Below are 56,409 nucleotides of genomic sequence, written 5' to 3' on the forward strand. Positions count from 1 at the left end.
AGGTCGTTTAGAATTTTGTCTTATAATAATTTATGGTTTAGATCCGAAAGGCCTATATTTTCCATGCCGGAAACAAGCACCAGGACCTGATGGATATACATGTGAATTCTTTAAGGCTGCATGGCATATAGTTGGTAAGAGACTTTGTGTGTGGCTGTTAAAGCTTTTTGGATACTGGGTTTCTACCAAAAAGAGTGAACTCAACTTTTTGGGCTCTCATACCAAAGAAGGAGGAATCTAAACGATGAAAGACTACAGGCCAATTTCTTGTTTTGTAAATGTTCTATATAAGATCATTTCAAAGCTCATGGCGAACAGACTGAAACTGGTCCTTCCTAAGTTCATTGAGCCAAACCAATCAGCTTTTGTAAAGGATCGCCTCCTCATGGAAATGTACTACTTGCTTCAGAACTAGTCAAGAGTTACCATAAAGCACTGTCTCGGCCATAAGTGCTATTCAGATTGACATATCAAAGGCTTTTGACACAGTACAGTGGTCATTTCTGCTATCCACTCTTGCAGCGCTGGGTATTCCGAAAAAGTTTATTTTATGGGTTGAAAAATGTGTTTCTTTGGCCTCTTTCACGGTGCAAGTCAATGGAGAGCTTGCCGGATATTTTAATAGCAAAAGGGGAATCAGACAAGGTTGTTCTTTGTCACCATACCTGTTTGTTATTTGTATGCAAGTGTTGTCGAAAATGCTTAACAAAGGTGCTGCAGAAAAGAGATTTGGATACCATCCTTACTGCCAAGGACTTAAGCTTACACATCTCAGCTTTGCAGATGGGAAGCGCCAATCCATTGAAGGTATTATAAATATTTTCAACCATTTTGTTGAGATGTCGGGTTTACATATCAGCGTGGAAAAGACAACAATCTTTCTCGCTGGTGTACAAGATACTGAGAAGCAAGAGCTCCTTGACACTTTTGCTTTCGCCCATGGTGACTTACCAGTGATATACCTCGGGTTGCCGCTGTTAACTAAACAAATGACTGTAAGAAATTATGCTCATTTGATTGAGAAGATCAGAGCTCGTATTGGTTCCTGGACAGCCAGATTTTTGTCTTTTGCCGGTAGACTGCAGCTGATTGGATCTGTTATTCACAGTCTCACAAACTTTTGGATATCAGCATTTAAATTGCCAAGAAAGTGTATTCAAGAGATTGACAGTCTCTGCGCAGCGTTTCTGTGGTCGGGAGCTGATATGAATACAAATAAAGCAAAAGTTAGTTGGAAGGATTACTGTAGGCCAAAAGAAGAAGGAGGCTTGGGACTACGGTCTCTTGAGGAAGCAAACCAGGTCTCTTGTCTGAAGTTGGTATGGCGTATCCTATCTTCAAAAAATTCTCTTTGGGTGAAATGGGTGAGACGTTATCTAATCCGCAAGGGATCTTTCTGGACAGTAAAAGATAGTAGTTCTCTTGGCTCGTGGATGTGGAAGAAGCTATTCAAGTACAGAGAAGTTGCTGCTGTATTTTCGAAGATGAAAGTTAAGAATGGCATGTCAACGTCTTTCTGGTTTGATGACTGGTCAGAACTAGGATGTCTAATGGATAAAACATGAGCTGGTGGACCTATGAATATGGGTATTCGACTCCATGATACAGTTGCTACAGTAATCCAAAGCACAAGAGAAGAAGACACCGAGTGGAGGTTTTTAATCTCATCGAGCTGGAGATTTTGAAGGTTAAACACAGAGGGTTGCAGAGTGAAGAGGATATCAGACTATGGAAGTGTGGTGATGATTATAAACTGAGCTTTACTACCAAAGAAACTTGGAAGCTCTTGCGAGGGATGCAGGCACGGGTTGACTGGTTCGAAGGTGTGTGGTTTCGCTACAGCACTCCAAGGTTCTCCTTCCACACATGGGTCGCAATCCTGGATAGACTGCCTACTGGAGATCGCATATCGCTATGGAATGGTGGCATTGCGGTTATGTGTCCGCTGTGCAAGGACTGTCCTGAGACAAGAAACCATCTGTTTTTTCAGTGTAAATACTCGGGGGGTGCGGACGATCCTCACCAGAAAGCTTTTGAGGATGGATTATACCAATGTGTGGGATGACATTATACCCCTTCTCACTAAAAGGTGAAGCAAACTGGAGCTGTTCTTGTTTCGATATGCTTTCCAAGCCACTCTATGTGCAGTTTGGGCAGAACGGAATTGTAAGAGGTTTGGAGAGGACCCAAAGGCTGCGTCAGGGCTTACAAAAATCATCGACAAACAAATTCGAAATCGTATCTAAAGCATCAGACATAGCCACAACTCTGTTGGGTTCCTTCTAGATGGAGGAAACCCATTGGGTTTGGTTGGTGATAACCAAACTTGGAAGTTGGGCAATTGGTATTAGTCCATGAGATTAGTATTGGGCCTTGGAGGTTCTTAGGGTTAGTGAGACACATATATATAGTCTCTTGACCTATTTTTTTATGTAGAGACTTACAAGAATCAAAAGACAAAAGAGAGAAAAGAGGGAAGGAGGCAGAATTTCGTCTGGGTTTGTCAATACAGATTTGGAGGGTCAAACAGATCCTGATCGGGCTGATATTTTTTGGGAAGCTTCTTCAGTCAGTAAGTTAAAGGTTCACCGAAGGGATTTAGATTTCAACGGTTGGATCTTCTGTTGTCTGGGTTTTAGTGAAGCTGGTCGTCACAGTTCTTCAGCAGTGCTGTCTTGAGTGTTTGGTATATCCGACGGTGAGATCTTCTCGGATTGAGCTGAAATTTGGCAGAGGTGTTGTTTACTGGTGTATCTTGGATTTGTACGGTGGGATTAGTCTCTGGTTGCCAGAATCCTTGTGAGCTGAGGTCGTTTGGTTTCTGCTGGTTTTGAAGCTTTGTGTTGCTCTCTTGTTGTTGTTGTTCTTGTGTTGGAGATGACTCTTTGTAGCTTGAGTCTCTGTTCTGTTCAGGTTGTTGAACAGGAAGGACGTGGTTGTACTCACATACATTTATATAGTGGATTGTTGAGTAGACTACGGTCCCGTGGTTTTTCCTTCTCACATCGAGGAGGTTTTCCACGTAAAAAGTGTTTGTCTCATTTAGTTATTGCTTATATTATATCCTGCTATCGTCGAAGTATTTTTCTCTCAGATTCTCACAAGGTCAGGGGAAACACGATTGCTACATTCCGATGCGCCTCGTGTCCGCTTTCCCCAACAAACTCAGCTTATCAGGGAGCCATGGAAACTTGGTTCTCCTTTAGATGATCCTATTTTCTAATGTAAAGCAAAGTTTCAATTTCTTTTGAGCTTAAAACAAGAAACCTTGGTTGTAAACAGTATTTTTTGTTTGAATTAATTTAACATTTTTTCAAAAAATAAATAAATTATTGTTTAGAAATTGTAAGAACACAAAATTAAAAGTGTAGCAAATACTCACATCGGCTGCCAGATTGACGCTGGTGTCTCTGTATCCAATCTCTTTAAGAATCTCCCTTAAATGGTAAAAAGGACTCGATATCTCTGCTATCCACAGTGTAGCGATGATCTCAGATCCAGACTTCCAAATTAATTTTATACTAAAATTAGTAATCTAAATCTCATATAGTATCTGGTAGATAACAATAAAAAGAAGATAAAAAGGAGCAATGATACCTTTTGGTAGGCAAATCCAGCAACAAAACCAAGAATGCTGACAAAATGATGAACCGCATTGTCCATGCTGATCACTTGATCGAACTGACAACATATGAGATCGTATATCATGTACGACAATGAAAACGCCATTGTATCCATCTGCTTGTATTTCATCTCTCAGTTTGTGTTACACGTGCAAAACGAGTTACTATAATAGTTTTAAAATAATTAAGAACATATAATGTAGTTAAGAAACCTGTTGGGGAGACGGCTTAGAAGCACGAGGACAAACAGGGCAAGACCAATCTTGAACAGAGAATGTTGCTAAAGTGACAGCGACTGTCGCGTGAACAGTTGAGAGAAGACGGTTGCTGAAGTCGAAGGAGTAGCTTGAGAAGATTCTTCTGGTGAGAATAAAGCTCACACCCCATAATATTACTCCAATAACTATTATCTTTACGACTCTTATTTGTTCTTCCTCCATTTTATCTTCTTTCTTCCAATCCAAAAACTGTATTGGTTATTTTGTAATGACGAAAGAAATATAGAGAGGATGAAGACCGGTGAGTGTTGTTAATATGCTGACATTATTTGTTGTATGTTAGTTGGAAACTTGAGGATTCAATGTAGTGGATCCCAGGGACATTAAATTTTTTGGTGAAAATGTCTTAATTCACTTAAAATTATTCGATCCAATTTTTTTGGAAGTGTTTCAATCAGCCAATCAAAGAGGCTTAAACACCCATATAGCTGATGGTGTCCAAATACTATGCAAACTAAATTAGAGAACAAGTATAAATTTTGTAAAATATAAGAATACAAACAGCAAGAGACAAACCAATTCATATACTTAGTACATTTGTTTATAAGAAATGACAAATCTATACCGAACACTAAATTTTTTTAAAAAATTAATTTTATAAATCAACCCGAAACGGGAATAAAGGCTCGATTACAAAGGGACAAAACTTAGGTTCAGGTGAACCTTTAAATTCACTACCCATCTTATAAATTCACCACCCATCTTGTAACCAATTAAAGTGCTAGCTATATTATTAATAAAAAAATTAATTTTTTTTTTTTAAAATCAAAAACAATTAAAAAAATGATGTCACTAACAAAAACCTAAATCTTAAATTCTAAACCCTAAATTCAAAACCCAAACTCTAAACCCTAAATCCTAAACCTAAACTCTAAACCCTAAATCCTAAACCCAAACTCTAAACTATAAATCATAAACCCAAACTCTAAACCCTAAATCCTAAACTCAAACTCTAGATCATAAACTCAAACCTTATACCCTAAACCATAAACCCTAAACCCAAACCTTTATCTTAAACCTGAATCGTAGACCCTAAACCCAAACCCTAAGCCCTAAACCCAAAATGTTTGAATTTGGGTTTAAGATTTACAGTTTGGTTTAGGGTCTATGATTTGGATTTGAGTTTAGAGTTTAAGGTTTGAGTTTAGGGTCTAGGATTTGGGTTTACAGTTTGGGTTTAGGGTTTAGGATTTGAGTTTATCGTAAAAGGTTTGGGTTTAGGGTTTACTATTTGGGTTTAAGGTATAGGGTTTGAGTTTAGTATTCAGGGGTTAGATTTAGATTTAGGGTTTAGAGTTTAGAATTTAGAGTTTTGTTAGACATTATTCTTTTTTTCAACTATTTTAAATTTTTTAAATAAAATTTAATATATTTTATTATTTATCTAGATGGCAATTTAATTAGTTTTAAGAGGGGTGATGAATTTAAGTTTTGTCCATTACAACCGACTCAAACAAAAAAAAACCAATTTTCCGGTCCTCAACTAATTTCGCTCGATCCATCACCTCCAGCGTGTTCCGCTAGCTCGTAACAATCAAACATCGTTCTCAACCTTTAGCGTTACTTCAGAAAGGTGAGATTCACCTCGTTTCCTCGGATGCTGGAACTTTCAAGACAGTTCCACATTAGTTAACCCCCAATGAACTTATCGAGCTTGTTACCATCACCGTCAATTAAGATCTTGAGAAATGAAGATCATAGAGATCCGAGATTATCACCTGAGAGATACACCGAGAGCTCGCCTATACAGCCATCTCCACAGCCAATCGAAAAGCAAAAAGCGGGTCACTTCACCGCCATCACCAAACCAGAAAGTCTCCAAACTTGTAAGAAAAGTCAATCAATTGTTGAAAGTTCTCAGATGCAATAAATAAAGAGAATTTGGCCAAAAAAAACCTCAACTTTGCACGAATTGCCAAAAGAAACATAAACTTTTGGGCTGACCAAAAAAACACCAAACTTTCATTGACTTTAAAATTAATTAACAATGTTTTCGCTGACTTGTCAATTTAGCAGCCGTCAACAAATTTAACAGAAATATTTGACATCGTTTATTGTTGGCGTTAAGTGAAACGACAGACCCCTAGATTCGAATCCAGGTTGGTTGGTCAAATGGCAAGGTATTTTACCACTAGGCTACTGACACTTTCAATGTACTTACTAACATGTTTACTTTTATTTGGTACATATTAAATATAAAAAATTCTCTAAAAACTTAATAAGATCTTTAAAATTCCAAAAAATTAAAAAAATAAAGAAGTTTTTATAAATTAATTTAGAAATTAAAATTAAAAATAAAATTTTATTTTTCTTTTTAAAAAATAAAAACTCTTCCAAAATTTTCTAAAAACTTAAAAGATCTTTAAAATTCCAAAAAATTGAAAAAATAAAGATTTTTTTATAAAATTAATTTTGAAATTAAAATAGAAAATAAAATTTTATTTTTTCTTTTCAATTCGTGAAAAGTTTGTGTTTTTTTGAAAAGAAAAAATAAAATTTTAGTTTATATTTTAATTTCAAATTAATTTTATAAAAAATTCTATTTTAATTTCAAAATTATTTTTATAAAAAAATTCTTTATTTTTTTCAATTTTTTGGAATTTTAAAGATCTTTTTAAGTTTTTAGAAAATTTTGGAAGAGTTTTTATTTTTAATTTTAATTTCTAAATTAATTTTATAAAAATCTTCTTTATTTTTTAATTTTTTTTTTGAATTTTAAATATATTATTAAGTTTTTTGAGAATTTTTTATATTTAATATGTACCAAATAAAAGTAAACATGTTAGTAAGTACATTGAAAGTGCCAGTAGCCCAGTGGTAAAATACCTTGCCATTTGACCAACCATCCTGGGTTCGAATCCAGGGGTCTACATAATTTTAATTTCAAATCATGTAAAACGACGTCGTTTTACATCATTTGAAAACGACGTCGTTTCACTTAACGCCAACAATAAATGACGTCAAATATTTCTGTTAAATTTGTTGACGGCGTGCTAAATTGGCAAGTCAGCGAAAACATTGTTAATTAATTCTAAAGTCAATGAAAGTTTGGTGTTTTTTTTGGTCAGCCCAAAAGTTTATATTTCTTTTGCCAATTCATGCAAAGTTAAGGTTTTTTTGGCCGAATTCTCAATAAATAAAGTTATAGCTGAAGATATATGCTAGTCAAATTAAATACTCTCTCTGTTTCATAATAAGGGGAAAAACGTCATTTAAATCCCGAACTAACCAAAATAAGCTATAAAAAGCCTCAACTTTTGGGTAAGCCAAAAAATTCTCAAACTTTCAAAATTTTCCTAAAATAATCCTAAACTTATGTTGACTAAGCCTTTTTTAAACATCCCGAAGTCAACCGTTAATTTTGCTTAAACTTCTGTTAAATAGTGAAACGATGTGTTTTACTCTATAATTAAAAACATAAACTCGTGTCTTTTCTTCTTCTTCATCGACTCTGCAAATCCTTAGTTCCCAGAAAAAAAAAATTCCTCTTCACCATGGGATCAACTCAGAAGCTCGTGGATTTCCAAGCAAGTGTGTATGTCATGAGCTTGTGAAATGTACACGTCTAGGACGCAAGAAAATCCTGGTCGAGCGTTCTTCAGGTATGTGAGTAAGAGAGATAGGGGCAAAGTTTCTCTGACCAAAACCGATATAAATGATGATATGTTAAGAAAATTTGGTCTGAGAAGTTCTTAGATGAGAAGTTATTGTTTTAGACTTCTTTGAAACAATTTGTTGCCATAATGTTTAAGAAATTGTGTTGCTTTGATGTTTAAGAACATGTGTTGTTCATGATGATTAAGAAGATATGTTGTTAAACAAAATAATAAAAGAGATAGTTGGAACCGTTTGGGTCACAAGAGAGGAGATGGCAAAGAAACGTAACAGACGTAAAAGGCGTGTAACAAGAAAGACGTGTTATCCATGATGTGCTGTTAACAAAATGAGAGGAGATGAGAGTTTTGAGTCATTACATAATAAAGAAGATTGTTTTAGTCATTACATAACACAAGAGATGGTTTCAGCCATAACATAAGAAAAGAGATGGTTTTAGTCGTAACATAACAAAAGAGATGGTCTGAACCATTACATAATAAAAAAGAAGAATTGATTAAGCTTGAGATTGTTCTTGTGAAAAACCTAGTGTTGATTCCCCCTACAAAAAACGCAAGTGTAAGCGACATATACAACATGTTCTCGACTAAACAAGTGATTAACAAAAAGAAAACATACCACATCTTGAAGTCTTGGCCGACCCCTTGGCCTTTTTGGTTCTCTTTTAGCTGTCGGATTAGAACATGTAGTTTTGTTGTGACCAGTGTCTAGGCAATTAGAACAAGTCATCATACGCTTTTCTCGTCCCAGTTTTGTTGAGGAACTAGAAGATTCATTAGCTCCTTTTTTTCTATCATAGTTGTTTGGTCTACCACGATTACCTAGTCTATAGGGTGGTGGCAACACTGGTAGCCTATTCATCATAGGCCACAATTTCATTCCCTACACCGGCCTGATACCACGCGAGTATGTCACTCTCCACATGTCACTTGTGTAGTACTTGGACACAAAATCTTCCATCTTTAGTTTCTTTGCAGTTATTACACATGAAGCATGAATACATGGAATTCTTCTGAGCTGCCACTTGAGACACCCGCATGTTTTCAAATCCATATCAACACTATAGGCGACACCTCCATCATCAATTTCATGAACATTCCCACATGCCATATATCTGATGCAATCCTTTGCTTTTTCCTTAGTCTTTTCAACCTCCAAATGAACTTTCTTTGTGAACTTAGTCTTACTATGTGAAGCAATGATAGCTCTTTTGGCATTACGAACCATGCATTGCCTTCTTATATCCTCTAACATTTCCAACAATGGCTTTTTTCTAGCTTCTCTAATTGTCTTGTTGAATGACTCACTAAGGTTGTTAAGGTTGTCATTGCAATCTGATCCTAACCTAAAAAAAGCTCTTGACCATGTATTGGGGTTTGTTTTCTGAAGGGAGTTAAAGGCACCTGAGCAATATTTTTTTAGTGTGTCCATATGCTCTTGATAATCCCCTAGAGTGTAGCTTCCTGCTATCTTCCAAAATAATCTCTCTAATTCAGGATCTTTATTGTCTCTTTTCCAGTTTGCAAGGATATGTCTTGAACACATTCGGTGTTCAGCTTCTGGAAGCTCATTCTTGACAGCATTCACAAGTCCCTGTTGATAAGAAAACACAATCAAATAAGCACAACACAAAAAAAAACAGAAATTAGCACACCACAAACCTTCTGCTTGTCGGATATTATTGTTGTTGTTGCTCCTTCTTGCAGTCCTAAATCCGATTTCAAAAGCTTCACAAACCATTCCCAGTTCACATTATTTTCAATCTCAACAACAGCCCAAGCAATTGGCACAATCCTGTTGTCTCCATCTCTTCCTACAGCAGCTAGTAGATGCCCTTTAATATCCCACTTCAAGAATGCACCATCTAGCCCAATGATAGGTCGACATGATTCTATCCAAGATTCTCTTTGAGATGTGAAACAAACATATAACCTGTCAAACCTTTGCTTGCTTCCTGGAGTAGCACCGGGAATAGTCTCAATAACCATTGATGTATACTGATTGGACTTTTTTATCTCGGCTTCATAATCTCATACGTGAGAAATGCACTTCATGGCTTGTTTTTCTCAGTCGGAATAGCTTAGACTTCGCTTTTGCACATTGTTCCTCTGTGAGACTGTGACAATTAAATTGTACTCTCTCTTGACCTCTTCAGCCATCTCCTTTTTCGTAAACTTCCTGTTGATCCTTAACCTCTCCGCAAACAGCCAAGCAATTGACGATACCTTAAGCATCTTCGAGTAGCCTGATCTCATGCAATTATGCTCATTGATATACACTTTCACTTGCATCTTGTGCCTCCTTGGTTCGTAAGAACAGTAAATCCTCCAAGGGCAATTCGACTCAACATCAGAGCATCTCGCACCCATCTTCCTTGATGTAGACTTGTACATTTTAATGTCGTAACGGGTCTTCAGAGAGTACCGTAACATCGCCAACTTGAAATCTGCTGCACAAGCAAATGTCTTCCCCAATGCCAAAAGCTCTTCACTGTCAACACTATTGGAAAGCAACTCTCTTCTTTCTACCTCTTCTTCGTCTTCGTCGGAAGATAATGGATCCGGTATCTTCTCATCATCCCAAATATCATCACCACTCTCTCCATCACTTACATTTTCTTCTTCTCTTGCGACATCTCCAAAATGTTGTGATAAGTCCTCACAGTTCTCTTCTTCCACGTCTAATCCATTTTCTCCATTCTCTTCTACTTGATTTTCTTCAACCTCATCCTCTTCGTTATCACCACCATCTCCTTCTCCATCATCTCGGTCAACATCCTCATCATGACAGTCTCTCTCAGTGTCAGGTCGAGGTTCGTTGCGTCTCTCCTCTGCGGTGATTCGTTCAAGCTCACGACCTTTCCCTGCATCGTGCTCCTCTTCGTTATCACCACCATCTCCTTCTCCATCATATCGGTCAACATCCTCATCATGACAGTCTCTCTCAGTGTCAGGTCGAGGTTCGTTGCGTCTCTCCTCTGCGGTGATTCGTTCAAGCTCACGACCTTTCCCTGCATCGTGCTCCTCTTCAATTGTCACTCGATGTAGCTTTCTTCTTACGACGTTTATGATCAAGCTTCTTCGGCCTCTCCATCTGTTTTCTTCAAATAGTCAAGAGTTAAGTTTGTTTCCTGTGTAGTAATCTATGGATTTAGGTGAATGATATTGGGAATTAAGGATTGTTATCGATGGAGAAAAAGAGAAGACGACGATTTTTTTTTTCTTTTCATGATAGAGTAAAACTCATCGTTTATTAATTAACGGAAGTTTATAAAGAGTTAACAGTTGACTTGTGGATGCTTAAAACGACAGAGTCAAACATAAGTTTATGATTATTTGGATTTTTTTTTAAAGTTTGGGAATATTTTGGTTTACTTAAGAGTTGAAGCTTTTTTTAGCTTATTTTGTTAAGTTTGAGGTTTTATTGACGTTTTTCTCATAATAAGTGTTATTCTAATTTTTTTTCTTGTTACACAAAAAGTGTCACTTTACAATTCCAATGTAAATTATATTTACTTTCAGCTGAAAATTAATTGCAAACTGCATTGATTTTATAAATAATTTTATTTATCTCAAATACTATTGATCAGAAAGATGTAATTAATAACAACTTACGTATATTTCTGTTATTTTCTTAGTCTGTGTGAAAAGTGTCAAAGTGACACTTATTCAGAAACAGAGTGAGTATTATTTTTGTCACAGCTACACATGAAAAGATAATTTTTAAAAATTCACGTTTCAATAATGTATAGGGATGATCATATTGTTTGACTAAACGTGCTATGGGGATGGGCAATGAATATGGTTGACTAAAGAGCCCCTTCAAACCTTGCCGATCGGATCTTTCTCTATGGAGGCAGCTTGTCAACTTGAAATATTGATTGCGGTGGCGAGACTAATCTGAGAATCGCAGTTATCCGGCAGAGTAAGTTATCTGTTGGGTGGAAATGGCGGCTTCATCTGCGACGTTATACTTTGGATTTCTAATTGCTTCCATCACTTTGTGGATGATCTTCAGGTGAGCCCTCTTTGATTCTTGTTTTTAAATAAAAATTCTGTTCTAGCTTGAACTATGGGGTTAATCCTAGCTCTACTATGAATCAAGTCCAAATCAGTTCATTATGTTACACTAGATCGGTGATAACTGAATTGACTTATCCATCTTTATCTTGTATATTGAAACTTTATCTCTGATAGATTCTTCGAGACGATGGCTCTTTGAGAATCAATCTCGAAATAGATCATATTTGACTACATAGACATATGTTAAATTAGATGAGTTTTAACCTCAAGATAACTGGAGTGATATATATATATATATATATATATCTAATATATTCCCTCCGTTTCAGAATGATCTATGTTTTAGAAAAAAATTTGTTTCTAAAAAATCCATATTTTACCTTTTCAATGTATATAATAGTGACAAATTGTAAATTTCAAAGACATTAAATTAATACTGAACTTTGATTGGTTAAAAATCATAGAAAATAACTAAACATGGAAAAACAATGCATTTATTGTCAAAATTTTACGTGTTTTCTTAATAAAACTGAAATTTTAGAATATACTTTATTTTGTAACAGAGGGAGTATTACTTAAGATTTGTTTTTACTTTTCAATGTGGGAGACTTTGTCTCTGAAACAAACAACATGGATCCACAGTTTTGATTCAAGAGTTTTTCTTCCTATTGCTTCTTGTCGAAATTGATGATTACGTGTGTTTACTTTAATTATATGTTATATACTGCACTTTTCTTTCTTCTTTATGTAATATACTTGATCTAGTAGTACGATGGTAGCTTATATTTTAAATTTTATTCCAGCCTTTGTTCCAGGTTGTTTACATGGATGCTCAGTCTAGTGCTTGGAATGTCTGTTAGGTTCCGTGTTAGCAGTAGGAAATGCCTGCGGGATGTCGTGGTGATGTCTGAAACGGTGAGCACATTCTACAAACTTCTTACTGCTTAGTCGTCAATGGAGAAAAGATTGTACAAAGCTTTTAGTGGCAAGTCGTTTGTCCTTTTTGTACACTATCTACAGTAAAATGCTAATAACTTATTAAAAAATCTTGTTACATCGTTTTTTTAAAATTGTTTGCATTTCTACTGGGACAATAATTCTTTGCTATTTTGATATTATTTTTTTGATGAAAAGGTATATTATCAGAACTTGATTTGCTGCTGGTTTGAGCGTTTTACAGGGTGCCTTTGAGTCATCGTCCGCTGGTGAAATTAAATTTGGTGTTGGTTTTCTTTCTGGAGAGCTATGTATTAAAGTTATGATATATGATCTTGATGTTGTGATGAGATCCTCTGGTGCTTTATCTTGTGACAAACTCACTCTCTGTTTCCAACTTGGATATGACAGGTACTGTCATTTGCATCTAATCCTAACATGAAATAAATCCTTCTTAATGGATTAGTTTCGTATATCATGTTTGGAAGCTTGCACTGTCAAAAAAAAAAAAAAAACTTGCACTGTCTAGAGTCCTCTGTGACCTATATCATGGATGTGCCTATATGTTACAAATTAAAGACAAATCTTCTATTCAGTTAGTTGATTGCTCACAGGCGGCATTTTTTTTTGTTGTTGCTTCTCCTGGATATAGGGCAGTAGGTATTGTGGTTATACGAACCATGGAAATTGTATCTGGAGATGTAACTATGAAACTGGACAATGATTTCTTTTCCCAAAGCAAACGATCATCAGCTACTTCCCCATCTACGAAAAAACCTCATAAAGAGTATCAGCTGTCAGCACTTGCAAAATATTCTATGTATTTTTCTGAAAAGGTCAGGATGCTTAGTAAGAAATGGGTTAGCTGATTGTGTGCTTAGATATGTGAGAGTAGTAATTCTTGAGTCTTATCAACCTTTAGTCAACGCTTCGTTTTCAGTTGTTTGCTGGAGATAAATACAATCTATGATTACTGTTCATTCTCTTTCACTGGGTGTTATACTGACAGTTTAGCCATATTAACAGGTTTCCTTCAGCTTACCCAAACTAGATGTCAGATGTGTGAATCGAAAACATGATCTGTTTGCTGTGAATAACGTCACGGCAATTATCTTGAGGAGCATTAAATCGAAGTCTGTTGAAGATTCAGGGGATATTACACGTCTTATGGAACTCAATGAGATTCATGTATGATGGTGTTGCGGAAGGTTTTTTTAGATATTCGACACAAATTATTTACTATTGTTTCACTGATGATATGCTTCCTTGCTCCTTTGCAGCTCTTTAGGGAAGCTGAATCCTCTATATTAGAGATTATTAAAGTTGATGTGGTGTCTTTTATCGAGATCCCTTTTCAGGTTTGGAACCACTAACGTTATAGTTTTTAATATAATGTGCAGATTGCAATTTCAATTTAGATAAGTAATCTCTGATACTTAGATTTCCCTTTGTAGTTTTATTCTTTAATTCGCCTATGAGATCATTGGCTCTTTAAGGTCTTGCATGAACATTGCTTAATTTATCTCGATCTCCAAAATATTGGTTAATCCAATTAATATACCTGAAAATCTCTTCCTATATACATAAAGAAAGGGCACCTTATTCTTGTGTCATATAAATTTCTGTAGAAGAGTTACTGTGTTAAGTAAAGTTGGCAATATAAGTTTGAATTATAAACTTTTAAAACCACGTAAGTTTATGATGTTACATATCATCTTGATGGCTACTTCTTTTTTCAGCCGGTTCTGCCTATTAATGCTAACCTTGAAATAGAGCTAGGAGGTACCCAATGCAATCTATTCATTTCTAGGCTAGAGCCATGGTTGAGCCTTCTTTTCCCGGAGAAGAGAACCCTCGTGGTTCAAGAGGAAATTTGCACTCGAGAGAAATTGAAAGCTGCCGATATGAAAACAATTATGTGGACGTGCACATTTTCAGCCCCTGAGATGACTATGTTATGTGGTATCGATGATTTGCCTTTGTATCATGTAAGCATCTCTAACTTACCACTAATTTTTATACTCTATTTTTTTTTTAGTAAAAATTGCTCTAGTTTATCCATGTTTTTACTATTAACGGCGTTTCTACCACCTCTGTTTATTTCTTCAAAAAATATAGGTTTGTATATGAACTTTTAAAGTGTAATTATTTTAATTGAATATGATCATACATACCAAAATAAATATAGATATTAGTGGAATTTTTTTTAAAAAAATTTATGGATATTAATTTACAAATATATTTAATCTCTGAAATTGTAGAAATAAAATATTTTATGAAAAATAATCTTTTGTTGTTGATAAAAAATGCTCCCAGACACGGGGCTCGAGGTACTCCATAAATCAATGTTCTCCGGCGCTGGCGATGCGTTTTCCCGTCGGCGCTGGCTACTCGTGGCGACGTCATCATCGACCTGTATCTCTCTACTCTCCTTTCGCTCCAGCTCTCGTGTTCTTTGCTGCTCAAGGTCACTTTATTTATCCATCGGGGCTCCGATGGTCTCCTCTAGGCCGAAGGTTTCTTCGACGCCGTTGTTCTACGGGGACTCCCGTTCTGTGAATCTATGTAGATCCTTTACCCGCCGTCTCACCCTTTACAGTCCGCCTCATCGTGGTCTCATATCTGTAAGCTCAAACCGCAGATCCGTGTATTTCATCCTCTCCCTCTCGATGTCACTGCGGCTAGAAGATCCTCACCGACGTTCACCTTCCATCTCTTCGCAAGCTCATTCTCAGACAACAACTTCTGATGTCTTGACCGTTGTTAGTGGGATTCCACATAAAACGCGGTTTCTAGATCCGAAATTGTTCCAGTTTAGAGTCATGGGCTCGCCGTCCCTCATCTCCCTTACCACCGTCGCCGGTCACTCCCGGGAAATCGAAGAGACCTTCTCCACCGATGATACTGCTGCTGCTGTTCTTCCACAAGCACTCCACTCTTCCATAACCTTCGGCGATCTGATGTATTGTATTGGTGGGGTTCCACCTTTCTCTTGGCGACCAGATCTTAAAACTAAACAATGCATAAGGTTGAGCTCGCTTCATAACTCCCCCTCCATCTCCGTTCCGACGATACCTTTCCGCTCAGCCTCCTTTCTGGTAGCTGCTCTCGGGTTGAAATCAGACTCCTCACATCCGCCCCTCCAAGCTTCAAGAGCACCGGCAAGAAATAGAAAGATCTTTCATCATCAGGGTGTGCCTCCATCTGGTGCGACCCTCTCGGCTGTGCCGGTGACCCGTATCCCTCCCAACTCCGTCGCCAGTCACCGTGCTTCCTCCGCCTCACTCTTCCAACAAGGTCACGATTCTACTTTTCTTAAGCTGGGCCTTCAGATATTGAATTTGGGCTTGGTTAGCCTAATTGCTTTTAATTATAAATGGTCTAGTCCATTGCTTTCACAGCCCACAGTCTTGTGGGGGTTTTTAATCTCTTTGATTAATTGCCTGAAGACTTCCGATGGGTTCAATGGAGTTTTTACCGAAGCAGATTTACATACAACGCCCTATTTCTCTTGTGCGAAGAGTTTACTCTCTAATCATTTACCGGTGGGCTCACTGGGATCGCCTTCACCACCACTTGCATCAGTCCTCGTGAAGAAGCGAACCGTGCTATCCAATACCTCTTTGTTAAAAAGTGTTTCCCTTCCAAACATTAAATGGAAGTCTCCATCCATATCTATAACCGACTTGCTATCTTGTGGAGCGGTCCGTTCGGGGCCTGAAGATGCAGCGGACTTCGTCTCGTCGATACTCCGAGGTGCGGATTGGGTGCTAACGTCACCTTTTCATGTGACTATCTCTCAGCTATCCAACTGTGTTGTGAAAGCCTTATCGACGCATTTAAGCTTGGTCTTGAATTCGCTGTCATCTTCTGATGATGAACTATCTATTTTATCTGCTTTTGGCATTGTAGTTTATCTTTTTAATCAAAGAGGATGGTACATTCCCACTTGTTATTGTAACCAAAACAATTGAGTTTGAATGAAAGTAAGCTGTGTTTCAAAAAAAAAAAAAATTTATGAAAATTTTACAATTAAAATATATGGAAATATAATCAATTAGAATTTTAAATTAATTAATAAAAATGATTTGACTATTTTTTTTTTCAATGAATTTTAAATTTATTCAAAAAAACCTTTTTACAACAAGTGTTACAACAAGTGGAACCAGAGTTAATCTCAAATCACAAAATTCAAACTACATCAAAACTCAGACAAAAATGACCGCTACTACACCCTTGTTTGAAACCAATATTGAAGAGCATTCTCCATGCCCTTACCACCTTTCATCCTAACCAGGCTAGGTTTATTTCTGATCCCTTTTTCAGTGAGTTTTGTCAGTAAAGCCATAGACATTAAGTTCTCCCCATGCTTCACTCTGTTTCTTTCTGTCCAGATAGCATAAGTAGCAGCATGAAAAGCATATCTTAGGCAAAATAAACTCCTCTTATCTAGAGCTCCACCAGAAATCTTCTGTACTATCTCAGACCAAACATCTGAATAAGAATTTCCGAGAATTCCACTAACAAGATACCTCCAAAGCTGGACAGAGTAAGAACATTTGAAGAATAGATGGTCTCGAGTTTCAGGTTCATTTTTGCAGAGCACACATGTAGTGTCTACTCCCTGACACCATTTAGAAATCATGTCCATTGTAGATAATCTGTTTTTCATTGCCAACCAGACTATGAATGCAAACTTCGGAGTCGCCATGGAGTTTATAAAATGTCCGACTATATTATGCTTAATCAATGTCCGAAAATCAAAAATTAATCGCACAATTTGTGAATAACACGTCATGTAAATGTTGGTTCTATGTAATTTTTTAAAAGTATATATTTTCTCTAATTCATTTCAATTTTCTTTAAAAAAAAAAGTTATCTCTAGTTTTCAACTATAAAATAGTAAATATTATTTTCATCTATTGCATACTCATGGAAACCCGATTTTTCCTTTATAAATAGAGTTAATCTTTTTTTACTTGTAAAAGTGATTAAACATTTAATTTTTTCACTATGACTAAAACAAATAAAATCAGTTCAATAATCATTAATAATATAATATAATTTTTATATTAAATTAATAATATTATTTTTTGTTTCATTTTATATTTGTCGTTTAGGTTTATGTACAAAAATTAATAAAACATTAAAATTTAAAATTTTCATGATAAAAACATCATTGACATCTACCTAACTAAAATTCAAACAATAAGAACAAACTGTAAAATATAAAGACGTACAACATAAATGTAAAAAAATTAGATTAAAATTGAAAACAAGTAAATTAAAACAAAAACAAATTCTAAAACTTCAATTATTAGAAAAGGAGAAAATATTATTTATTTAATATGAAAGTGTAAAAAAATCAAAATTTATGTTTGTGAAAAATATATATTGACCATATTTAGATAAAAGTATATCAATATTGATGGTTAAACCCAATTTTATTATGTTTTATATTTTTTACATGATACATATTATTTATCTGGAGTTAGATTATAGAGCGATTTGTAAGAAAAATAGACAATAAATGAAAAATTGGCAAAAATGGAAAAGCAATAGAAAACATGGTTGTCAGAAGCATCTGTGGGGAGTGTTTTACCATAAGCCAATTCCTTTCACTAGATATAGAAAACCAACATATAGTATTATTATTATATTATTATTATTATTATTATTATTATTATTATATTATATATACATGACATATGTTTAAATTTAGAAGATATTTTCTATAAGCAAAAAAATTACCTACATTTCAAATAGATCTTCATTAATGCCCCAATCACATTCATCCTACTCCTCCTCTCCTGCTCCACCGAGACCCCAGCGACAGATTTAAGAATGACCCGTAAATCGCAAACAGAAAAGGTTGGGCCGAGACAAAGATCCATGGATTTGACGATGTAAGTGTCTAGCACGTTCTACATGCATCGCCGTGTGGTTAGCGGCAAACAAATTATCGCCGTGAGCTTCGCCGTCACAATTCCAATAGAGATTTTCTGATCTGAATCGCGATAGATGTGAGTGTGGCGGGGTTAATGTCATTTCTATTATATTTTACTCTCGAGGTTTTAGGTTTTGGTTTTTCTTTCTCTCTTTTGGTTTGTTCTGTTATTTTGAAGACATATAATAAAGTGAAACCATAAGAGAAAACTGCAAATTGATAATTTTGTGAGTGTTTTATGTGATTCAAATCTTTAGGCTAATTTCATTATACACTCAAAACTCAGTTGCATGTAACCAACATCAAATTTAGCTATATGCAAACTGTTTTCACCGACTACTTCTATAGTCAATAAAGTTTTAGTTTTTCATAAACGGCTAATAATACATATATACACACGGTCATCTGGATATGAAAAGATATACTAAGTTTATGTTTTCGAGTAAATATAAATCTCGATGACATCTGGAATATCACATCGTCAATGTTTTAAATATCCGGTAAACAAAATTAAACACCAGCTAACATAAAACATATTTGTATAAGTCAAAGTATAACCCTACTAACTTATATATTATCCAATTGAGTTGTGGTTATCAAAAACAAAATCGTCAGCCCTGTGTACCAACATCGAATTTAGCTATATGCAAACTGTTTTACCCGGCTAATTCTATAGTCAATAAAGTTTGTAGTTTTACATAAACGGCTAATAATAAAGATATCCACGCGGTCACCTGGATATTAAAGATATACTAAGTTTATGTATTCGAGTAAACATAAGTCTCGATTGTTGGACCCGAATATGACCCTCAGGTGAGGTACCGATAAGCGTGAGCTAGCATGTGGGTTGCGATAAGCCCATCATAACAAAGGGAGCTGAAAGCCGAGCTGACGACTGGACCTGGGAGACATCATAGCAGAGGTCACGACAGAAAGTGAGCTAACACCTTAAGAGACTCGGTCAAGAGGAGCCTAAAGCGAGCTCCGTAATTGAAGCCAAATATCTAGGAGAACAGTTGAAGGGTTGCCAACGAAACCTAGACTATATAAAGATGGAGAAGATAAAAGACAAGGGATCTTTTTTTTTTCATGGATGAACTTTTGTACTAGATTAAAAGCATTACGTATTCTTTGATCATCACAAGATACATTCCTTTGTATTCATCATCTTTCAACTCATCAATAAAATCATATTCATTCTTCAAGTTTATTTACGGGATTCAGCCCACGATTCTCATTCATCTCTCTTGACCTAACCTAAATCTAAAAAGTGAAACCTTGTCTCTCACAATTGGCGCCGTCTGTGGGGACAAATAATCGAATCCCTTTCTCTAAAGCTTAAAGGATGAATCCATTAGATGGAACGAATCCATCTAACCCCGATCAATCGAACCAGAGCAATAGCTCACCGAACCGCACTGCTCCGGGGGCAAATAACCCGAGAGCCTCCGGAGGGACCAACTTTGGGTCCTCAGCCCTCAATAACCCATCGCATCAATCCGCTCCGAACCAAACGGAAGATCAGCTTTCTGAGATCCGTCGGATGATGCTCCAGTTAGTGGACAAAGCTCAAGAGACCGAGCGAACGGTGCAACAGTTAGCCGAACGGCAGCAACAGTTCGAAGAGATAACCAGATCTCAATCCGCAACGACCCAACCGTCCGTCCACCAGGGAAGAGGAGTCACTTTCCATGAACGGTTAGCCGACCCTTCCTTCCCTAGAGAGCGCCTGAACTTCTCCCCTGATAGCCCAGGTGCAGAAGGGCAGGAACCTGCTTTCCGAACGCCTCGCGCTAGGACAGCTCCTGCGTTTACCCCTCCTATCACCAGCACCATGGGGAGCAATGTAGCTACAACTAGCTCCATGCCTGATCGAAACACCGGTGGGAGCACCCGTTTGCCTCCACCGCCACCTCCTTCCGGGTCTGGAGCAGGAACCAACATACCGTCCGGGGCCAGAACATCAGCTTCAGTGTTTCAAGCTAGGGTTTCAACCCCAAGCGCAGACGAATACCAAAGAACGGATGCTGATCCTGCAGCTCTCCGCACTAACCTCGCTCGGAGCCTAAGGACCAATATGCGACCTATTTCGCCAGCTAGCTGGGAAGACGACCGAGCTCGGTCTCACCAGGAACCTGCTCGCCGAGTATCTGATAATGACCCAAATGTCCTTCCCTTCGAGGGACCTGACGCAATTCGCAGGTACATGGAGCGAACCCACGCAGCTCTCCAGAAATTGGGAGCTCAAGTTCACAAGGTAACGAGCTCAGCTCCCGAAATCGAGAGCTTAATTGAGGAGACTCGTGGAACTCCGTTCACCGATAGAATTGCCAACTCTTACATAAGAGATACTCGAAAAATTAAAATTCCTGAATACGATGGGAACGCAGACCCAAAGGCCTATTTAAGAGCCTTCCGATTAGCTATCGTTAAAGCTCACTTCACAAAGGAAGAGTGTGATGCAGGATATTGCAGAACATTTGCCGAAAACCTGATCGGAACAGCCCTCGAATGGTTCTCCAGCCTCGAGCCGAACTCTATAGACAGTTTCGATCAATTGGCTAACGCCTTTATGAAGCAATATTCAACTCACATCCTGAAACAAGCGTCTGAGGCTGACCTCTGGAAGATCAGACAAGGACTGGAAGACTCACTGCGAGTCTACATCGAAAAGTTCAGAGCAGTAAGAACTAAACTCTCGAATCCCAACGATCAGGTAGCCATTGAGGCTCTTAGGAGAGGTCTCTGGTATAAATCAGGTTTCTTCTCGGAGCTAACGCTAAATCCCCCTCCAACCATCGATGACGCCCTCCATAAGGCCTCTAGATACATTACCTTGGAGGAGGAAATGGCAGCATTAGATAAGCTCCACAGAAAACCCCAGAGTCACCCGAAAGGCGAAGCCTCCGATGGAAAGGGACCTCACAAAAGAGGTAGCTCCCGAAATAATCAGACCCAGGGAGAACATTCTTACGTAGTCGAGGAAGACAAGGAAGAAAAACCTGTCGCCGCGACAGCTAAAGCCCCCTGGTCCAAAGGTTATGACGAGAGCAAACATTGCTCTTACCACGATCGAAAGGGACATTCAACCGAAGAATGTTGGGACCTCCAACGACAACTGGCTGCTAAATTCGCAGCCGGAGAAATAAAAGATGTGGACCTCAAAAAGCCACAACCTTATCAGAAGAGAGGTCCCAGAGATAGCTCTCCGAAACGCGAGAGGTCACCTGAAAAAGAAACAGACTCACCACCCCCAGCTCCCAAAAAGAGAGTCGAGATGATCCTTGGAAAGTTTCCACAAGGAAAAAGCCTACAAATCGAGGCCCTCTTGAGTAAACCACCTCCCCAATCGAGCCCTGGCTCAAGGGTCGATTACATCCTTGGAGGGTCCGGTGTGTGTCAAGACTCCGTTAACTCTATTAAAAGTCACGTACGGAAAGCTGTGTCAAACACTCAGTCCAAACCGACCAAGCCTGAGTCTAACACTAAGATCTCTTTCTGGGAGAGCGAGACATTAGACCTCGATAGACCTCACGACGATGCCCTTGTCATAACATTAAATATAGCAGGGTACGAGGTACCTAAGCTCATGATCGACACCGGAAGCTCCGTCGATCTTATTTTCTACAACGCACTAAAGGGAATGGAAATAGACGACTACGAAATTGTGAAAATGACCAACTTCATAATTGTCGACAAACCATCCCCTTTCCACGCAATCTTCGGAAGGCCTTGGATTCATAAGATGAAAGCAGTAGCTTCAACTTATCACCAATGCGTGAAATTTCCAACAACCAACGGAATAGCTACCATACACGGTAGCCAAAAGATTTCAAGGATCTGTTACCTGGGAGGATTCGAAATCATAAAAGAACCCCCCCAATAGCAATTACAGATCCAGGAGAGTCGCGAAATGCAACGAAATATCCGAGGTCCCCCTAAGAACCTCACCGAAAAAGTTAGCATCGACGACTCAAACCCTGAGAAACAGGTGAGCATCGGATCCGAGCTACCTCTCGAAACCAAAAAGGAGCTCGTCGAATTCCTAAAACAGAATATCAAAACTTTTGCATGGACCACCAGCGACATGAAAGGCATAGATGCAAATGTCACCACTCATAAGCTCAATGTAGACCCTACTTTTAAACCGATCAAACAGAAACGTCGTAAGCTAGGTCTAGAAAAAGCCCAAGCTGTCAACGACGAGGTCGATCGACTAACAAAGGCCGGGTCCATCCGAGAGGTACAATACCCCGATTGGCTAGCTAACCCAGTGGTAGTAAAAAAGAAGAATGGGAAATGGAGAATCTGTGTAGACTTCACCGATTTAAACAAAGCCTGTCCTAAGGACAGCTTCCCGTTACCTCATATCGATCGTTTGGTCGAAGCAACGGCTGGACACCAGCTCTTGTCCTTTATGGATGCCTTTTCAGGATATAACCAGATTATGATGGATCCTGAGGATCAAGAGAAAACCGCATTCATAACTGAACGAGGAACCTATTGTTACAAGGTCATGCCGTTTGGTTTGAAAAACGCGGGAGCTACCTATCAAAGGTTAGTAAATAAAATGTTCGCTGGACAACTCGGAAAAACCATGGAAGTCTACATCGACGACATGTTAGTCAAATCCTCAAAGGGGGAGGACCACATCTCCCATCTAAGAGAATGTTTCGAAATCCTCAACAAATACGACATGAAGCTAAACCCAGCTAAGTGTACCTTCGGAGTACCTTCCGGCGAATTCCTAGGTTACCTCGTAACCGAAAGAGGCATCGAAGCCAACCCGAAACAAATAGCGACATTCCTAGAAATGCCATCACCTAAAACGACCAGAGAGGTACAAAGATTGACCGGACGGATCGCAGCACTAAATCGATTCATCTCCAGGTCCACCGATAAATGCCTTCCATTCTATAAACTTCTGAAAAATAATAAGAAGTTCTTATGGGATGAAAAGTGCGAAGAAGCCTTCAGACAGCTGAAGGCTTACCTCTCGGAACCTCCGATACTATCCAAACCTGTAGTAGGAGAACCACTGTACCTGTACCTCGCCGTGTCGGCAGCTGCAGTCAGCGGAGTGCTAGTACGAGAGGAACAAAACGAACAGAGACCTGTCTATTATACTAGCAAAAGCTTAATAGACGCCGAGACGAGATATCCCACCATGGAAAAACTAGCCCTAGCAGTCGTGACAGCCGCCAGGAAGCTGCGACCTTATTTCCAATCGCACTCGATCATCGTAATGACCTCACAACCATTACGGACGATTCTGCATAGCCCTAGCCAATCCGGACGATTAGCAAAATGGGCTATAGAGCTCAGCGAGTACGACATCGAGTACAGACCCCGAGCAGCAGCAAAAGCTCAGGTCCTCGCCGATTTCGTTATTGAGCTAGCATCCGGACATCTAGACCAGGAAACAGAGGCTCCGAAATGGAGCCTATACGTGGACGGAGCCTCGTCAAGGCAAGGCTCCGGTGTCGGTTTAAGACTAACCTCCTCAGCCGGAGAAACCATCGAACAATCCTATAGACTTGGATTTAACGCTTCCAACAACGAGGCCGAGTACGAAGCACTAATCGCTGGATTAAAGCTCGCCCTGAGCCTCGGAATTCGGGAGCTAAACGCCTACAGCGACTCGCAGCTGGTAGCTAGCCAGTTTCACGGGGAATACGAAACAAGGGACGAAAGAATGGGGGCATACCTCGAGGTCGTCCTAAACCTCACAAAGCAGTTTGACAAGTTCGAGCTAACGAGGATCCCACGAGGGGAGAACTCCTCAGCAGACGCGCTCGCCGCATTAGCTTCCACATCCGACCCTCTCGTAAAACGAATTATACCCGTGGAAGGAATCGAGAAGCCAAGTATCGACATAGCTACCAAGGCTGAGATGGATAGCAAACCAAAGGAAAAAATAGAGGATAACAGCCTCCCGACGGTAGCTACCCAAGTTTTCACGACATTCTGGTTCCCGAAAACTAGAACACGCAGCTTTAGAAAGCACACCTCCAGGAAAGCAACCCAGAACCCGGAAAACAACGACAAAAGTGAAGGTACTCACCGAAGTTCAGACTCCCTAGAGCCTAACTCTACGAGTACCTCCGGGGGCACCATCCAGACCTCGGAGCCACTTGTCTATAAAGTCCAAACAAGAAGCCGCACCGCTCTTAAAAACGCATCTAGGAACGCTACACAAACCACAGGGGATAACGAGGAAATTGGAGATATTCCTCAGAACCCAGAACCTACTCCAACGAATATCTCCGGGGGCACCACGGCACCAGGTCCCGAACAGGAATCTCCCTCCTCTCTTCACAACAAAGTTGTAGGAAGAGAAGACTGGAGAATACCGATCATGGATTACATCCTAGAGGGAAAAATTCCACCCAACAAGTGGGAGGCTCGAAAACTCAAAGCTTTAGCAGCAAGATACTGTATAATCGAGTCAGCCCTCCACAAACGAAGTGTCTCCGGACCTTACCTAAAATGCGTTCACGGCCTAGTAGCTATGAAACTCATGAAGGAAATGCACGACGGTTCCTGTGGAAACCATTCCGGAGGCAGAGCCTTAGCCATCCGAATAAAAAGACAAGGCTACTTCTGGCCTACCATTATCGCAGATTGTGAGGTCTACTCCTCATCGTGCGACAAATGCCAAAGGCATGCACCGATCATACACCAACCAGCGGAAAAGCTGTCTAACATATCAGCTCCCTACCCATTCATGAGGTGGTCTATGGACATTATAGGTCCATTAGTACCTTCAGGGAAAGGAAAGAAGTTACTAAACCTCCTGGTCCTAACCGACTACTTCACGAAATGGATTGAAGCTGAAGCTTTCCAACAAATAAACAGATTCGAGGTCGAAGGATTTGTTTGGAAAAACATCGTATGCAGGCATGGCGTCCCATACGAAATCGTAACCGACAATGGAGGACAGTTCATATCCCACGACTTCAAAAGTTTCTGCGATAAATGGAACATCCGCCTCACCTTCTCATCACCTCGGCGACCTCAAGGGAACGGACAGGCGGAGGCTGCCAACAAATCAGTTTTAGCAAACCTCAAGAAACGCCTAGGAGCCCAAAAGGAGCTTTGGTCGGAAAAACTACCCGAAGTACTATGGGCCTGCCGAACCACCCCACGAAAAGCTACAGAGGAAACTCCCTTCTCCTTAGCTTATGGGATGGAGGCTGTCGTCCCAGCAGAAACCACCGCAGGTAGCCTCAGACGGGAGCTCTGCACCTCAAATCCCGCAGCTAATAACCAGCTCCTGATGGATAGCCTCGACTTGATCGAGGAAAGACGAGACCAAGCCTTGCTTCGCATTCAAAATTATCAGCAAGCAATGGCACGACACTACAATTCCAAAGTAAGGCCCCGACAGTTCGCCGTAGGGGACCTAGTGCTTAGGAAAGTGTTCGAAGGAACAAAGGAACCGGGAGCTGGAAAGTTAGGAACCAACTGGGAAGGACCCTACCGAATTATCCACATAGTACGACCCGGAGTTTACAAACTCCAGAAGGTACGAACCGGGGTACCTGAAATCCGATCGTGGAATGCCACGAACCTCAAAAGATACTATCATTAGGTACCTAAAACCCCTGAACTACGTTTGGCTTGATCCCTTGACTGGGTACGTAGGCAACTCCGTCATGAGTGCAGCCCCAACCTCTTCTCACCAACCTCCTCACCTAAGCCAAAGGGGCAGGTGTTACCAAGAACACTTAGCCTAAAAATAGTTACTGTGTAAATAATCTGAATCATGTATTCTCTGATATCTGATATTAATAAAACGATTGATTCAGTTTCATAAACATCAAAGGTCTTAAAACCCTCCAAGAAAATTTAGGTCCCCCTAAATCGGGACCTAAGCTCAACAATCTCGAATACATTCAGGTCCCTGAAAACCTGAACCTAAGGTCTTAAAATCCTTAATACACCCAAAGGTCTTAAAATCCTTAACATAAACTAAGGTCTTAAAATCCTTAACAATCAGCAAGGTCTTAAAATCCTTAACATAAACTAAGGTCTTAAAATCCTTAACAATCAGCAAGGTCTTAAAATCCTTAACAATCAACCAGGTCCTAAAATCCTAATCAAAACCAGAAGGTCTTGAAACCCTTATCAAAATCGAAAAGTCTTAAAATCCTAAAGAATCAGGAAAATCCCGAAATTCCTCAATTCCATCCGTTAAACTTCAAAGGCCTCGAAGTCCTTCGAATTAACTCAGGTCCCTATGAATCTAAATAAAGGTTCCTACGAACCTGAACAACCAGGTCCCAGAACCTTACGAATCGGACTCAGGTCCCCGAGCTAAAATCAAGAACTCCTCTTTAAGGTTATCACGACCGAATATCCATTAAGCTAAATGCTTATCATAAATAAAGACTAAAGGTCCTAATCCGACTCAACGATGACGGCACACAACTCATCTGAGATTCGCAATCACTATGATTAAATGAAACGAGGTTAAGTTCAAAAACTTAAAACAGAAATAATAGCCACGATTTAAACATAAGAAAGGGTTTAAAAACCTCCCCAGGCTATTGAAATCCAGCAAGCGTTAAGGTTTAAAGGCCTCCTCAGGCACTAAGTCACAAAACATAACGAAACAAAGCCCTTAGGCCGAAGTCTTAAAAACACAAAACATAAAGTTAAAAGAGCCGTAGCTCTCAATCTTCCTTCTCTTCCTGAATCGGATCACCAGCACCGGCAGGAACTCCCTCATCGACCACATTGCCGTCACCTCCTATTGCTGCCTCGACTGGAGCTAAGTCAGGAGCCATCAAACCCAAATTAGAGCCATACTCCCCAGAAAAGGATGGATTAAACATGTTAATCTCGAAAGTACCTGAACTCTCCGAGATCTGGGGAAGAGGAAGCTTGCTGACCGAGAAGTCAGAGACTTGAGCCTTCTCATACGCAGTTGTCGCTTCTGGTAATAAGGCCACCAATTGGTTGTACTCCTCTTCAACGCTTTGGATCTTGTTGTTCAGCATATCCTTCAAGAGGTCGGCATTAGCTTGGAGCTCCTGAGCGTACACCAAAGCGTCGACCTCATCTTTCTTCCTAGCAAACTTCTCCTTAACACAGACCAGGATCTTGCCGTAAGCTTCGGCGACTTCTTTCTTCCCTTCCCTGACAGCCAGCTTGACTTCAGCTTCCTTGTTCTTCTGGCTATCCCGGGATGAGGCAATGAGCTCACGTACTTGATGCTCAGCTATCTTTCGAGCAGCCTCTAAATCATTGATCCTCCTGCTCTTCACCTGGATATCGAGCTTTTGACTCTCGATCTCTCCTTGCTGAGCATCGGCCTTCGAGCCTAGCCTCGTCACTTCGGCTTCGAGTTCAGAAATTCGAACCCGGGCTTGGTCAAGATCGGTTTTGGCTGCCTTAACCATCTCGGTAACCTCAGCAAGTTCACCAGCATTGGGGGCAGCACACAGAGCATTCTCAAACCTGAGCTGGGCCCTGTTAACAGCCCCAGCCAACTGCAATAAATCCAAAGAAAATATATATATATCATCGTCTCCAAAGAATGTAAACAAATAACAGATAGAGATCACGTACCTGACCCATACAGTGGGCAATATCGAGATACTCATCTCGGTTAGTCAGGTCCTTGAGCGCTGGAAGGGGACATCCCACGCTCTTCAGGTGCCTCATTATCGCAGCTAGGCCCCAAGAGTCATCCAGGATCGACCCAGGCTTCGAATGGGTAAAGCTCCACCCAACAGTCCCTCCTCTAGAGGACGAGGAAGAAGAACGGATGGAAGCTCCGCCCTGATCGATCCTGGGCCTCTTGTGTCTCGACGGCTCGATCTCAGAGGTACCCTTCGGAGCCTGGTAGTCAGCCTCCGGCACCTGGACCTCAGGGAGAGGAGCAGCATCCTGAGCTACAACCTCAGTTGGAGCAGTCTCGACAACAGGTTTGGATCCTCCGTCGTCCAAAACTTCCTTCATTGAGATAAGGAACGATCCTCCTTGGTTCCTGTCGCTTCCACGAGAAGCACTGGCAGCTTTAGAGGGGTTACCCCTAGAACGGAATGACGGTCGCAGAGTCATGTCACCTGGCTGAGACTTTTCAGTTCCCGAAGCACTAGCACCAGTTGAGATCGATACAACCGAATCGCCTGCCGAAACTGGAACAATGGAAATCCTTAAGTTTAAAAACTTCAAAGCGATAAAATCATTGAAAAGGTTCGGACAAGAACTCACTCTCAAGGTTCTCAGCAGGAATGGGATCTTGGAAAGAGGCGTTGTAGGTATCTGGGAATCTGGCTGCACTTATTCGAGAAGTGGTGTAGGCCACCCAGGTACAGGGACTCTGTTGCAACTTGCGGTATAGAGCCCTGGTGAGCTTGGTAGAGAGCTTCGGGGGATCTTCGATTTCTGCAAGTAAATCAGAGCAAAAGGTTACTCGGCCATAAATGAATAAAACGAAAAAGCATATCCCTAGAATTCCTAACCAGATGGATTAGTCCAAGTGACCCTAAGGTTCCGACCCACAGGAACCGTCGAAGGATCAACTTTAACGTAAAAATACTTCTTCCTCCAGTCATCATCACTACTAGAGAATCTGAAGATAACATGATTGGGACGACTAGGGAGGTAGTAGGTCCCGGTACCACCCTCCTTAGAGGCGCTTTCCTTCAGGGAAAAGAGGCTCATAAGTTCGGTAAGACCGACGCTAACCCCCTCCTCTTTGGACCTAGTGATAAAGCCGTTTATCACCCGGATAACCGAGGGACAGAGTTGGGAAAGGGCTAACTGATAATGATCTAGTAGATCAAGCAGTAGGGTCGGAAGAGGAAATCTCAAGTGAGACTTGGAGATGTACTTCTCATGGCAACAGAACCAACCCTCCGGAGCGGTCTCGGGGGTTTCGTCAGAATTACAGGCACGGCCAAGCTCCTTTTGGGCGAGAGCTTGAACCATGAGGTTAACCACGTCTTGATTTTTCAGCAACGAAGGCGAGTGAGGACTGCTCCCACTAGAATCGTCTTTCTTCTTCCGTTTAGAAACTCTGGTCGCGATTGCCTCCCTGGCTGTCTTTTTCCCCTTCCTCATCTTGGCTCCGATTTCTTGCTTAACTTTCAGTAGTTTAGCTCCAGAAGCAGAGGGAGGCATCCCGGATTCCCCGGAACCTTCTTTCGGATGATCCATAGTATGGGAAGGTTAAGGAGAAAATCGATTGCAAGGTTTGGGAGAGAATTTGCAGAGAAAAGTAACGAGGAAGATAAAAAAAATCGCAGTAAAATAAAGAGAGAGAAGTTACCTTGAAAACCGAACGGAGGCGTGGAGAAAGTGGAAGGCTAGCAGTTAATGTTCACCGCTTTATATCCCATCACCTCTCGAGATTCGGAAAAGTCATTTCAAACCCTCTCCATTTGAACCATAGATTCTGCCAAACGTAATAAAGACCGTTAGATCGAGTAAGCTGAATCTAAATAGGATAAGAACTAATCATTATCTTAACGAAAAGATAAGATCGATAGCTAGATTCTAGCTTCCGAGACAAAGGATTTTATTCGGAAGCTGGGGGCAACTGTTGGACCCGAATATGACCCTCAGGTGAGGTACCGATAAGCGTGAGCTAGCATGTGGGTTGCGATAAGCCCATCATAACAAAGGGAGCTGAAAGCCGAGCTGACGACTGGACCTGGGAGACATCATAGCAGAGGTCGCGACAGAAAGTGAGCTAACACCTTAAGAGACTCGGTCAAGAGGAGCCTAAAGCGAGCTCCGTAATTGAAGCCAAATATCTAGGAGAACAGTTGAAGGGTTGCCAACGAAACCTAGACTATATAAAGATGGAGAAGATAAAAGACAAGGGATCTCTTTTTTTTCATGGATGAACTTTTGTACTAGATTAAAAGCATTACGTATTCTTTGATCATCACAAGATACATTCCTTTGTATTTATCATCTTTCAACTCATCAATAAAATCATATTCATTCTTCAAGTTTATTTACGGGATTCAGCCCACGATTCTCATTCATCTCTCTTGACCTAACCTAAATCTAAGAAGTGAAACCTTGTCTCTCACATCGATGACATCTAGAATATCACATCGTCAATTTCTTAAATATCCGGTAAACAAAATTAGATACCAGCTAACATACCAAATATTTGTATAAGTCAAAGTATAACCCTCCTAACTTATATATTAGCCAACTGAGTTGTCCTTATCAAAAAAAAAAATCGTTAGCCCCGTGAATATCGAAAACAACAGTATTAACAAGCTAATGTTACTTAGAATAAAGATTATGAAGATAAATATAGAAAAAGCCATACAACAATATTTTCCAGCTAACACAACTATTATCCGGCTCATAAGCTCCATTCTCTCTCCTTTTACAAACTGGTTTCATCCTTGCATTGCCCAATCTGCAATCACCATTAGATTCCTCCGATTTCTAGTCTACAACAGCCGTCAACAGAGAAGCAGGCGGAGCAACGAAAGCATAAGGAATCAGCTCGATCGGACCTCTGGATTCAAGGGAAGAAGCGGCATAGATTGTGGGCTCTTATTTCTCGCGGACGGTCTGAATCCATGGAGATGGACGACGTGATTGTGCAAGGATGCCAGGATTCTAGCTCATATAAGAAGAGATGGAGCCCTGAAATTGAACAATATATGAAGTGGGTATAAGCCCTAATGATGGAAAATGATTCAAAACGGAAAAACAAGGAATAGACTTACAATTGTATAAATCCTAGAGACTCTGGTGAGACTAAAGAATAGAAATCGGAGAGTTTATTTTGGAACAAAGGCTCCGACGGAGAACACAAAGAGATTGAAAGAGATGAGAGATGGTAACGACGGAGAAACCAAAAATAATGAGAGAGATGAGATAGTTGATTTTGAAAAGAAGAGTGCATCAATTGTAGAGATTAGTGTAGTCTCTCTCTCTCTCTTCACGGGTGATGGGTTTTGCAAATAGGCATAAGGAAAAAATGGACATAAAAAACACATCATCTGAAAAGTCAAAATTCCATCTACGCAAATATACAAGTTATCGGTGTATGGGGACCGCAATTTCTAAGATCCTAAATAAAAATATTTGTATTTATATATTTTTTTTTAAAAACATAATTTTAAATTTCATAAATAAGAAAAAAACTAAAATATCACAAATAAATAGTATGAAATTTGATTTTAAGCTTTTATTATGGTCTCCGAAATATTAAAAACATTTTTTGTATTACTTGAATTAATAAAACATATATTAGAGCATCAATATTAAAGAGAAATTCTCAAGAATTTCTTATATATTTACTTATATTTTTTATTTTGTCTTTTAAAAATTTAAAAACATAATATGCTGGGCTAATAAAGAAGGAACACATAAAGAACGAGTATTTAAGAAAAGTTTAGGGATTTTTTTTTTTAAAAGTCCAAACTTTATGTTTCCTAAATTTAGGGAGTTTATTAATGAAGAAACGTCTTTCATGTTTTTGTTCCTTCTCCTCTTTCTTCACTAAGTTTCATTATTATAGTGTGAGAGACTCCTTCTCATACCCTCACTAATCATGCTCTTAATTTTTTACTAAGTCGGAGATTCTCCTTAAGACTTAAAAAAAACGCTCTCAGGCGACTTTCTCGAGACGGTTTGGTAAAGCTAGTTTGACTTTCACACGGTTTTGCCAAAACCCCGGTTTATTGCCTTTCTAGTCATGCTTACTAAACAGGCTTTTATCTGACCTCTCCACCAACCCGATTCTTTTTCCCTTTTTAGAAGTTTTTTTCAAAATCCCATACCACCACTGGTTTCTCCGACGTTTCTCCACGGCGGAGGCCGTCTAGACTCTACCTTTGCACCCCATTACTTTGTTTCGCATGGAATCCGAACTACTGATGGGGGAAGACAAAATTAGGCTCTCAAGAACGGTCTAAACGAGGGTAGAGTCGAGAGTTACTCCTCTACCACAGCGTCGTCACATCTAAGCCACTACAGCCACATATCTCCTTCCCCTGCACAAGTCTAGAAATTAGTTACTCCGGCGACCTCGATACCTCCGCTTAAGCTCACACGAACTACTACATTCTACGACATAGTAACCATACTTGCTTCAGACCCAAGCCACTCACTCCCGTTGCAATATGGCAAGGAGATTCACATCTGAAGAGAAAGGCAAAGCTATTACCCAAAACTCTACTGGGCCTCCGCGTCTCAGGATGCGAGCACCGGAGTTCGACCCTACCGATCTGATTAAGGAAAACATGCTTAAGCTTGTGGGTCGGTTGACGAATCCAAAAGAACAGAGGATGAGAGCCGTCCTCTCCTACCTAGCGAGAAAATGGAACCTGATGGAACACGCCTCAGGGTCAGACCTAGGTGATGGCTGCTTCCAATTCCGATTCAAGAAGGAGGAAGACCTTCGAGACGCCCTCAACAATAGACTTTATAAATTTGGGTGCTGGATGATTATTGTTCAACGGTGGGAGCCAATTATCTCTCAAAGCTTCTCATCGCAAATTCCGTTCTGGATCTCCTTAAGAGGGATCCCGCTCCACTACTGGCACGAAAAGGTGGTACGCAACATAGGCCTAGGCTAGGGGAGCTTGAAACTTATGAAGTGACGAAAACTACAGCTCGGGTTAGGGTAGTAATTGATGGGCTGAAACCACTGATAATGGAGGCGGCAATGGACTACGAGTCCGGAGAAGAGAGCATTATAGCACTGGATTATGAAAACTCACTGCTCTAACTGTTACCGCCTCTCCCATCTACAGTCGCAGTGCCCAGAAAGAGCTACTACATATCCCAACCTAACAGAGGACACTACTCCAGTGCAAAGAAAGTTGCAGAGATCTCCCACACCGTCTCACCAAACAGTCTGGGAATCAAAGGCCAGTCTACTGGTTACAACAAGCCATACCAGCAACGTTTGGATCGACACGGGGGACCTTTTGGGAACAGAGTCTCCTCTGCGGCACTCCATCCGCCAGGACCGCGAAACAAGGTTGCACCAAGTTCCTTCCAGCAGAACAACCCTCAAAAGGCTCGAACTCAGATGGACCACAGAAACAACGAAGTTACATCACCGCCTTATACGAGGCGTAGAACCACATACCATACAGACAGACATAGAGAGGGAAACATCGCAGAACGTAAGGATAACTCTCCAGTCTTACAATGGAGAGCTAGATCACCGGTGGTAGCCCAGGAAGTTACGCCTCCTAGTTCTCCTTTCCAACCTCCTAGACGCTCGGTTGGAAGAAACTTGGAATCTAGAGATTTCCCACCAGCTATTGAATTACCCTCCAGAGAGGAGGTGCTGGAAGAGCTTCGAGAAACTACTCTTCAATATATATGCTGCCCTGATCCTATGGAAAGTGCAGCACGAAAGCAACGTGTACTTCAGAGCGAGATGAATAGAGGTGTGGAAGAAGCAGCTACTCGTATCTTACAAGCTTCAGCTGCTCTGGCGAGAACTGAGACATTACAAGTATCAGAGCTACTCGTATCTTACAAGCTTCAGCTGCTCTGGCGAGAACTGAGACATTACAAGTATCAGACCTTCAAATCCATAGCAATCAGGAGAACTTGCAAGCTTAAACCTCATCTGTGCCAATAAGAAAGCGGGGACGCCCCCCAACATCTAAAGGGAGAAGAACCACTGTTAGAGCTAGCCCGAAAAAAATTTCCGGTATGGGATCAAAAAAGAGAAACATAGCTCGCCTTCATGCTTCTCCAGGGACATCATCGCGTGCGGGCACAAGACAGACTACTCAACAAGCTGCATCATCTGCGTCGGCTACAGCACTGCCGATAGTGCTAATCCCAGCAAGTTCGAGGAATACTATGGATTTTCCTCGGCAAACTCCCGTTCTTCCTTAGCAATATTGAGTTGGAACTGTCGTGGGTTGGGGAACCCCATGACAGTCCAACATATTAGAAAGCTCCGACGACAAGCTTCCCTAGATGTAGTCTTCCTCATGGAAACCAAGAATCAAAATCCCTATGTGCTTAAAGAACTTGAATTTATGGACACGGATCATCATTTCCTAGTTCCCCCGGAGAGGCCTAGTAGTGGAGGACTCGCCCTCTTCTGGAAACAAGATCTAAATCTTCAGATTCTATCTTCCTCCAAGAATGTAATAGATACCATGATTACCCATAAGGGAGCTACTGTTTATACAACATTTGTTTATGGGGAACCAGAAGTGCCTAATAGAAGTGTTATTTGGGATTCTCTGATCGATCTTTCACTTCATAGAAATGAAGCATGGTTATTAACTGGTGACTTCAATGAAATCGTGGATAACAATGAAAAATCAGGAGGTCCGGAAAGAGCAGAAGGAACTTTTGGAGCCTTCCGAGATATGCTTGCTCGCTGCGATTTATTTGACCTCAAGCATTCCGGTAACAACTTATCTTGGAGAGGTAAACGACACAGTCACATGGTATATTGCAGGCCAGACAGAACTGTGGTTAATCCGGCTTGGTCTGATAGATTCCCAACAGGGAGATGTCAATACCTTAACTTCGAAAGCTCGGACCATAGACCGTTGATTACAGTCTTTGACTCACCAAAACGCCATAAAGGACGCCTCTTCCGCTATGACCGTCGACTTCGGGACAATGAAGACGTGAAAAAACTTATAATGGAGGTCTGGAACGGTAATACCGAAGCTCCCGTGAATACCCGCCTCGCTATGTGTAGAAGAGCCATCTCATCTTGGACTCGAGAACAGCATGTTAACAGCAAGGAGGAGATCGGTAGACTAAAACAATGTCTGGAAGTGGCAATGACTGATCCACAAGGTGATGAACCCTTATTACAGCTCTCAACTCGAAGCTAAGGATCGCGTATAAGGCTGAAGAGGACTTTTGGCTACAAAGAAGTAGGATTATGTGGCTATCCTTAGGTGACAAAAACTCCGGCTACTTCCATGCGATAGCTAAAGGTCGACGTGCTCGCAACCGCTTGACAGTTATAGAAGGTGAAGACGGCACGGCATACTACGAAGAGGATCAGATTGCGCATCAAATTGGCCTCTATTTCTTGAGCATCTACACATCAGAGATAACAAGCGAGACTACCTCAGCCACAAGAGACATTGTCACATCAGCCCCTGCACCCAGGATATCGGCCTCACACAATGAAAATATCGTATTAATACCCGATGCAGCTGAGATTAAAATGCCTTGTTTCTCATCCATCCGGACAAAGCACCAGGCCCGGATGGCTTCTCGGCAAGCTTCTTCCACTCCAACTGGAGCACTGTCGGACCGGCTCTGATCCTCGAAATCCAGAACTTCTTCAGAACTGGTTATATGCCGCCAGCGTCAAACACTACGCATGTCCGGCTTATACCAAAAGTGACTGGAGCTAAACTGGTATCGGAATATCGGCTGATAGCCTTGTGTAATGTACTCTACAAGGTTATCACGAAGATCCTCTCACTCCGACTCAAACCTATACTCCAAGACATCATCTCGAAAACCCAATCGGCCTTTGTACCCGGGAGAGCTATTTCCGACAACATCCTCATTACTTCATGAGATCCTCCATACGCTCAAGATGTCTGAAGCAGAAATCCATTGTTCTATGGCGCTTAAGACAGACATGAGCAAAGCTTATGACAGGTTGGAATGGCATTTTATTGAGACTGTCCTGGAACGATTCGGCTTTGCGAGCTCCTTTGTCAACCTGGTTATGCAGTGTGTGAGCTCAGTTTCATATTCATTCCTCGTCAATGATACAGCACATGGCAGAGTACTCCCCTTGCGAGGAATACGACAAGGAGATCCATTATCGCCTTACATCTTCATACTGTGTGGAGAAGTATTATCCGGACTGTGTAGACGAGCTCAGCGCAGTGGCCATTTGTCAAGACTGAGAGTGGCCATTCCGACTCCACGCATAAACCATCTATTGTTTGCCGACGATACTATGTTTTTCTTGGATACGGACGACAGGAGCTGTTCCTCGCTGATGAAGATACTACACCAGTACAAGACTTCCTCTGGACAGCTTATCAACACCGCCAAATCCTCAATCTCCTTCTCAGCAAAGACCCCGCAGGTAATACGGGAACGTGTTAAATCACACCTCGGGATTGCACAGGAAGGAGGAGTAGGTAAATATCTAGGACTCCCGGAACATTTTGGTCGACGAAAAAAAGACCTATTCACAAGCATTGTCGGCCAGATCAAACTGAAGGCAGCTGGTTGGGCATCGAGACAACTCTCTAGTGCTGGCAAACTAGTTATGTTGAAAGCGGTGCTGACTGCTAAACCATCCTTTGCGATGTCATGCTTCCAATTACCGGTGAGTTTGTGTAGTCGGATTCAGTCAGCTTTTACGAGATTTTAGTGGGATGTGGCTCCGGATAAAAAGAAAGTGTGCTGGGTAGCTTGGGACAAGATCACGGCACCTAAAGCGGTGGGAGGCTTAGGAGTAAGAGACATTCAAGCCTTTAATGCGGCTCTCCTTGCGAAGCAGGCATGGAGGATAGTAACGAAACCAGAGTGCTTATTATCAAGAGTTTTACGGGGAAAGTATTGCAACAAAAGCCCCTTTCTCCAAGCTGAGGCACCGAAAGCCGCTTCCCATGGCTGGAGAAGCATTTTAGTAGGAAGAGACCTACTGATAACAAACCTGAGCAAAACCATTGGAGATGGAGAAAGCACAAGAGTGTGGAAAGATCCATGGTTGAGTATGGATTTTCCGTCGAGACCAGTCGGCCCTGTGCAGGAGACACACCAAGACCTCTTTGTCGCAGACCTCATGTGTAGAGGAACGAGGGAATGGAATATCCCTAAGATACAGAGCATCCTACCCCAGCATGTACCGGAGGACTCCTATGTATGGCTCGCATCCAGTTCAGGTATTTATTCAGCTAAGTCTGGTTATTATGTGGCAACAACAATGGAGACAATCGAGCCCACAGCCAACCAGACATATTACAAGGTGATCTGGAAATGCAAGACTTCACCGAAGCTGCACCTCTTCCTATGGAAAATAGCCGAGGGAGCTCTGGCTCTAGGAGAGAACCTAGCAAAGCGAGGACTTACGTCCAACGTAATGTGTCGGCATTGTGGAGAACTCGAAACCGCTGAACACATCTTCCTACAGTGCCAGTTTACTAGAGAGATATGGAATTTACAGATTTGGCCATCTAGTTTGAGCCCAGCGGAGTGTACTTCATTTAGTGAAGCCTTCTTAGGGTCTGCATCATTGCCCCTGCTACCGCCGTGGGGCCTGACAGGGAATATCTTCCCATGGGTTGTATGGGGAATTTGGACAGCAAGGAACTACTTGATCTTCGAAAACAGGGCATGGACGCCATTGGAGATTCTTACCAAAGCGGTAAGTAATGCAAAAGAATGGCATCTTGCTCTGATATCTACCACTCAGCCTCGCGCTTCTATGTCACCTAGCTCGATCCCACCCTTACAAAACACATGCCTGCTATGCTTTACTGATGCAGTGTGGCATGCTACAACATCTAGAGCAGGATGTGGGTGGATCTTCATCACCCAGAAGGACGAGCAACCACATCAGGGTACGGCTACATTTGATAACACCTCGTCCGCACTAGTAGCTGAAGCGTTAGCTATTAGATCGGCTCTTCTCAACGCCCTCGAAGCTGGCTTTACAAGAATCTGCATCAAGTCAGATTGTCAAGCACTTGTTGCTGTCATCAACTCGAAGAATCACCCGAAGGATCTCTACGGAATCTCACGGGACATCGAGCATCTATCCCTCTCCTTTGATTGTATTGTTTTTTCTTATGTATCCAGAAACTTGAACTCCTTGGCTGATTCACTTGCTAAATCAGCTCTGTACTTGACTACCACCAACTATTTTTAGTTGGGCTGAAGATCTTTAATATGTGATGTGTTGTGTTAAAAAAAAAAATTGTTTTACTAAATGCTAAGCAATATTTTGTTCTGTGTTTTACAGTTTTATTCGCAGTCATCACATGTGTTTGCAAATAACATTTCAAGTATGGACACAGCCATCGATGTTGAACTTGGTGAACTGAATTTGCATTTGGCAGATGAGTACCAACAATGCTATAAAGAAAACATTCTCGGAACAGAGCCAAACTCTGGTTTGTTGATGCATATAGAAAAGATTAGCTTGAACTGGGCAAGAAGAGATTGCAGAAACGACTTAGTGCTCTCTGTAAACGTGACTACAATGAGGATCTATTTATCATACAAGCGCGTCGAATCTTTTACAACAAATGCTGTCTCCTTCGAAGCTCTCGTTAAGAAGTTAACTGTTTCAGGCGAAAAGACGAATAAGACTGGAGGAGTGGAACTATCCCATGCAACTGAGAAAGAAACTAGGCTTGCGAACCTTACTCTTACACGTTTCATTGTAAATTTCTGTGATGCTACAGGATTGGATAATACAGTTACAGACTCGGTCTCTCTTGAAGTAACAGGGTTTAGCTTTTCTCTCAACAAGGATAAACACTCAACCGAAATGGAATTTTTAGGGGGGAAAGCCATCTCCAGGTTACATTGTTTGATATGCACAACGCCAAGCTTACACGTCTATCTGGTGGGCTTGACATTAATTTTCTTTTAAGTGCGACTGATATATCGCTGGGTTGGGAACCGGACGTTCATCTATATTTATATGGACTGTATCTGCGTTTGAGTTCATTGGCATACGCACAAAATGTTGAAGAACATGAATGCGTGGCCGGTTTGGTTGACGTGGAGACGACGGAAAGGAAATCGATCTTTGCTATTGATGTGGAAATGTTGACGATATCAGCTGGGCTAGGAGATGGTGTGGAGGTTAAATTTAATGCACGATCAATTTTTACTGAGAATGCTTTCATAGGACTGCTTGTTGAAGAGCTTATGCTTGCTTTGAACGGATCTCGAGTACTGAAAACTACAAGAATGCAGCTATCAAGAATCCCTACCGTCCTTGGGACTGGGTAGTACAAGGACTCGATGTTAATATTTGCATGCCATACAAACTGAAGTTGCGCGTCATAGCTGATTCCATTGAAGAGAAGTTGCGAGACTTGAAGCTTATAACTGAAGCTGAAGAAGAAAGCTTGGAGCCTAAGAATTCAAGTCCAGGTTTTGGCCGGTTAAGATTTTGCATAGGAAGGCTAAACGCATATATTGAGGAAGAACCTATCCAGGGTTGGCTTGATGAACACTATCTGCTGCTGAAGAAAGAAACATGTGAGTTGGCTGTAAGATTGAAGTTTGTTGAAGATTTTATACACAAAGCAAGTCATAAAGGTGCAGAAACAAGTGAAAGAAAAATAGTTTTTGATGGGGATATGAAATTGATGTCCATGATCCTTTAGCTATTAGCAAAGTGAAGGAAGAGATTCAGATACAGTCGTTTTGATCATATTATCAAGCATGCCAGGGTTTAGTTCCCACGGAGGGTTCAGGTGCTTGTAGGGAGGGATTCCAGGCAGGTTTTAAGTCAAGTGCTGCTAGAAACTCTCTTCTTTGGGTTTGCGCCACAGACTTTGATTTAAACTTGACGGCAGTTCGTGGCTGTGATGATGATGCTGGGTTGATGGAAGTCTTGAGAAAGCTTGATCCTAGTTGTAAAGAAATAAGTGGAAGCAAGGTTAATCTGAAAACTGGAAGCTTGGTGGTTAAGTTAAGAAATTACACACTTCCTCTTCTCTCTGCGAGTTCTTGCAAATGTGAAGGTCCCATTGTTCAACAGGTATCATTGTTTTCTTGTTATGATTAATCTTTGTTATTATCTCTCACTTGACTGGTTATTGACTTCTTGAAATTGTTCTCTTAAACTAGGCGATGAGTTCTCAGCCACACTCGGATTTGCAAATGAGTCCATGTGCCCGGCCACAGGTTTCCAACGAGGAACAAAGCTTACCTTGGTGGGATAATATGAGAAACAACGTTCATTGCAATATCACTTTATCTTTTTCTGAATCGTCCAAGTGGAATGTTCTTGCTACAACAGATCCATATGAGAGTCAAGGTAAACTCCAAATAGTGACCGGTCCTATCGAATTTAAGCAGTCAGATGGTCGTGTGGTTGTTAATGCTAAAGACTTTTAAGATAAAGTTGAGGAGTCGACACTCTCTAAATGTTCCAGCTGGCGGCAACTCTGGAGCTGCGTTTTTCGAAGCCCCGCTGTTTAATATCGAAGTTACAATGGACTGGGAATGCGAGCCTGGGAGTTCTTTGAATGTTGTTGATCCGCTCAGATCAGCATCGCTCTCGCTTCGATTCAATTTATCCCTTAGACCCATTGACAAGAATGAGAGCATGTCTCGTTCATCACCAACAATTAATCTTGGAGCACAAGATTTGGCATGGATACTCAAGTGCTGCAGTTTGTATAGTGATCCTCCGCACAAGTTACGTTCTTTCTCGGGAAGGCCTAGGTTTGGAGTCCCAAGAGTTGTCCTAGTAGCTGAAGACTTATCTCTAGATCAGGTGATGACGGAGTTTATGGTCCGTGTAGATGCCGCTCCTTTTCTAATAAACTACGTGCCTAGTGACCTTGATGACCCTGCCAAAGGATTGATTTTTGATATTAAAGAGCTAAAATACGAATTATGCTACAGTCGCGGGAAGCAAAATTATACATTAGAGTGCAAGCGGGATGCACTTGACCTTGTATATCAAGGTCTTGATGTTCATGTGCCTAAGGGTTTTATTAATAAAGATGGGCACAAGGGGGATGAAAAGAATCGTGATGCAGGGTTTCTATTGTATTGTGATTATTGTACTATTAGAAGACAGGCTCCAAAAGCTGATATTGAAAGACTATCGGCATGGCAGGAGGCTGGAAGAAAAAATCTTGAGGTTACATATCTGCGGTCAGAGTTTGCAAATAGAAACGAGAGTGATGAAGATCTACAATCAGATCCTAGTGATGATGATGGATACAATATAGTCCTTTCTGACAACTGTCAGCGGGTCTTTGTTTATGGTCTCAAACTCTTGTGGACGATAGAGAATAGGAATGCTGTTTTCTCTTTTGTTAGCGGAATATCGAAGGGGTTCGAACCTTCTCCTTCTCGTCAGTATACGCAGAGCAAGATTCTTGAAGGAAACCAAAAAAATCAAGAGGAAACTTCAACATCTTCTGCAAGCTCAGGAGAAAGCCGAACAATTGGTATGTGTTCAATTCATTTAGTAACTGCCATTTGTTTCAGAATTTTTCTCTTCTTACACAAATTTTTTTTCACGATGTGGAGTTTCTAAATATAATGTAACTCCGCAAAGAACATTATTAACTTTTGACACTGATCTATATCAAGATAAAGTTGAGACCAGCGGATCTCATGAAGAAGGCACTAGTCACTTCATGGTGAATGTCATTGAGCCACAGTCTAATCTTCACTCAGAGGAGGCTAATGTAAGTAATCATATGCGTGAGAATGTGCATTCAACAGCTTTACCTGTTTTAGTGCGTGGTAACATAGTTAACCAACCAAATTGGCGCTGTTATTGTTTTGGGTGTAAAGAGTTTGTTTACTCGTTGATACACCTTACTTTGATGGATACCAGGGTCGCTTTCTGCTGGCTGCCGCTAGTGGTCGTGTTATAGCACGATCATTTAAATCTATTATGCGTGTTGACGAAGAAGTAATCGTGCAGTTTCTTGGCACAAAAAGTTTACAGAGTCCAAAACGTATTCCTGAAATGACATGCACAAGATTGGAATTTTCTGTGATGTTAGAGCATGTGCAGGCCCATGTTGCTCTCACTGATGTTGACCCAGGTGCTGGGGTGCAGTGGCTCCCAAATATTCGAAGAAACTCACCAAAACTGAAGCGTACTGGGGCTCTACTTGAAAGGGTTTTCATGCCTTGTGACATGTACTTGCGGTATACCAAACACGAAGGTCTATCCCCAGATCTGAAGGTAACACCATCTAGTTATAGTTTTTGCTAGAAAACTAGTAGGTTTCTTAAATCTCTTCTCTGTTTTAACGATCTAGTCCAAATTCAAAGCAACATCCAAAAAGTAGGCAAGTAAAGATCTAAATGATAATATAGCACCAATGAAAGGAATTGCATTGCCGGTTAGGAGTAGTTCAGTTGAAGTACACATAAAACAAATGCCCTCGTGTAACTATAATGGGTTTCCTTTTCGATTCTAATTGTCTTTCTAGACAAGCAACCTAATTATTACCTCCTTTGTAACTACATTCTTTTTTTTTTGGTTAAATTTTGTAACTACATTATGCCCTTTTGCAGATAAAACCATTCGAAGAGATTACTTTTAATTCGCGGAATATAAAAGCTACAATGACATCTCGACAGTTCCAAGTTATGATGGACGTTTTGACCATCCTTCTCTTTCCTCCAACGCAAGTAACCAAAACCTGAATAAAATTAAAGGAACGACCATTTTCATTTGTTCTTCTGTGTAGTTAATTATTAGCTTGAAATAGGCACAAGTAAATTTTATAATCCATATTTATTCTAAAGCCACCATTTCAACTAAATGATTCGTATGGGTAAACTTCAAAAACTTGTTTTCTGTTTGTTTTGCAAGCATTTTCTTGCATTATAATGGAGTTCTTTTTATGAATCAGGCCTCGCAAAAGTAGTATCCATTTTCCAACTGAAGATGATGACGCTGTTGATGAAGTAATTCCGTACGGAAATGAAGAAGTAGAAATTGCAAAAATCAACCTTAAAGAGAAAGAGTGGGAGCAAAAGTTGCTTCTTGATGATATTCAAATATTGTCTCATTATTCCGATAATATGGAAGACACGCATGTGGAGAAAGAAGGTGACTCGTGGATGATTAGTTCCAGAAAATCCATACTGGTAAGTATCTACGTACGGAATAATGTTTGTTTTTTTTGAATGGATGAATAATGTTTATTTAGATTTCCAAACTAAATAAAAGTACAGATTTTCTTTTATTGAAAGACTATCGGCATGTTTGCGGAATAGTGAAGAAAATGTTTATAAAAGTCCTTTATGTGAAATATTTAGGGCTAAGAGCATCTTTAACGCTAAATGCGTTTTAAAGTTTCAACTTTTTTTCTAAAAAAAAAAAAAAAAAAAGTTATAATTCAATCCAATTGCGGGCCGCCACTTGTTGGTGGGGCTCGCAAACAGTGCAGAAAACAGGCCATTACCGATCTTTAATTCATCACTTCTGTTATCCATTTTTGTTGTTTTTGTGGGACTCCAAGGTTAAGAAACCCACTTATAACCTGGGTTAAAGATAGTCTAAATAAAAGTACAGATTTTCTTCATTTCAGCCCTTAATATTTCACATAACCACCCACCACTCAAACTATTTTCCAAACTTTATTTTTTGAATTGGCATAGATTTTTCTTCATAATTCTTTGTTCCGGCTTCAACTAATTTCATTACTAAGTGATGTGCATGCAACCATTATATTAGATACAAATCTGTTTCTTTTGCATGAGCTTTACTTATATTCTTGAGAGTAATTACGCCAAATTATAATGTTGTGACGATATAAAGTTGATATTATTCTTGTTGGTCTGATTTAGGTGGAAAGACTAAAGAAAGAGCTCTTATATGTACAGAAGTCTAGAAAGATGGCTTCTGCATCTTTAAGAAGTGCGCAGCAGAAGTCTGCAAATCTGCAACTGATGGAGAAGAACAAAAGTGCACCATATGCTATGCGCATTTCCTTGGAAATTAATAGGGTTGTTTGGTGCATGCTTGTAGATGGTAGAGCCTTTGCTGAAGCAGATATAAATAACATGGTAAGTTTATGCATCATGTTTAAGTATTCACAATCATAAATATCCTGACTACTCTTTATACAAATGGAATGTTTGAGAGATAACATCAATTTACTTCGAATCTTTCTCAGTCTTCTTAGTTGATTGCTTAGTTCGTTGCATTATGTAAAAAAAAATAGTATATATTAAATTGGATTTATACATGCAGATTTATGACTTTGAACGAGATTACAAAGACATTGGTGTTGCTCGATTCACCACCTAGTTCTTTGTTGTTAGGAACTGTCTGTGTAATGCAACTTCGGATATGATTTTATCCGCATGGAATCCTCCATCCGAGTGGGGAAAGTACGTTTTCCTTGCTTGCTTATCTACCATGCCTGTATTTTTTCCATATGTCACATGATTTCCAAGACATTTATTATGGTTTCTTGATATTTTTCTTTATAAATGATGGTTTTATAGTTGCCTTTGGAAAAAGTATTGATTGTTTAAGAGATATGAAAGGAACCATAAGGCCATAACTATGAACTGTATGAAGTGTGCTTCATCTTTCTTATCACATATGAAGTGAAATGTAATTTTGTTTGCAGGAAATTCATGCTACGTGTGGATGCAAAGCAGGGAACACCAAAAGATGGAAATCATCTTGAACTTTTTCATGTAAGTATCTTCGGTTGCTTTGTATCATTTAATTCTGGATTTGCAAAAGTGACAGACAGAAACATGCTAATACTTGTAACTCTTGTTTTTATTTTATGACTTCTTTTGATCTTTTTAAATGAACTGTTCTTGCTTGTTGTGTAAGTTTCGATATCCCTTTGATAATACCTGTAAATCTTGTAGGTGGAGATTTACCCTCTCAGAATCCATTTGTCAGAGACAATGTACAAAATGATGTGGGAGTACTTCTTCCCAGAGGAAGAGCAGAATTCAGAAAGGCGACATGTCAGAACTAGCATCACAAAATCATCTCCAATGGTACACAAAAATATATTCTATATTTCACACTAAAATAGAGTAACTCTATTATAGAGTTGAATTTTCTCTAATGGTTCACTCTGTAATAGAATTACTCTATATTTCACTCTATTACTAGGTGTTTTCCTGCACCATGTGCAGTAAAGAATTTTTTAAATCTAACTTATATTTAAAAAATAAATTTTATTAAATATTATAGATTTTACTATTTTCTTACTAATATTTAATATAGATTTGATATATATTAAATCAATTTGTATAAAACTAATAAAAATGATATAAAATTGTATAATTATCAAAAATTTAGCCTAAACAATATTTATAAAATTTGTAGTATATAAGAAACTAATGATCTTACGATTAGATATTTAAATTTTTAAAAAATTGTAGAAATTTTTGAAAGCTTTAGTAATACAAATTATATAATTACACAAAATAATAATATTTCGAAATTTAAAATGTTATATATGAATATATTTATTTTATAGATGATGTATGAGCTATTACCATATTTGAAAAAAGTTTACCAAAAAGAAATATCAATATTGAATGTAATATATGAATTATTACTATATTTTAATAAGTTTACCAAAAATATAAATCAACATTAAATGAAATTATCCATGTCATATTTTTGTAGAAGTCATGTCATCAATTTTAGTAGCCATGTCATATTTGTTTTGTTACATTGATTATAGAGAGGACATGTGGCAAAATCACTTCGCAAATATAGTCTAGGGGATAGAGTAACTCTATTATAGAGTGAACCAAGTGAACCATTGGAGCAAATTCAACTCTGTAATAGAGTTACTTTATTTTAGTGTGAAATATAAAGAAATTTTTTGTGTCCCATTGGAGATGCCCTTAGCATTAGCTTGTAGATGAAAATCTGATAAACAAAATTAAGTATATATAAATCCTTTTTGATTAACTTTGTGCCTTGCAGGAAGTTTTGAAAGTTTCGACAACAGCTGGTTCAAAACGTGTAAAGAGACAGTTAGCAAGTCATGAATCTTCTAGCTCTTCTGCTGCAGTACAGTCACAAAGCAATGTTGACTGTGTTCAAGTAGGCTTTCATTATAGTTTATAAGTCAAAAAGTTTTGAATGAATTTTCACCATTCGTTTTCAGAATATACTTGCATTCTATTTGCAGAAATCCAATATCCTAGACGTTAGGTCTACCGCTGGTGTTTCAGCTGATCAGGAATTGAGACGAACTTCTTCTTTCGACAGGACTTGGGAAGAAAGTGTGGCAGAATCTGTAGCTAATGAACTTCTTCTACAGTCTTATAATAGCCCTGTCTCATCTTCCAATGACCAAAAAGGGGAGTCATCTAGACAGATGAATCTCAAAAACGCAAAAACTGACAAGCCTCGCAGCTCTTCTCGCAGAGAAAAGAAGGCTAGAAAAAAACAACTGGAGATGATAAAGATTTCCAATATTAAAATAAGACAGGTGAGTTGACTAGTTTCTACAACTACATTGTAAATTTAAGGTCATAATTTGTCTAACTTCTATCGGTTTTACCTCAGGTGGATGAGGAATCAAGACTGGTTGTAAACGACCTGAGACTGTTGATGGATACATTTGCTCGTGATGAATTTGCTGGGACCAGGAGGGGACTTTTTGCTCGTGTTAAAAAACACATAAAATGTGGAGTACTGTAGTCTGTTATTGGAATACAGGTGACATTTATCAATTGTGTTTCAAAAAAAAAAAAAGTCATTATGAGTCCAGTTTCTGAAACACTAGGCTTCTGAATGATGATTAGTTTATTCCAAATCAAATTTTCAGGGGAAGAAATTTTCATACAAATCACAAAAGAATACCCAGTTTACTGACGATGACCTTAAACTAAGTGACGATGATGAAAGTGTTACATGGATAAAAAAAGATGAAAGCGGTGGAGCTGGGGATAATTTTGTAACTTCTGTTCGAGGACTCTTCAATACCCAGAGACGCAAGGCGAAAGCATTTGTCATAAGAACTATGAGAGCTGAAGCAGAAAATGACTTCAACGGGAGTGGAGTGACAGTGATGTTGAATTTTCTCCTTTTGCCAGGCAGTTAACTATAACAAAAGCTAAGAGGCTCATCAGACGGCATACTAAGAAATTTCGTCCAAGTTCTCAAAGAGGTTAGTAGAAACCATCAACGCTTCTCACATATCTTGAAATATTCCAAGCCTTTTATCTATTTCCAGTCAATCAGAACTAAGTCGTATACATCTTATGGATATAAGAACTGTTAATCGCTTTGTAGAACATCTTAACTCTGTTATAAGGTGATCATTTAATTTTAAAGATAAGGACCCTAGTGGTAGTGGATTTGTGGTATAAGTTCAGTGTAATTTTGTTCTCAGTCTGTTCATTTCCTCCTCGACTCTGCTTTCTGACTTGTTTTCTTTCTTAGGTTTAACGTCCCAACAAAGAGAGTCACTTCCATTATCTGTAAAAGATCTAGAGACCGATGCATCTGAAAGTTCTTATTCAAGCGAATCTTCACCGTACGAAGAATTTTCCGGATACAAATCATTTTGTCCAGACATTGAAAAGAATAGATGTACCCTAAGCCAGTGCTGCCAAGTGACAAGTTTCATTTGTAACAAAATATTATAAAAGAGAAGATTTAGACAACAAAAGAAGGGAAAGTTGCTTGGATATCTTGTGCATATGACTTAGTTTTGGTTTCTGATCATGCTTTGTCATTGGTTTCTTTTGCTTTGTTTTGTCCGGAGAATCCTTTCGTTTCTTTCAGCTAATGTCTCAAGGGGAAGTTATTGTGGGAGCCAAACAACCAAATTTGTAAAAAGTAACTTTTCGGGGAAACAAAGTTTCTAAGTTTAATCACACAAACACGAAAAAGAAAAACAACAAAGATGAATAAGTTGCTAGATGCATGTTTGTTGATTAAGTTATAAAAAAGTTGTACAATATCAAATTGATTTATAAAAACATGTCGTGGTCTATTGGTGTTTGATGTTGTTAATGCTGTATAAGGCACAGGGATCGATCTTCCGTTAGGTCATATTTTGTCTTCCAAGCACCGTATCCTAGTGGTTAAGGTTTAATGGCTTCCACTAAGCCTGGGCATTTCCTGTTCAGTTCGGTTTAGTTCGGGTATTTCGGGTATTGGATAGTTCGGGTAGGGGATTATAGGATCCATTTACTACTTGACATATTTTCGGTTCGGTTCGGTTCGGATAGTGATACGCCCAATTTAGGGAATGTTCACTCAACCAAGCTGTTGATATTCCCGAACTTCGATTGTTATTTGATATGACGCACAAATCCAACAAAGGAAGGCGTTTACTTGGATATTATGCACCAAGAAACTAAGAAATGTTCTAAGCAAAGAACTAAGAGATAAATTCATAAAAGGTTGAAAGAAAATCGATTTCCTTGATTATGAGAAGAATTTACATATTTATACTAGATGTGATCAAAGAGAAGACATAGAGAATTGTGGAAAAACACATCTTGGAAATATAAATTTGACTTTAGAAGTTTGAAAGACATAAAGAAAATTCTTGGTTCACAAAATGGTCAAGGTGACCATTCGCCTCCTGTCCAGGTTCATCCGTACCAGCTGATTCCATGGCGGTAAGGATCAGGACGGGAGAAGGACGATCCGGACGGTCTGCCAAGTACCCTTCACGAACGAGTTGTGTCCCAACATGGGTTAAGTCTTCAGAAAGCTTGAGGATCCTTGCCTTAGAGAAATGGACGAGAGAGAAGTCCATCATGGGATCGAACACGGAGGCAAGGTTGTTGGTACCATCTTCGGGATGTGCGGTACGGACCAAATGGGCCAAAAGTAAGAAGATGCGGTCGTCTTCGGATTCTTCGCGTTCCAAGTTGATTCTGGCTTGACCATCAGTCTTAGCTTGGCGAGTTGGACGAGAAAGAACGTCTGTGGTACAGTCAGTTCAGTCGTCTGGACGTGGTTCCAGCCTTAGCTCCACTCCGGACGTACGCGGGTCGATGCGGTACACGGCACGATCAGTCTGATCGGTACGGTCGGACGGACGAACCTTGTTTGAACTGCTCTGAACGGCCTGATCTCCATTCTGGTCTGGTTCCATGTACTGATCCAGTGCTGAGGCGCATCAGATAGTTTCAGGTTTGGTTCGGTTCGGATAGTAAAACTAGGAACAGAAAAATACCCAAAAAAAATTTGGTTCTCATTTGGTTTCGCTTTCAGTTCTGGTAGTTCGGATAGTTCGGATAAAATATCGGTTATTTAGGGTAAAATATAAAAAAATTAGGATGATTTAGAAAATTTTTGCCGATATTTCAGATTACTTTGGATATTTCGGAGAATACTATCTGGATAGTTTCAGATAATACTATCCGAATAGTTTTGGATACTTTCGGGTAGTTCAGATACTTTATAATAATTTAGTTATTTTCAAATAAATTTTTGGTACTTTTCATAAAATTTAAAATTATAAATATATATTTAGCTATGTTATATGTATATACAATTAATATTCTTATATATATATTCGGATACCCGTTCCGTTCTCGGTTTGGTTCCAGTTCGGTTCAGTTATTTCGAATATAGAAATATAAGAACCGTTCAGATATTTGAAGGTCTCGGTCCGGTTCCGGTTTTGGGTATTTCGGTTTGGTTCTAGTTCGGTTCTTTGGTTCCGTTTTTTTTCCCATGCCTAGCTTCTACACCCAGGTCTACGGTTCGAATCCCAAGCTAAGCAATTTTTTTCATATTGCATTTTACAGGAGTTTCATGTTTCAATTCCGTAGAAAACGATTTATTAAACAATTATGCAAACTACAGAAGAAAGTCTTACGAGAGATCTTAAACATGGTGCAAGTAAATCTGGTCAAGCGTAGATTTTCATAGGACGGTTCAAGTGATGCAGTTAGTGTACATCCCCATAAGGCATGTAGTATTGTCGGTTGTCGAACCGTCTAAGTAATCTTTCTCATAATTGTAATATCATAATGAATCAGCGTTAAAAAGAAGTCAAGTTGTCTAAACAATAAGGAACAAAAAACAAAGCAAAGAAAATCGCCTAATACTTGGTTCAGTAGACTAACCACACCTCCTAAAGCTAATGGCGATCACTTCGGTATTTTCATTTCAGGAGCGGCCTTGGAAATCTCATGCTTGTTTATATAGCTTCTCTAAGTAGTCTATGCCCTGATTCTCTTGAAGATTTATGTTTATGTTCTTTCCTTTTCCTTCTTGTTTTCCTTTTCATTTTCTCTATCCATTTATCCGATACCGACGAATCCTAATCCGTTTGTGACTCCGTTCCAGCTCGTGTCCACCTGATCAGCTCCAGCCCCAAGGCGTTCATGATCCTAGACGAACTCAGCTCCATCATACATCAAGGACAGCTCGCGATCCGACAGCAACAGCTCCCGTTCGCATCAGAGCCGCTCGCGATCCGATAGAAGTAGCTCGCGTCCCAGCCAGCTCGTGTCCCGATCGTGTCTAAGCTCGAGGTTCATTCTTGGTGGTCCGGTTTCAACAAACAACTAAACTAAAGGTATTTCGAATTCTAAGAACATAATGAATCGAATTTGGTTGATTGTAAAGAATGAAACCCTAAAAGATAATCTCTAAGATGAAAGCCATAGGATAATAGATCAATCCCTAAGCGAGTAAATCGAAGCTCTATGAGTTCGATCCCCAAACCCTAAAAATAGAGATTGATCCATTGATCAATTAAAATCAGAACCTTAAAGGTTTTGAATCTCAAATCAAATCCCTTTGATCTAAGATCAAATTTTCGAAATCCCTAAACCCTAATTCGAAAGCTATTGATTAATTAAAATTGATTGATTGATTAATTGAGATTGAATTTGATCATCCTGAAATTGAAATTGCTTGTTAATAAAATCGAAACACCAAAACCCTAATTCTGAAAATCGATTTTGATTGTTTGAAATTGAACATTGATTGGTTGATTTGATCACCTAGAACTATTGTTAGGATTGTTCAAGCTCGAATCTGATTGTTTGGCTTGTTTAAACTAAAACCCTAATGACCTAGTTTAGATTATTTTAAAATCGAAATCTGAAACTACATATTAGGTTAAACTGTTCTAGACTTGTTCATACTCGTGGCCGTGTGGCCTTGTTGCATTCATACCATAACTTAATCACATTGATTGATTGGAATTACACTTAGAACTTATTCTAGGAATGATGTTGAATTGAATCAAATAGCGGTGTGACTTGATCTTTGCTTGGCCGATAGGTTTGCTTGTTTTGATTGCATCATGAACTGATAGAAACAAATCATGTTAGGATTGCAATTACACGACAAACTAAATGCATAAAAACGAACTAGTTTGCATCCATGGCCGTGCGGCTTGCTCATTGGCCGTGAGGCATAGATCTTGGCTGTGAAGGCTTGTTTGATTGTTTGAACATAAAACCCTAATCGTTTAAACATTAAAAACTATTCCTAAAGATCTAAATATATTAATCTATAACTTCAGATGTCGAAAATCAACAACCTTGATTTCGCTGCCCTAAATCTTTCTAGAGACAATTACCTTCAGTGGGCGCTCGATGCTAAGATCATCTTGAAATCCAAGGGTCTCGGTGAATGTATCACCGAGAACAATAATGCCAATGAAAAGGATCGTTACAGAGCCATCTTGATCATTCGTCATCATCTAGCTGAGAGTCTCAAGGATCAATATCTAACCATTGAGAATCCACTAGATCTTTGGACTGAATTGAAATCGAGATATGATCACCAGAAAACGGTGATCTTACCATAAGCTTGGTTCGATTGGACGAATCTGAGGATCCAAGACTATAAGTCTGTGGACGAATATAAATCTGCAATGTTTAAGATTGTTTCTAAAATGAAACTGTGTGGTGAAAGTATTACGGAACAGGATATGCTTGAGAAAACCTTTTCCACTTTCCATGCAAGCAATGTGCTGTTACAACAATAGTACTGAGAGAAAGGTTTCAAAACCTATGCTAATCTTATTTCTTGTCTCTTGCTCGCTGAGCAGAACAATGAATTACTGATGAGAAACAGTCAGATGAGACCACTTAGATCAGCTCCACTACCTGATGCACACGCTACAGAGGACAATAAAGAGTCCAACCATGTCCAAGGAAACGGCCAGCATGGCCGTGGTCGAGAAAAATCGAACGGACGTGGCCGCGGTCGAAGATCCTTTGGCCGCGGTCGAGGAAATGGACGGGACCGTGGCTCATTTGGACGAGGCCATGGTCGTGGCCGTGGATCTTCTTTCAAACCCCAACACTCGACTAAATCAGAGAAATACGTGTGCCATAGATGTGGAATGAGCAATCATTGGGCTAAGACTTGTAGGAATCTCAAGCATCTAGTTGTCTTATATCAAGAGAGCTTGAAAGGAAAGAATCCTGAAGCCCATATGACTTACCAAGATGATGAAAACGACTTCAATCATGAGAATGACGATCTTATGGATTATGAAACTTCAGATTTTCTAAAAAAAAAAAAAACTGAAGATTGATTTCGACATTTGTAATCTAAATTCTATGTTCTTTGTTTTGGTGTTTTTCATTTCTATGTTTTCATTTTTTCGAACTTGTTTTATTAAAACTTAATAAAAGGAATGAATGATTTTATTAAAAAAATGCCAATATGAGTTTATAAATTGCGGGTATGGTACACATTAAGGTCTATGGCCAGATATGTATAAGGGAAAGCGTTTAGATGCTTTATATTCACCTAGAGAAACCCATTGAGATTATAAAATATAGAGATATAAGAATGGTTTCCACAATGATACAATGGGCAAAAGGAAACAGCAGTTCCTTCAGAGTTATGAAATCGCCCAAGGCCATATTAAGTCCTAAAAACTATATCTGCATTCCCTATTGATCTAGACTATGCCAAGATCAGTATGATAGAGGCAAAAGTCATGGTAACCAGAATGGTTTACCCACAAATTATACACTTAATGGCATGACCGGATTGGCCATCCTGGTCCAAAACATGATGCGAAATTGATATTAGAAAAGGCACAAAGAGTTATCCCATAAAATCTCACATGTGTAGCATGAACACAAGGGAAACTCATTAGGCCATGATGTCCCAAAGCACTTAAATATTACAGTATGTCCATGAGGAGGCAGTGAGGACAAATCCTCACATGTCCATACTATATATAGCTTTTTTTTGTGCATCATACTATATATAGCTTGGCTGAATCCTTTTATAAATCTATATTGGCCATTACCCATAGGTCCAAACTCTCAGTCCAAGGCTTGGGGACACACGAATTTACATGCACCTTAACTAATAAGCATCAGACCATTTAAGTGAGCATAGATATTCTCATCTCAAATTTATTACGGATCATGAGCCAGACATATACCATCTTGAGATATTTGGATAAGCCACCACAAATATATGTGCCGTCTAAGATGGGTCCTTAGAAGAGGATGAGGATGGGGATATATGTTGGATATGAATCTCCCACAAATAATGAAGTACCTTGAGCCAAATATGGGTGATCTATTTAGTAGCCAAGAACACGGATTGCAAAGTTTAAATGGATCCGACTATCCAACATTAGGGGAAAAAAAATAATAAGCTGGTAAGAGAAACATAATGGCATCGACCATCATTGTCTTGGCAAGATCCTCAGACTAAAGAATGTGAAATAGACGTCCAAATATTATACATTTACAAAACTAGCTAATCAAATGTCAGACACATTTGCTGACCCGAAAAATGACTAAGTCATATATAAACCAGCTTGTAAAGCACCAACTAAATTGATGTCCAAGAGAGACACAGTCAAGTTGCTACAGAGTCTATACAAGATAGACCAATAAGTTCCAAAGATAAGAATCCTCGAAAACAAAAAAGAAAGGTGCATAGAATGATAAAACAAATCCGAGGTCAAGGAAACCATTCCAGACATAGAGATAAGGCCAGCCGGCTCTAAAGTACAGGTATCAAACAATGTAGCTTGGGACGCCAAGCTGCAAAGTATTAAAGGTCCTGATAATAATGAATCTCAATCGATTATATCATGTTTGGAACATAATGAAACACAATAAGGAATGTCGACATAAGATGATACAAGGTAGCACTTGAATTTATGAATATAAGCGAGGATCATGAACCCACGTCAATATAAGAGTGCGCACTCGTAGAACATATTGAATGGAAACGTGGGGTTAAATAGTTTAAAGAAGAAAGGCGTATTTGACCATATGATTAAGACGCCATATGATGTTAAAACCAGTGGATATAAATGGATCTTGTGAGGAATATAAATCGTGAGATATAAAACTGATGTTGCACAAGGATTCTCACAAAGACCAGTAATAGATTATGAGGAGATATACTCCCATGTGGTGGATGCAACTACTTTTAAGATTTCTCATAAGTCTGACTATATAAGAGAGAAAATTAGACTTGCAGCAAACTGATGTAGTGACTGCATATTTATATGGTCCACTGGATAATGAAAGTACTAGAGGGTATTGAGCTGAATGTACAACAAGTTCTTGAGAACAATATTGATAATCATCGAAATATATGATCTGAATATCCTAGGAACCTCTGGATACAATTTTCCAAACGGTTGAATACCTTAAGAAAGAATTCGAGATGAAAGATCTCGAGAAAACAAAATTCTGTTTGGGATTACAACTTGAGTACATAAATGATGGGATCCTTGTGCATCAGATAACATACACTGAAAAGGTACTCAAGAGATTCAATATGGCCGATTGCCATTCTCTGACCAGTCCCATGGTCGTGAGGTCTCTCGGCCTGGACACTGACCCATTACGTCCCAAGATGGACGATGAAGATGACCTAGGTCCCGAAATGGCATATCGCAGTGCCATAGGAGCTTTAATTTACTTGGCAACTCACACACGGCCTGATATAAGCTTTGCCGTGAACCTACTATCTAGGTTTAGCTCCTGTCCGACCCAGAGGCATTGGAATGGGATCAAACATGTTCTTCGTTACCTGCAAGGAACGAAAGACTTGGGTCTATATTATACTAACCATAACAAAGATGGTTTAGTTGGCTTTGCTGATGCTGGTTATTTATCAGATCCACATCAAGCTCGATCAAAGACAGGATATGTCTTTACACATGGAGGTACGGCCATATCATGGCGTTCCATGAAACAAACCATCGCGGCCACTTCATCTAATCACTCGGAAATCTTGGCCATACATGAGGCCAGCCGCGAGTGTGTTTGGTTGAGGTCGATGACCCAACACGCCCGAGCTGATTGCGGGATGGCCGAGTGCAAAAGCCAACCGTGATGTATGAGGACAATGCTGCGTGCATTGCTCAGCTCAAGGACGGTTACATAAAAGGTGATAGGACGAAGCACATATTGCCTAAGTTCTTCTTTACTCACGAGCTTCAGAAAGCCGGTGAGGTCCAGGTCGTCCAAGTACGATCCAGTGACAATTCAGCTGACCTATTCACCAAGGCACTTCCTACCTGCACGTTCAGGAAGCTCACGCATCAGATTGGGATGCGTAGGCTGAAGGACCTCCACTGAGGTTCACATCAGGGGGAGTAGTACGTGTTGTACTCTTTTTCCTTCATCATGGTTTTGTCCCACTGGGTTTCCTGATAAGGTTTTAATGAGGCAACATTAAGCGTATTACAATCCCTGTATGGTTATGGCATCCAAGGGGAGTGTTATAAATCAATTGGTGGATGTCCATAACCGGCCCGGTCCATACCGGCCCGGCCATAAGAGGGCCCATACACTTAGAGAGAGAGGACAGTCCAACCCTAGAGAGAGAGAGGCGGCTACAACTTGCATATTTCCTAATTCGTTTCTATTATTGTATTTCCATTTATCTCTCTTGTAACCCCTATATAAAGGAAACACTTATTCATTAATAATATAAAGAAACTTACGGTTCTAAATCCTTAAGTTTACAACGAGAAAACCAAAATAACTCGATGTTGTGTTTATCGTAACGTGTTAAGTATATAGATTTAAATGGATACTTGATAGTATTATAATAGATTTGATAGTATAATAGACTATGTCTCTTCCATTTTGATTGTTACACATAATGGTGTGTACAGCTAGGCATGGGACGGATCGGATATACGGACAACTTTAAGGTATCCGGATCCGGATCCTTATCCGGCGGATCCATAATTTTACTATCCTTATCCGGATTCGGGGTTCTCGGATATCCGGGTGGCGGATATCCTTCTAAAAATTGTAATATCCGGATCCAGATTGGATCCTTAAAATAAATAAATAAATAAATATTAATATATATATAAAGTTAAAAAATAATTTAAAATAAAAAAAAATCTTATAATGTTTTA

At 39.7% G+C, this 56,409-nt stretch overlaps 4 protein-coding genes and 1 pseudogene across 8 annotated transcripts; 2 read left to right on the top strand and 3 right to left on the bottom strand.

Annotated features, from left to right (window-relative positions):
- Positions 1–585: 585 nt before the first annotated feature.
- On the bottom strand, positions 586–4,143 carry LOC125596653 (TLC domain-containing protein 5-like). Of its 2 annotated transcripts, XM_048771746.1 has the most exons (4): positions 3,836–4,143; positions 3,598–3,738; positions 3,383–3,502; positions 586–3,219 (listed from the first exon to the last, which is right to left on the bottom strand). In XM_048771746.1, exons 1-4 carry the CDS (start codon positions 4,061–4,063, stop codon positions 3,166–3,168), a joined length of 543 nt encoding a protein of 180 aa, XP_048627703.1. In that variant the 5' UTR covers positions 4,064–4,143; the 3' UTR covers positions 586–3,165. The 2 variants fall into 2 exon arrangements, with proteins under 2 accessions (XP_048627703.1, XP_048627702.1); XM_048771745.1 differs by having other exon boundaries at positions 586–3,502; positions 3,836–4,142.
- On the top strand, positions 699–2,065 carry LOC125596654. Its single transcript, XM_048771747.1, has 2 exons — positions 699–1,531; positions 1,609–2,065. Exons 1-2 carry the CDS (start codon positions 699–701, stop codon positions 2,063–2,065), a joined length of 1,290 nt encoding a protein of 429 aa, XP_048627704.1.
- A 4,255-nt stretch (positions 4,144–8,398) lies between the features above and the next one.
- LOC125596650 lies at positions 8,399–9,504 on the bottom strand. Its single transcript, XM_048771740.1, has 2 exons — positions 9,178–9,504; positions 8,399–9,109 (listed from the first exon to the last, which is right to left on the bottom strand). Exons 1-2 carry the CDS (start codon positions 9,502–9,504, stop codon positions 8,399–8,401), a joined length of 1,038 nt encoding a protein of 345 aa, XP_048627697.1.
- A 1,529-nt stretch (positions 9,505–11,033) lies between these two features.
- On the top strand, positions 11,034–47,790 carry LOC125596652 (annotated as a pseudogene).
- On the bottom strand, positions 26,861–31,450 carry LOC125596651. 4 transcript variants are annotated; one of them, XM_048771744.1, is made up of 4 exons: positions 31,135–31,450; positions 27,998–31,051; positions 27,279–27,918; positions 26,861–27,191 (listed from the first exon to the last, which is right to left on the bottom strand). In XM_048771744.1, exons 2-4 carry the CDS (start codon positions 28,490–28,492, stop codon positions 27,100–27,102), a joined length of 1,227 nt encoding a protein of 408 aa, XP_048627701.1. In that variant the 5' UTR covers positions 28,493–31,051; positions 31,135–31,450; the 3' UTR covers positions 26,861–27,099. The 4 variants fall into 4 exon arrangements, with proteins under 4 accessions (XP_048627701.1, XP_048627699.1, XP_048627700.1 ...); XM_048771742.1 differs by having other exon boundaries at positions 26,861–27,918; positions 27,998–28,569; positions 28,646–31,051; positions 31,135–31,445; XM_048771743.1 differs by having other exon boundaries at positions 26,861–27,197; positions 31,135–31,441.
- Positions 47,791–56,409: the final 8,619 nt, after the last annotated feature.

The sequence above is a fragment of the Brassica napus genome, unplaced genomic scaffold, assembly GCF_020379485.1.
Source record: "Brassica napus cultivar Da-Ae unplaced genomic scaffold, Da-Ae ScsIHWf_1257;HRSCAF=1793, whole genome shotgun sequence".
Classification (NCBI taxonomy): domain Eukaryota; kingdom Viridiplantae; phylum Streptophyta; class Magnoliopsida; order Brassicales; family Brassicaceae; genus Brassica; species Brassica napus.

What these genes read in the sequence shown, in the direction of transcription:
- LOC125596654 (XM_048771747.1), top strand. Translation starts at nt 699, where the DNA reads ATGCTTAACAAAGGTGCTGCAGAAAAGAGATTTGGATACCATCCTTAC. An exon ending in TCTTTCTGGTTTGATGACTG is followed by an intron (nt 1,532 to 1,608) that starts GTCAGAACTAGG and finishes TCCATGATACAG; the next exon opens with TTGCTACAGTAATCCAAAGC.
- LOC125596653 (XM_048771745.1), bottom strand. Translation starts at nt 4,063, where the DNA reads ATGGAGGAAGAACAAATAAGAGTCGTAAAGATAATAGTTATTGGAGTA. An exon ending in CTAAGCCGTCTCCCCAACAG is followed by an intron (nt 3,739 to 3,835) that starts GTTTCTTAACTA and finishes AAATACAAGCAG; the next exon opens with ATGGATACAATGGCGTTTTC. An exon ending in CTGGATTTGCCTACCAAAAG is followed by an intron (nt 3,503 to 3,597) that starts GTATCATTGCTC and finishes TTAATTTGGAAG; the next exon opens with TCTGGATCTGAGATCATCGC.
- LOC125596650 (XM_048771740.1), bottom strand. Translation starts at nt 9,504, where the DNA reads ATGGTTATTGAGACTATTCCCGGTGCTACTCCAGGAAGCAAGCAAAGG. An exon ending in TAATATCCGACAAGCAGAAG is followed by an intron (nt 9,110 to 9,177) that starts GTTTGTGGTGTG and finishes TCTTATCAACAG; the next exon opens with GGACTTGTGAATGCTGTCAA.
- LOC125596651 (XM_048771742.1), bottom strand. Translation starts at nt 28,492, where the DNA reads ATGACTCTGCGACCGTCATTCCGTTCTAGGGGTAACCCCTCTAAAGCT. An exon ending in TTGCCCACTGTATGGGTCAG is followed by an intron (nt 27,919 to 27,997) that starts GTACGTGATCTC and finishes GATTTATTGCAG; the next exon opens with TTGGCTGGGGCTGTTAACAG.